This window comes from Schistocerca cancellata, chromosome 7 (genome assembly GCF_023864275.1).
Source record: "Schistocerca cancellata isolate TAMUIC-IGC-003103 chromosome 7, iqSchCanc2.1, whole genome shotgun sequence".
NCBI lineage: Eukaryota > Metazoa > Arthropoda > Insecta > Orthoptera > Acrididae > Schistocerca > Schistocerca cancellata.
Genome location: NC_064632.1, coordinates 87,117,100 through 87,189,188, shown reverse-complemented (window position 1 = coordinate 87,189,188; position 72,089 = coordinate 87,117,100).

Genomic DNA, 72,089 nt, shown 5'->3' with positions numbered 1-72,089 from the left:
ATCTGCACGGTCTGATGTGTAACGACAAGAAAAGCGACCTGCTAACCTTACCTTGCCGTGCACTTGCCAAGAAAAAATATGATAATCATCAGTAAGTAATCACATAGATATAATTGCATAAGTGGTCATAAAAAAATCAGGAAATGGCATTACAGTGTGATAAATCATAAAGTATGTTCATTCAATAAAGGGTTTAATATTGGAGACATGGTGATTGCCTTTACTTTTTCTGGTTCTCAGAGTTTCGACGTGTTCTACATTGGGGAGAGGAATGCTGCGAATTCTATATGGACCTGCGTATAGAAGCTCAAATTTACTACATGTACTCTTTCCTCTGTTAGATAAATAGTGTGTACGTACTAATATCTTCTGTCCAATGTCAAAGTCACGTCGTGTACAAAACTGTTTTTGCTGTCTTCTCCGGCGCTCTGCGGCACGTTTGATGTTGTTCAGCGCAATGTCAATTATTTCATGGTGTCGTAGTCGACGAGATGTAGGAAAGGATACTAATTCTTTAATTTTGTTAGGTGGTTCAACATTTTTCAGTATAACAGTCGGAGATAGCATAGTAGATTCATTTGGTATGGAATTAATTACATCCTGGAATGAGAGTGTCCCAATCAATATGTCTTTTATGGCAGTATATTCTACACAGTTTACCAATTTCTTTCATTAATCGTTCACAAGGCTTCGAAGAAGCATGATACTTGGATATATAGATCGGAGAAATGTTTCTTGTTCGTAACATACGTGTCCATATAGCAGATCGAAATTGTGGTCCATTGTCGGAAATTACTTTCAATACATGCCCTACATGAAATAAAAAATGTTTTACAAATGCTTTCGAAACAGATTTAGCAGTAGCTTTGCGTAACGGAGTGAAGGTAACAAATTTTTGAAGTGAGTTCAACAGCGACAAAGATGTAGCAAAAACCTCTATTAGTTCTGGGAATCGGACCAAAAATGTCTACAGCGGCCATGTGTCTCAATTTAACAGGTACAATGGGATGTAATGGAGGAACATGTGAAGTCGTGTCTGACTTAGCTTTCTGGCAGATTTTGCATGACGCTAAAACTCGTCGAATACGTTTCTCTATGTTGGTAAAATAACAGTTCTGTCTCAGTATTAGAAAACATTTTCTGGTTCCATAATGTGCGTAACTTAAATGAGTATACCAAATTAATTTGTTAACAAGCTCGTCAGGAATGCATAGTAACCAGTTGTTGCTGTCAGGGTGAGAGCGTCGAAACAGAATATTATTGCGTACAGTGTAATGGTTTTTAATGGTAACATTATTCCTATCTTGCCAAAGGTGTTTTATTTCTTTCCATACGTTGTCTTTACTCCACTCTTGCGCTATGTCTCGTAATGACCGAAATGAAATTTTCAAATGCAACTTGTTGAATATACATGACGCTGAAATTTGCTTTGCAGAAGTTGGTTTCGATGTCTTGCTGATTGTTGCTGAGAGAACGGGATAGTGCGTCTGCTACAATATTTTGTGTACCGGGAATGTGAACAATTGTAAAATTAAATTCCTGTAAATAAAGTTTACATCTGCTTAACCTGTCGTGTGTAAATTTTGTGGAAAGTATATCTCTATGATCAGTGTAAACGGTCGTATGTCTTCCATAAAGGAAATGCAGAAATCTCGTAAATGTCCATACAGCACATAATGTTTCAAGTTCTGTGACAGAATAATTGCGTTCAGCAGGTGACAGAATGCGACTCGCAAAGGCGATGTTTTTAATTACTGTACAACCATCGTCTTCAATTTCCTGAAAAATGTGTACGCCTAAAGCGGTGTTAGAACTGTCGGTAGCAATGGAAAAATTTCTAGTAAGACCTGGATGTGATAAAAGTGGTGCGTTCAACAAAGCTTCTTTGAGATTCACAAATTCAAAATGTGCTTGGCTTTTCATGTAAAAGTGTGTCTCAGATGTCGTCAAAAGTAATAACATTTTCGTGAACAAGATTCTGCGTGTTAAAAGTATTGTTTGCGTTGCTGGAAGATGCAACCTGTAGTGTATCTAGTCAAATTCTATCTGACGTGCTATTATTTTTGGGAGGATGCTGTGGCATTTCCACTATTTGTACTGTTCTGTTATTTCTTCCTGACGTATTACGTTCGGGATGATACCTACTGTCTGGTTCATTCATGATAATCTGTTGTTGCGGATGATTCTGCTGCTGGTAAGACCGACTGTTATTAAACGTACGTTGAAAATTGTGCTCATTACTTTTACGTCTATCATGATAGTCATTTTTATACGGTGCATTGCGATATGAGTTGAAATGGTGTGCTTTCTGTACGTACTGGTTTCCTTGTTGCGGTGCGTTACTATTTGGTGGAGCCGACGCTATACGCGTAGGCGGCGAATCATTTAAGCTTGGTTGACCTTGTAGACTGCATTGCTGGTAAGGTATGCTAATCGGTTGGTTTTGTTGCTGTTGTGGAGAAAAGCCTCTATTGTTACCAAAATGTGTTTCCAGTTGCTGATAATTTTGTACATACTGATGATTAAAATTTTGTCTGCTATTAAAGTTCTCGTGATTGTCATTTCTGGAGCGTGTAATGAAAATTGTCGCTTTGGTAAAACTTGTCTTATCGGGTTTTCTTTACTCCTTCTTAATCCTAGATAGATCGATAGTTGAAGAGCTGTTTTGATAGATATAAAGGATACTGGAAGAGAAGGCAGCAGTGCAGAAAACTAAAGATGAAATAGCACTACTACGGCTCGGGGCCCTGTGCACGCTACGGCACATATTCATCGAAGTGTAATGAATCCCCTGAGGTTAATTACGTGCTGCAAATAAATTTTAGTTTATGTGTGACAGGCAATGCCGGTGAAAATTCAAAAACAAATTATCGTATCCAGTCCAAAGCGTGACTCTGTGTTCTGTCATTTTTAAATACCTTAAATTTCCTCACGGGTAGAAAGTGTTTGTAATAAAAATTATCGTCTCTGTATGTCTTAGCAGGTTCAGGATTGCATGAGAATCTGTTTGTCTGTGTCTCTTCGGATTCTAAGTCACGTGGTCTCTGAAAATTACTTAAATTATACTGGCTGTGTGAGTCTGACAAATGTTCGCAAAGTGGCGTATGCTGTGATGTGTTAAAGGCTGAAACATTTTTCATTTCTGTCACTTCTTGCTGTAAAGTTGACAATTTTCTACGTAATGTATTATTGGACGAGCCTATCTCACTGATCGTCTGCTGTAAATTTTGAAATTCGGGTGTTTGATTAAACGAAACAGGTGACGTATCGTCTGATTTGGTGTCATTATTACTTTCGATAACATCAACACGACTGGCCAATTCATCATAGTTTTCAGTCAGTGCTTTTACCTGATCATCGTTTTTATTATCACAAGCATTAATTTGTACCGAGCGGGGTGGCGCAGTGGTTCGACACTGGACTCGCATTCGGAAGGACGACGGTTCAATCCCGCGTCCGGCCATCCTGATTTAGGTTTTCCGTGATTTCCCTAAATCGCTCCAGGCAAATGCCGGGATGGTTCCTCTGAAAGGGCACGGCCGACTTCCTTCCCAATCCTTCCCTAATCCGATGAGACCGATGACCACGCTGTCTGGTCTCCTTCCCCAAACCAACCAACCAACCAACCATTAATTTGTTTTTGTACTTTACGTGTGGTTTCGTTCAATTTTTTAACGTCTGCTTTGATGGCATCGGGATCCTGTATTAGTTCTAATTGTTCAAGTCTGTCGGTCATTGTCTGAAAGTCTACTGTGTGTGTATCTGTTTTTGTTTTAAGATCAGAGATTTCATCATGTAATTCGGTGTTCAACTGTTTGATAGCATTAATTTTGTCTGATACTGTAGCAATATTGTTGTCTACGTAGGTTTTTGCTTTCGTAAACAATTTACGTTTATTTTCCTGTCTCTGTGCAGTAATTGTTTCCATGGCTTGTCGGTTTACTTTATTCTGTTCCTGTATAAATTTACTGTAACGCGTTTCACTGTTTTGTAAGTGGTGATTAAAACGTTCGTCAATTTGGCTATTCTGTTGGTCAAATTTCGCGTCTACTTTCGCATCCAGTGTACGTGAAAGTTCTGCTGACGTTGATTTAAACTCGTCACGTAACTGTGTTGCGTTTTCAGAGCATTGTTTAGCGACTGCACTAATTTCGTCTCTAAGTATTTTAGTTGTGGCTGCATGTGCATTACTTAATTCTTGTGCCACAGATCTAATTTCTTCACTACTGTTCCTAGCACAAGCCTTAATTTCCTCACGTAATTGTTCTTTAGTATCATGACATTGCACGGAAACGGCTGTAATCTGTTCATTAAGCTGTTTGGAATTTCTGTCTAGTTTTTCATTTAGTTGTTTGAGATTTTCATTATTTTCATTAATTTGTTGTTTGAGATTTTCACTAAGTTGTTTGAAATTGTCGTCTTGTTCTTTCTTTGACTGTTTGGAATTTTCATTAAGTTGTAGCAATAATGCCATAACTTGATCCAAGCCAATATTACCTACTGTATTCTCTGTGCTGTGTGATGATGTATCTGCATTTGTCACGTTTTGTGTAACCATTTGGTCATTTTCTGATTCTTGAAAAGGTTTACCAATCGGGTGTGCACTATTGGTCACTAAATCAGAATCAAACAAAACTGACATATTTTGACTTCATTGTTCACCTTCGTTAGAAAAATTTATCTGTTCGTTACGTACATTTTTCAAACCGGGTGTGTCAACTGGGCAGCATTCATTGTAATGGAACGTGCCGCGTCATCAATTGTCGTTAAATTAACAGAGGACACAATTGAATTTGTTTGCTCATCATTAGAATTAAAATCATTACTAGTGGTCGCTACGCACTGATTGTCAGTAAATGGAGGATTATCGCTATTACACTGTGTGTCGCAATTATTATCGGTCAAATTATTTGAGTCGGCTATTTCCTCATCGCACATCGCGATGTACTGTTAACAGTTTTTCGCGGCATTTTTCACAAATCAAAAATAAGCACAAATGAAACAAAGACGAAGCAAAAATGGAACAAACACAATTACAACAAAGAGCAACAAATTGCCGATGATCTGTGAAAGAAAGAGTGAGAAATTAGTAAATGCATTGCGCCAGATGCAAACTACATTTAAGTAAATAAGAGCAGATGTATGACTACTTCTCAGAAATTCACAAAGGAAATCCGATCCTGGCCGGTTGTCGCCAAGTGTAACCTCCCGACAAAATATAATAAAAATGAATATTATTGAGTTAATGATTCTAATTTAAGTGTAACGTCCCCACAAAATTCATTCCTTTCACATTTTTAACCTCCCTACAGAAATTCATTCACATTTAACCTCCACACAAAATTTGTTTCCCATTTAATGTAAGCTCGAAACATAAAAATTCCTAAGCCTCGTAATAAAAAATAAATTCAGTAACCTGGTAGAATTTGGACGACAGCAGCGCTGCGTCATGGCCCTGTAAGATCATTCTGAATAAAAAAGGAAAAATTCTTACCTCAACAAAAACGGCGAATATCTGCTCTTACAATAGCTTTTTCCGGCACAGCTCTGTGCAATGCTGGCCTATACATTTGTTATTTATGAAAGGAAATAAATGATTTTTCTTTTGCAACAATCGGAATGACCATGCATTGAAAAAGAAAATTAAATTCTTTAAATTAAAATGAATGCTTGTTATTATTAGGACATTTTTTAAAAGATATACGTGGGAGTTTACATAATATTACTAGATATGCGCGAGGCTGTTTTTTTTTACCTTATACAATAATACTCAGGCTCCGGCATCGCTGCACCGCGACCGGCCCAGCCAACATGATACACCAGACAGGACTGAGTAGCGCAGACAGGCGACTGCTCGCTAGCAACAACTTACTGCTACTGCTACACAGTTCGTACTGCAGTCAACACTGCTCTTTGGTCTAAGATTCTCTTATAGCTTACATATCGCAGGTAGCGCATACCTAAGACAAAGTGAAACGCATTTTGGAGACGAACCGAGCAGGTGGTTAATGGCAACAGAAAATCCCACTTAACAAGAGGATGGCGAGCTTCATCACAGAAAGGGATCAGACCAGAACAATACATTATTCCTTTTAATGTAAATACAGCCAGGACCGCGGGTAAGTGGCTGTATGGCTTTAACAGGGCTAGGCTGTGACCCATGCAAGGAAAATAAAATTCACCTCTAACGAGATGGCGACTGGTTGAAGCCATACTGGGTGATGCAGACGCGACACAGGGGAGAGACCCCCATTACATAAAAGCATTTAGAGAACTAAAATTTCTAGATATCTCTCTCGTCTCACAGCGGACCGTACAATTGTGGAAAATAGCGAGGGCATTGAGAGCTTTGCTTTCTGCGAAATGTAGATGATACGCTTCATGTATTGTGGTGACAGATAGCAAGGAGGTAGTTAAATATTCGTGTGGGCAAAGAAATTGTGCATTTCACTCCAACCCTTAGCGAGTGTGCAATACCATTATTTAGACCAGGGAAAAATTAACGTTCTACGGAGCACAGGAAAGCTGGGACTGCGTGAATTCAGTCAAGGCCAGACTAGGGAATTAGCATTTCAGATCCAGCACAGAGACAACGCCGTTGCAGATGCTGCTTGGTAAAGTACCATCGTGCATTAGGCCACAGTAAATGTTGAGTCGAGATTTCGCTCACTCCAACTTGAGTACACTTTGACCATTGAATATCAAGAGCTATGATACTAACCTACCCTCACATTGAGTACATGAGAGTTTTTTCATTGGTTCAAAAAGTAAATTTATTCTCCAACAACTCAGTGCATTGACCAGCTACGACATTGTAGATGTAAATGAGCTAATGAAGATTTTAATGATTCTTTCCTGTGACAAGAAAAAAATTTTTTGTATGTAGAGATAACGATTTTAATAATCGTCGATTCAGTATGTCCAGGAGTTAAATATTTTTTTTATTGAGTGTTGAAAGTAGTTGATCATGATGGTTGTGTATCACTTGACCCCTGAAAGCACAGTAGATAAAATATATGTAGAATAAAAAAGGGAATAGCTGTTTTGTCTTTCTAGAATAGATCCAAAACTTTGACTTTTGTTAATTCATGCATTCTAGTTAAGTGACAGCAGCATTTATAATTAGTTTTGTCACGATCTGCATATGATATTAGATGACTTAGAGGGTCAGGTTCATATTTATATAGAATGTCTTTTTTACACCCTGGGCTTGAGAAGACAGTTCAGATGTTTTGTTCATTTGTGCCCTAAGTGGTAAGCTAAGTTTGCACGCATTAGTCCACTCACTGTGCAGATATAAAGTGCAGCCAATTTCGCATCATTGTTAAACAAGCTGTCCACTCCTTTCAATAGGTCTTCTAAATTTTCCTTCCTGCTGGCTGGAAGGAATATGTCATCTGCGAACTTTTGTATTTGAATCTGTGCGCCTTGCAATCTTATTTCTCTGTCAATCGTCTGTCTTCACATTCAACTTTCATTACATCCGCTTGGTTAGTGAAAACGTCGCAGATTACATTATTTTTTTGTCTCTATTCTTGAGCCCCAACCTTCTAAGAAACAGGAGCATCGCTTCCCACCTTGCACTAAAGAACTATTTTGTTAGGTCCACGAATGCTAGGAAGGTATCCTGGTGTTTCTTCAGCCTACCTTCCATCACTCAGAGAACGACAAAATCTTCCCTGCTACTCTTACCTTTCTGAAACCAAAGTGGTCTGTAGTGTCTTGCAGTCATCAGGAAAGAACTAACAGTCTGTCTGAATACATTTTATTACAATTAAAGAAAAAAGTCTTCTTAGCATACACTACGTTTTAAATGCAGAACAAACAAAACAAACTCACAGCTCTGTGGTAGAAAAAACAGATATGAAACAAGGCTGTGGAAGAAAATACTGACCAAAACTACTCTACAAAATACAACGTACTACTACGAGACTACTGCGAGTGAATACAAGGCTGGGGCCAGTGTAAATACTGACCGGAGCTATTCCTAGTGGTTGGTAAACACTGCCGGTCTTACTGTCTAGGCGTGCTTATAAATCCAGGTTGGCGGAGTGCTACAGCAGTCATATGAGTTCCGATTGGTGGGACACTATCACATGTTGTCTGGCGAAGTAGTTCCGTGTTTATTTGGGCAGTCTGTTACTGTTTCCGTCCGCTGCCGATATTTCTCTCCGCGCTTCTGAAAGGGGGTTCTGCGGGCCATCTAACATTAAGGGGCCGCTACGACAGGCCTTTGTCCAGTTCGTGTTCAAGCTTCCTTCCTGCTCATCTGTATATTATTCTAGTGAGCGGTTTACAAGTAAGACTTATAATAGTGTTTGATAATTTTCACGTTAATCCGTACTTACCTTCTTTTGTAGTGATAATTGTTTCTGTAAACCTTATGGTACTTCACTCATTTCAGAGATTTTTGACAACAATTCGAATATCCTTCTACATTTACTTCCCACATTTCTAACATATTTTAGTAATTCCGAAAGTATTTCCTGGAGTGCTGCATACTTCTTTGAGCTCTTACGTACCAGCGCTTGTCAAATTCCGACCGCATTACTGCATCATCGAGTTCTTCCACACAAACGTCCTCCTCCTGTTCCATTACCCTTCACTCCGTCATAAAGGCCTTCCCTGTACTCAAGACATCCGTCTGCACTGTGTTCTTTACTTAATAGAGGTTTCTGTACCTGCTTCTGCATCTGCCTTGTAATTATCGGATAATGTCGCAACATTTTACTTCTCGGAAGTTACGTTTCATCTTCCTTTACGGCTTGTCAGTTTTACCAACAGTAGAGCTGTTTCATGATATTGTTGCATATACTTCATTCACTCATAAGCTCGAGCAGTTCCTGATCCATGGCTTCTTCACTATACCTAACACTTCATGATCTGGTAAACTACTTCCTTCTTCATTATATTCCAGTTTTCTTCTACTGAAGTACTCTCGATACTTCCACTTATAGTTTGCCTCTGACGATTTCCACTTTCCCTAGCGACAATATGACTTAAATTTTGCTATTGTGACGTTGATACACGTCTCGAAAATTCATATGCTCATAAGCTATCTTTAAATGGTAAGAAACAGATGTCACTGCGAAAATGCATTCCAGGTTCCTACAACCACCAAAACATTGATAGATGTGTAGGATTTGCGGTCTTCTGCAGGTAGTTAGACGGTTCCTACTTCCTAGTACATACGTTCAGTGGTTATAGCAGTGCCTGGTTGAGAATTTTTTTGAAAATACGTGTCCCTGAAGCATCTGTTTCCACGTTAAAAATATCACCATACATTTCCACATTTTTGATAATGAATGATGTTTCTTTTGGAGTCAACTAAAGCAGTGTTGGAAATGCTTGTCACACAGATTTCATCTGCACAGTCAGTTCTAATAAACGCTGTGAGACATACCTGTTACTCAGTGAATCTTTTCACGTACACCCAGCGGGGTAGTAGTCTAGTAACGCACTACACTCGCATGAAGGAGCATAGTAATTAGAGTCCTCATATGCCCAGTGAGATAGAGATTTTTTGTGATTTCGCCAAATATGTTAGAGTAAACGCCGGGGTCGTCCTGTAAAACTATAAAGTTAATACAAAAAGGCTGAGTGAATCAAATCCTGGAATCTTCTTTTTTAAGCTTTCGGTTTTCTGCGACCTGTGAGCCTGAGGATTCGAAGATGTTACCAAAATAAAGATTACTCAGAACTGGAATGCATTTACAAACGACCACTTTTGGGAAGGGAGTGTTTCTTTCAGTGTGGGAAAAGAGAGCGTTACACAACTACAACGTAAGTCACTAACAAATAATTAAACTGCTCGCAAGTCGCCGAAGTGGCGTCAAATCGAAAGACTTGCACCAGGCGAGCGGTCTACCCGACGGGAGGCCCTCGTCACACGCCATTATTATTATATTAAACTGCTTGATAGAAAATTCTGAGATAGCCAATGAAACGTAAGGAAACATCTAGGACGAAATTTATAGAATCCAGGGAGAGAGGGGACACAGATCGGGACTTTTCTTTCCAAGCGCTGAAGTGAGACAATTTGACGTACACTGGAAAGTCACTCAAGCCAAGGACCATGGGTGAAAGCAATGAGTCAGTTGGACTGACTGCTACTAACACCAGATTTCCAGTTCGGCCTAGACCACAGCCATAGATAGCTATGGCTGAGACCTGTATGCTCCAGAGTGTAATCACTGAGTGTCAACATACCAGCATCCACCACTTTGTAATGAAATATGCTTACGTACCCAAGAGTTTTTCAGTCAGCATTACATTTGTCTCGAAATAATAACCAACACTTAGGTTAGAGTCCGTTAGAATTTTCATTAGTACAATGGGCATATTATCCTGTTTCTAATTTTTAGTAGGTAATGAATAGATGTTAATAGTTTCAGAATATATTCAATAAACGATAACTACAATGTACTTTAGTGCGGTCCGAAATATAAAACATTACGTAGAAAACAGAAGTTATAACATATATTAATTGCATTCCTGCAGCTCGCAGATCTAGTCTTTTCATTTATTATTGACTGTAGCTGTTGGATAAACTGAATTAATACAAATTAGCTTGTGAAGCAATGTAGTATGATAAATCCATCAGCACTAAATTAATTTCCAGACAGGGCTCAACAAAAAGATTATGACACTGGGTAGTTGCTCAACGTGGGGTAATGACAAAAGTATCACCACTGCAATAGCCTATCAAACCGGAAAGCTATATACAAAACATCAGTATTAGCGCAAGAGAAAAGAAAAATGCTCCACATCGTTATCCCTATAACACGGGCATTTGCGGGCAAATCTTTGTATGTAGTTAACCTTCTCCGGCATACACGGTGTAGCAGGAATCGTGTCCGGAAGTTTCCTCTTTTCCTCTTATAACACTTATAATAAGCGTTACAGTGACTGAATGTTACAATTAATGTGACCTACTGATGCTACTGCAGATTGTTCTTGAGTCAACGAATTCTGCTTTAGTTTCCTAATTTGAGCGATAATGCTCTGAAAGTGATTTAAACGCATGTCAAGATGATTTCCTCGCCTTCTTCCTCTGCTTCGTTAACAAGATTAGGAATTACCTCTTGTGACCTCTTCGGCGTCGTGTTTTACTCAATTTCTCCTAGAATGGTCACTTCGCTATCTGAAACAGGCCACCGAGGCAGCGAAATTGTACCAGAGCAATTACCATATTCATACCGTAATGCGTCGTAATGACGCAGTAATTTGCATTTCGTTCGATGCAGTTGTAGCTGTTTTCTGAGCATCTACGAACCTTGCTAGCGATAAGACTCGTACTAATAGAGCACCGTGCAGCGAATGGGAGCTATCTCGCCGAAAACTGGAAACGTCAGACTGGGGTTGTGTGGAACCGCAAGCAATTTCTCTTGAAAGTTAAGATAAGAATGGCCGTTTGCTCTGTAGCCGAAGCCGCTAACACACGCCTGTGAGGTGTCGCTCGGTTCGGAGGTAACTGGGCTGACTCCTGGTTGTGCAAGAAATTCTCACCTCCTATTTGCGATCCAGGATCACCATAATGTGCCCCAACGTTGTATGTTACATTCCAAACATTTCCGCAGTGTCTCGTGAACTGAGGACGTGTGACACTGTCGGCAGTGGGAGACGTCAAGCTCGGGTACCCTCTTTGTGGCATTCGAGTCGAGTGTGCTGCGTGAGCCAGCAGCTTCCAGCCCCTCCTCCCTCAGTGTCGCTAACGTCACAAACATTGTAAGTAGGCTTTTAGGTTTTCTTATTGGTAACGCCACGTAGCGCTCTGTATGAAAACCACTGGCTGTGCTGTGTGCAGTCTGTGGCTAGTTTGCATTGTTGTCTGCCATTGTAGTGTTGGGCAGCTGGATGTGAACAGCGCGTAGCGTTGTACAGTTGGAGGTGAGCCGCCAGCAGTGGTGGATGTGGGGAGAGAGATGGCGGAGTTTTGAAATTTGTAAGACTGGCTGTCATGAACTGCTATATACATTATGACTTTTGAACACTATTGAGGTAAATACATTGTTTGTTCTCTGTCAAAATCTTTCATTTGCTAACTATGCCTATCAGTAGTTAGTGCCTTCAGTAGTTTGAATCTTTTATTTAGCTGGCAGTAGTGGCGCTCGCTGTATTGCAGTAGTTCGAGTAACCAAGATTTTTGTGAGGAAAGTGATTTGCAAAACGTATAGGTTAATGTTAGTCAGGGCCATTCTTTTGTAGGGATTTTTGAAACTCAGATTGCGTTGCGCTAAAAATATTGTGTGTCAGTTTAAGCACAGTCATGTATAATTTTTCAAAGGGGACGTTTCAACATGATGCTAAACGTTACCCGCACTCATCGGTCATGTACACTCTACATGTAGGCTTGCGCTATGATATTCACATTTCATGAAGGAAAGGTGCCAATTTGTACGAAGGAAAAAATTCCTTCCACTTAGTTGGTGCAACCTACATTTAGGGGTCTCGCTGCCAACAGTGCCATAGTTAACTTACTTGACAGTAATCGTCTATGTTATTTTTACATCTATACTAATAAAAAAAAGCCTATCCCAACTTCAAACCTGGTGGCTGCACACGTTATATCCACTGTCTTCTGTGGTCGGATATTGACTCTGGCAAATGGTGTCAAAATAGCAGATCCATTCCGCTGTTGTCGAAGTGTTGCAGTGCCCTATGGAAGAAAAATTGTCTAAATGTTTAATTGTCAAGGCTAATAACGAGTGCAATACAATTGCGACATAAGGTCGCATAACAGCTGTAATGACTAAACAAAACTTATGAATTCATTACACTGTTTGAAAGGGTACAGTACCGCCCGACATTTAAAATAGATTCAACATTCTTCGTTATTCTTGTCAGAACAACATATTTTTTGTAATAATAACTCAATTTCACTTAATACACCGAAGCCGGATACTAGTGTAGGAAAGAATGACAATTTATTTATTTAATTGATCACATGTGCACTCACACAAAATAAATCCCTACATCCAACTTGGTGAGATCTGTGAAATGAATGAATGTATGGTCGTCTGCTAACCGCAGATAGTGAATGTGCAATATATGATCATGTTTGAGACGGTCCTTTGGTCACCTTTGGTGGAACCAAAGAGATGAAATTTACCTGAGCTTTGAGTGCCTGAAATGTGGCTGACCAATACGGTAGCATGGTGCACCCCGAATTCGGCAGAGGTGCGAGATGACATGAAGGACGGCCATGTTTAGCACTCTTGCGCTGGATCTTGTGTTGGTAAGACCTGTCTTAGGTGTGCTCCGTAAAGACAAAAGAGTGGAGAGATGGTATGCATGTGAGATACTTAAGAGTAGTTTGGAATAATTATTTCTCTGTTTCAGGAACTTTTGTGGGGAGAATTAAATGACAGGCAGGTAATATTAAGGGCACCGTAGTAATCATCGGAAGTGACCAACGGTCACAATGAAACCACGTGTACCAATAAGTTGAAATACTTACGAGTGCTAGTACTAAGTTGAAATACTTCCGAGTGCTAAAGTTAAACTGAATTACTGGCGTGTGTACTATAAGTTGGAAATATTTAAGAAATGGCGTGTGCAGGACTTGAAATTAGAGACGAGTACTTCCACGTGGTGGGTACTGTGTGAGTCTCAATCTGTGTATGAGACAAAGGATAAAGAGAAGTACTCGTCCATGGTATCAGTTGAGGACTCGCATGTGAGACGAATATGTTCTTAATATTACTTTGTGTGTTATGTTTCCGTGTGACGCTGGATTCAAACTCTGATACTCTGAGAGAGAAGCAAGATGAGTCAGCCGTCTATCCAGCAACGCCACTTGGCTTGCATTGCACAGGAGACGTGCATATATCATCCAGAGTTCGTAGTAGGAAAGAAAAGTTACGAAGTGGGGCAGTGTCGTGTGAAACTGGGATGAATACTAATTGAAGTGCGAAAGCTGAAAGTGAAGTGATTCTAACGTTGTAACTATTTTTTGTGATGTATGTTGCCAGTGTGATGTATTGCATGTAATTTAAGTATGTGTGGTTTGCATGGGAGAGTAGCAAGGTAGGTTCAGAGGCAGTGGGTGATGCATGTTGTTTTTTGTACCGCTCTGTCTGGAGTAAATTTTCGTGATGTTGGGTGTGAGAGTCGAAGTGTGAGATATAGCAAAAGATCCACCATCCTATCCAGAAAGTGCACTGTAGCGTCAGACAATTACGAGACCATAAGATAGAGAATCACCAATGTAAAGCCATGCCCACTGGGCGGAGTTTCTCATGTGTAAAATGGTTCAAATGGCTCTGAGCACTATGGGACTTAACATCTGAGGTCATCAGTCCCCTAGAACTTAGAACTACTTAAACCTAACTAACTTAAGGACATCACACACATCCATACCGGAGGCAGGATTCGAACCTGCGACTGTAGCGGTCGCGCGGTTCAGACTGAAGCGCCTAGAACCGCTCGGCCAACCCGGCCGGCATGTGTAATTGTTGTATAAAATGTAATGGTGTGTTTAGGTTATCGTTGAATCATAATAGAATTTATCGGAATAAAAAATATAGTGAAAAGAAAAAGATTGGTGGCCTTGTTCTTTGAATAGTGTGTAGTCATGATATCCAGAATTTATAATGTGTGCGCCATTCATATTCAGTGCGATGGCCACATGTTGATCAAAGCCGTTGGGTAAGAAAGAAAATGTGGTATTGCCAGTGCGTAGTGAACAATCAGAGTTGTGTAAATTACTAATTGTCAGATGTGCGTTATCCGTTTCCGTTGCGTAATATTCAAACAGGAGAATAATTTGCAGCTTAGTTGTGAGTACTAGAGCTCATAATCAGTCATTGATGTTACTCGATAAATAAGAATAAATCCACTCGCTTGGCAGACCACTCATCTTGCAGGCCTGACTGCTTGATGCCACAGTATGAGCAAGGTATGTGGGGGCCTCTCATGTTAAGGACAGATGCCTTCCACTGGGTGCAATGTCCATGCGATGTCCTGTGACCTCCATGAGCATCTGATATATGGCGTTAAAATGCATCGTACTATGTAAGGCCAAAGAATGGAGGGAAAGGTGATTACTTCATTACACTTTTGGAAACGAATTCTGTGTACTGCACGACTCACTGTTTCAACCACACTGTTGTTCTTACATAAATTACTTGTTTGGCAAATGACATGCACACTCAAAGATTTTCTGTCCTCTAGAAGTTGTCGCCATTGGCATTCTCGTTTCATCGTTGTAGAGATGGAGTGCTTGTTGTGTTTATAAAGTTCAGTAGCATGTACAACTTGTTTGCAGTGGCCATAACATGAATACCCAATTATTTAAAGCGCTATGTAGTCCATGGATTGTGTGTGTGTGTGTGTTCCACATGTCCTCCTAAACCTCTGGATTGATTTCAACCAAACGTTACACCACATAATACTCCTTGTCTGAAAAGAAGCAGTGTGGGGAATCAGAACTGGCAATCTCTCACCACAGTGAGAGTTGGGAATGAAAAGATTTGACAATGCCTGACGTATCTGCTGCCCTTCAGGATCAATGTGCTGTGTGGGCAGTATCAGAATACATTTCAGGTGGTACTCATGTGGGAATTGATTGAGCAAAGAGAGTTGAAGGGAGAGAGAGGAGAGAGACAGAGAGAAGGAGTAGGAGGAAATGAACAGAGAGAGGTCACAAGAGGAGATGGAAAAATAAAAGTGTGTGGAAGACATGGACAGAGAGAGGGAGCAGAAGAAGATGGGCATAAATAGGGAGGATTAGGAAATGAACAGAGAGGGAGGGGAGTGGGAAAAGATGATTGGAGAGAGAGAGAGAGGAGTGGGTGGAGATGGACAGAGAGATGGAAGGTGGGGGAATAGGCAGAGTGAGGCATGAGGAGATGGTCAAAGAGAAGCGGGTGGAGGAGATATGGAGATAGAGGGCAGCAGAAGAGATTGTCAGAGGGACGGGCTACGAGGCAATGAACAGGGTGGGTGGGAATTACAAAGTGCACAGAGAGAGGGGGCAGTAGGACATGGTCATATAGATAGGGGTGGAGGAGATGGAGACAGAGGGGGAGGGGCAAGCAGACGTACAGAGAGAGGGGATGGGGGCTGGACAGAGAAAAGGTGGAGGAGGTGATAGACAGTGTACAGAGGGAGGAAGGGAGGAGAAGATGGACAGAGAGGGGTGTGAGGAAGTGATGGACATAGAGAGATGGGAAGAGGAGATGTGTGCAATACATATGACATGAATGTCACATGTAATAGGGTGATACACGTTACAGACACAAGAAACATTTCGTAGCATGGATGGAAGTCAGAAAGGATTGTATCAGTGTTTGTCGATGTTCAGTGCGATAGGAGGATACAGTTCCCACATTCAGTTACTTAGTGACTTAAGTAAGAGGACAACTTGGTGTTTTTATGTAAAACAACTTGGGTGTTACTTTATGTCCAAGTGTTAGCTCAGACGTTTCGTTACATTCGACTTTTTCAAAGAGCGAGTGTGTAAAATGATTTTAAACAGTATGAATCACGCTTTGTGATTACTTGGTTACCAGTTTTTCTTTTGTATCATCATCAGGTAATTTAGTTACACTGAAGGAACAACATCACAGTAGAATGCAAAAAATGTTTTGTATTTACCTGGGCCAAAGTTTAAGCAACACACATAATTAGTAGTAGACAGAAGACAAAAGAAGGTACTAGGTCGAAGCAACGCATTGCAGAAGAAAGAAAAAACTGGTAGAGGGGTAAAGAAAAGTGTAGAAGAGAGCTTCGGAAGTAAACACTGGAAAAAATGAAGCCTTAACAGCGTCAGGGAGAGTACAAGTGCAGACTTTTTTGTGTATCACAGACTGATCGAGATGACTCCCTGTCATACTATAAATGAATTGTTCTCTATGTGACAATGATAGAATAAAACAACTGTGCTTCTGTGCCATTGATATTTCATGTGACATGTGTATTTCGGTGCTGTGATATATTCTTCCACAGACGTTGAATAAGGACCGAGACATCAGTTGCATGCAGACATTTTTGTGAGTATGTATTTGCATTTGTCCTGGAGTATGTGACGGTAAAAGAACAGATTGCAGTGGCCCGAGAGACACAAATGGCTTCGTGTGATCTTGGGCTTTACCGGCGAATCAATTTCTTGTACTGATGTCGGGTGTCCAGCTGGATGCAGTCGTTTTTGTAACACTATATTTCGACAACGTACCTTGCCGTCATCCTGAGATGATACCTGTAGAGTGAGGATCTTTGCTACAGCCCGGCTCCTTGATATCCTTGTCGCCTCCCACCCCTTCCCACACTGCCGGCCCCAGGCCGCGACGGGTGGAGTGGTGGTGGGGGCTTTTTTTGGGTGGGGGTGGGTGGAGGAGACGGTGCCTCTGTAAGCTGGGAGCGAACTGTGGTCCCTCAATACCCATGTGACCTCCGTTGGGAGAGGAAGTTGGTATTGGCTGACACTGTGATTTTAGTTGGTTGAGAGTTGGGTCCCAAGCCGATTTTGTGCGGCACTTTGCCGGCGTACCGCAGAAACTGCATTGTCTCTCTTACTCCTCGTCGTTTTCTGTCTGCTATACTTGTACTTGTACTTCCTGCCTGAAAGTACGTCGGATTGCTCTCCCATTGTATCCGTTCTTCTTGAACACACGTAATTAGGTCGGTTAAGCTTCCTTGGTAGGACTTTTTCGTGCGATATTGTGTGGGCCCTGTGTACCAGTGTACGTAGTACACGCTCGCGCTGTGAAGGATGATAGCAGCTGTCAGTATGGTGGTACAAATCAATGTGGGGGGCTTTCCTGTACACAATGTCTTCTATAGTGTCTTTTGTTCTGTTCTTGACTAAGACGTGCATAAAGGAGAGTGCACCATTCTCTTCCACCTCCGTGGTGAATTTGATACTACGGTGCAGAGAGTTAAGATGTTGGAGGAAACCCTGATGTCTTTCACTCCAATGTGGTCACACCACAAATGTGTCAACATATCTGAAAAATCATGTAGGTTTCAATGCATCTGTTTCCAGATCTTCTTTTTCGAAGTCTTCCATAAACAAGTTTTCCCTAACTGGTGACAGAGGGCACTCCATAGCGACGCTGCCTGTTTGTTGATAATAGTCGTCACTGAATAGAAATATTGTTGATGTGAGGACAAATTCGAAGAGACTAGTCATTGTCGAGTTGAATTTCTGTCTGATTAACTTGACGCAACTAGTAAACGGCGCTCTGATGAAGGGGAATACTACATCAAAGCTCACCATAAGGTTCTGGTCAAGAGGCTTAGTTCTTGCACCTGTTGAAGGAAATGTAGAGAGTTTCTGTTGCGGTGCTGACATTTACCGACGTAGGAGCTTAATATTACCATTAGATGTTTGGCCCGCTCTTGTGTTAGTGTGCCGTGTTGCTTACAACAGGACGCAGAGGAACATCCAGGCTGTGAACCTTTGGTAAGTCATAGAGCACTGGTGGTGCAGCAGCTCATGGTCGAAGCTTCTTCACGATTTCCTTCGGCACGGTCTGACGCCGAAGCTCAATAGTCTTCTTCTTCAGTGTTCTGGTCGAGTCACCCTTCCATTTTCTGTATGTTGGATTCTCGAGAATATCGTACATTTTGCGATTGTACTCTGACAGGGTACCAGTATAACGGCATTTTCTTTGTCCGCAGGTAGAATGACTATTTGAGGATCGTCCTGTAATTCACGATTGGTAGCTCTTTCCGCTTTCGTATTGTTAATGGTCGGTGGGTCGCCCTAGTGTGCGCGCGGCATACCCGATGTATATCTCACGCGTTGTCGCTAGGGAGGGTGGAAATTACTTGTTCTACACTACTGATGAAATCTACGAGGGTAGCCCAGAACAATTCTTCAACAATTCTTAATTGAACGTTATGATAATTACACACACAAAAGAGTGGTGTTTTGTCTCACACTCTCTTTTTCCACGTCATCTCCATTCCGTTCTCTGGCCTTCCTCCAGCGCTAAACAAGGGCGTGTATGCCCTGTCGGTACCAGCCTGTGTCCTGGTGGCGGAGCGAGTGATTCACCGTGTGAATCACCTCCTCCTCGTCTTCAAAATGTCTTTCACGAATGGCGTCCTTTAACGGTCCAAACTAGTTGAAGTCCAAGGGGGCTAGGTTAGGGCTTTCAGATGTGACAGCCGTGGATGGTCTCCCTGACCGCTGCAAATCTTGAAGCTCCGCCGAACCGCCTTCTGATGACCTCACCCTCCTTGCCCAACAACTAACTGTGCTTCTGTCCACAGCAGATGCTTCATAGATTTTGCACAAGCGTTTGTGAATATTCCCCACAATTTCTTTCTCTGCAATTAGAAATTCAATGACTGCGACGTACGTCACCTACCGACGCCCTTTTGAAACTATGCTGCAGCTACGCTGTCTGTCGGAAGTGACGGAAACTTGACGCGCTCACTCAGGACACTTCAAATAATACATACGTAACGTTTCACATTCGTAGCATTGTTTTCGGCTGAGAAAAAAAAATGCGGTGCATTACTTTCTTGGCAACCCTCGTACAACAGGTATGGCAGTCGGTGCTGGTGCGAAGTTGAGTCCCGTTTCCAAAACTGATTCTGCAGCGCCGTTAGTCTCTTACCTCGTGAGGTTGACAACAGTTCAACTTTGTTGCTATTCTTGCGGCTGTTGTTTTATTGCTGCCAAGCGTTCGGACTTGGAGGCTGATTTGGTAGTAGCATTGCGTCGAGATCGGTCCGCATGATAACAAGAAACGGTATCAATCAAACTCTAAGAGTCTGGTGAGAGTAAACAAGCCATCTTGAAGTGGAATGCGAGCAAATCCTTAGATGTGTATCCAGTTGCCCTCGTACCTCCCCCCCTCCCCGACCCTCCACTCTTCACCGCATTTTTTATCTGCTGCAAGATAATTTGCATGGAGCAATATACAGTACTGAAAGTACCAGTTAAACTTGGTCTAAAGCCGAGTGCTCACAAGTATTTTATAGTTCTGTGCTCACGCACAAATTCCACAAAAATGAAAACAAAATTTTGTTTTCGATAATATATCAGACGTAGTTACAAAGAAACGTAAGAAATCATTGTGTGAACTATTTCCTTATTGTTACGTATTGACCACTTTTTCATTTCAACTTTCATCTTAATCTAATGTTTTGTATTTGTGGAGATGTTTTGCTTCCTCTGGTTCATTCTATGAGGATCATACCATGGTGAATATTGCGTATAGCAGTTCACAGTGAATGATATTGTGAAACTTCATATTATAATTTAAGGTCAGCATTCTGACATAATTTTCCAATTTGCTGACAGTAATGAAAATATCTTACTTTACTGTGTCATGAATGCTGTAACGTTCTCTATATAAGAGTAACGTTCTTTAAAAGAAATTAAGTGTTTGTTTGCAAATGAATAGGAAATGCATAATGTTTGTGTTATGCAAATTTCTTACGTGATGTGTTGTTGAGCAAATGGTACGCTTAATCTGTTTTACTGTAATTCAAAAAAATTAAACAACTTCATGTGGAAAACCAATACGCAGTGCCCATAATAAAATCAAACCCTCTGAAATTTACCCGATCTCGTGAGCACCGACTTCTGTGGGCCTGTACGATAAAACTGAAAAAAATTCCCTGTGCACGTAAACAATGAAATAAATTTTTCTTATCTCTAGAGTCGCAACGGATGTAACCTTGGTATTTCGTTCTCTCCACAGTAGGCATAGAAAATATTCAATCCTGGTACAGCGAAGTGCGATGCCAGCAGGAAAATACCTTCATACAGATAATATCATTAGATTGGCTGATAAATGAATAACTTTGCAAATGTTCAGTGAAAATACTAAAGACTAAATCGACTCATGTAAAGGTAATATCGGGAGTACCACAAGGAAGTGTGATAGGACCGTTGCTGTTCACAGTATATATAAGTGATCTAGTAGAAAGCGTCGGATGCTCTTTAAGGCTATTCGCAGATGATGCAGTTGTTTGTACCAAAGTAGCAACGCCAGAAGATACTAAGAATTTGCAGAACGACGTGCAGAGAATTGATGAATGGTGCAGACTCTGGCAGTTGACACTCAACATAAATAAATGCAACATATTGCGCATACATAGGAAAAGAAATCCACTACTGTACAGCTACACTATTGATGACAAACAGCTGGAGACAGCGTCTGCCGTAAAATATCTAGGCGTAACTATCCAGAGCGACCTTAAGTGGAATGACCATATCAAACAGATAGCGGGAAAAGCAGACACCAGACTCAGATTCATCGGAAGAATCTTCAGTAAATGTAACTCATCCACGAAAGAAGTGGCTTATAAGGCGCTTGTTCGCCCGATTCTTGAGTATTGTTCATCTATCTGCGATCCCTCTCAGTTAGGACTGATAGAGGAGATCGTTTAGCTGGCGAGAGAGCGATACGGAGATGCTAAGCAAACTCCACTGGCAGACGTTACAAGAGAATAGTTGTACATCACGCGGAGATTTACTACTGAAATTTCGGGACAGCACTTTTCAGGAGGAGTCAGACGACATATTACTTCGCCCCAAATGCATGTCGCGAATTGACCACGAAGAGAAAATTCGAGAAATTAGAGCCAATACAGAGGCTTACCGACAATCACTCTTCCCACGCACTATTCGCGAGTGGAACAGGGTTGGAGGGATCAGATAGTGGTACCGAAAGTACCCTCCGCCACACACCATTAGATGGCTTGCGGAGTATGATGTAGGTATTAGCTCAGCGCTCTGCAATGATGCCCGCGTTGAAACTGTTACAAACTTTAATATTTTACTGATTCTAGCACAGTAATACTTTTTTAAATTCTGATTGAAAAATGATTTCTTTTAGAAAAATGGATTTAAATACACACGACAAGGAAGAGGATGAGTTACTGATAGGGGGATATGCTAAGACCGAATGCTTCAGTTTCAAAACTGTATTCAAAATAAAGCTTTAGCTTCACATAATCTGTTATGAAACATTTTACATTAACCTGAAAATCAATGAACTTCTCAACTGTTCTACAATTCTCACGTACTGTCGTAATTAAAAGCACTTTAACTGTTACGTGAGAAAAAGTCCGACATCGTTTGACAAAATAAATTTTCCAAAATTTAACTTCTCTGCGTCAGCATTACAGAACACACAAAATATTGCAAATCGGATGTACTTAATTAGCCTTTACACTAAATCTGATGGAAAATACGTCGTCCCTACATTCAAGGATCAACATGTAAACTTCAGCCAAATCCACATACCACATTGCTGCATACTTAAAACTAAATATACAAAATTTTATTACCTTACAAATTTGTTCCAGTTGCTTTCCCTTTGGGCTAAAGTATAAATTCATTACTCTTCTATAATTGCCATGTACAATGGTCAATATTTGTTAACGATCAGTATCACTTCAATTCTTAATAATCTTTTAGCCTCACAAATTAGTAATCACGCTTTACACTTTTTATAGAATACGACCTAACATTTACTGGTTCTGTATGAGCATTTTATAAAAAACTGTATTATGCTGCGTCCATAGACCAACAACTAAATTCTGACATCCAGCCACTAGCTTTCAGTCTTAGACCCTACCTATGACAGAATGCAACGGCAACTGCTGCTGCGGTGCGCACCCTTCTACTTAAAGTCGATTCTGTCACTCAGACAACATCTATGGTTCAGTGGTGTCAAAGATACAATCTCCTGTACGTACGACAACCGTTTCGGTCATGTTTCAAGAATTATCTTACAAAATCGGGCTCCACGTTCAAGTGGGCCCCTCACAATGCGAGTTGGTTTTTATGAACTACCTGTTATAAGTAAGTGATTATGAAAACATTACGTTATCGTTAAAGGTCGACACTATATATCAATGGCTAAACTATGATGTTACTTTGAAGAAACAGGCATGTACGTTTCGAGTTGCTCAATCAGTCTACTTGCTGTTGTTGCTATTGTTATTGTGCTCTTCCGTCCGAAAACTGGTTTGATGCACCTCTCAAGGCTAGTCTACCGGGCGCAAGCCACTTCACCTCCGAAAAACTACTGCAGCCTACATCCATCTGCACCTGCTTACTTTATTCATGTGTAGGCCCTCCTCTACAGTTTTTACGCCACCACAGTTCCCTCCATTACCAAGTCGCCGATCCTTTGAAGCTGTCAGCCGATCCATTCCTTTAGTCAATGTGAGCCTAAATTTCTATTTTTTTCTTTTTATTCAGTTCTTTCTCATCACTTATTAGGCCTACCTATCTCATCTTCAGCATTCTTCTGTAGCTCCACATTTCAAAAGCCTCTGTTCTCTTTATCTCTGAAGTGTTTATCGTCCACGTTTCACTTTCATATGTTTCGTATGAGGCTACACTCCAGACAAATAACTTCAGAACAGACTTCCTAATACTTACATTTGTGACGGCCGGTATGGCCGAGCGGTTCTAGGTGCTTCAGTCTGGAACCGCGTGACCGCTACGGTCGCAGGTTCGAATCCTGCCTCGGGCATGGATGTGTGTGATGTCCTCAGGTTAGTTAGGTTTAAGTAGTTCTAAGTTCTAGGGGACTGCTGACATCAGGTGTTAAGTCCCATAGTGCTCAGAGCCACTTGAGCCACTTCAATCGATGTCAACAAATTTCTTTTCTTCAGAAAAGTTTTAATTGCTATTGCCTATCTGTGTTTTATATCCTCTCTACTTCCGAAATTTGCTTCTCAAATAACAGAGTTCATTTACTGTCTAACCGCATCCTCAACTGATTTAATTCAGCTACACTTCATTACCCATGTTTGACTTTTGTTATTGTTCGTCTTATCATTTACTTTCAGCAAATGTTTACCGTTTCTCACAGAATTACAATCTCGTCAGCAAACCTTAAAGTTTTTATTTATTCACGATGAACATTGACTCCCTTGCCGAAGTTATCCTTTGTTTCCTTTATAGCTTGCCCAATGTACAGTGTGAATAACATTGCAGATGGGCTACAACCCTGTCTGCCTGCTTAATTATGGTTTATTCACATACATTAATGTACATATTTATTCATATTGGCAGCTGATAATGGTTCAGCTAGGAAACGTTAATGTTTTCTCATTAAAACGTTATTTATAATCTATTACTTCACACATTTTGGTAATTGCATCCGCTTGTGTTTAAAAACAAAGAAATACACACAGTAAATTCTCATATGCCTTTTCAGTGCGTACATTATAGCATTTGGTGTTTTACTTGAGATGTTTAGGTTTAGAATTCATGTGTCATTTTGCTGTTGAATGAGCACATACCTACAATGACGGAAAAAGATCACAACACCAAGAAAGACTTTTGTGTCATAAACGGAAGTTGATAGGGGTGTTTCTACATCTAAAATTTTCAAATTTCGATCCAGTCTGATAAGAGTGACGCTATTAGCGCAGTTACAAGGATGCAAATCAGGTTTGACGTAAATGCACATGAGCGTTAGTTACCTTTGAGACTGGATGCGGTGTGTTGATTTTAGTCAAGAATGCCTTTAAGGCAACAAAGACGCCACTATCAGCGCCTCACTGAGTTTGAACGAGGTCGTGTAACAGGGCAACGAGAATCGCGATGTTCCTTCTGCGATACTGCAGAAAGAATGGGCAGGAATTTAGCCACAACAGTCCGCCTGCTTAGCTGGATGGTAAAGTGCTTGCTTCCCACACAGCGGGCACGGGTTCGATTAACGGCCGGCTTGGAGGTTTTCTCCACTCGTGGACTGGGTGTTGTGTTGTCATTTTATCCTCACCACCGGCACGCGAGTCGCCCAATGTGGCGTCGACTAAAATAAGACTTGCACTCGGCGGCCGAACTTCCCTGGATGGGGCCTCACGGCCAAAAATGCAACACGCTCATTTCATTTCCGTAGTCCACTTTGTCAGTCGCCAGACAGAATTCATATTCTTTTAACAGCTGCATGTTATCTGACCTGCTATCGTGTACCGACGACCGATAGCAAGCCAGACACCATACGAAAAAACTAGAAATACAAAAATTTACAGAAAAGTATACAAAACTATTGCATGTAACGATACATAGCCACTAAGACCTTTAGAAGACAAAAAACATTTTAACTAGGAAATTTATTTGGTAACATAAAGCTTCAGTGTAAAACGCATTGATGGTAAAAAATCTCAGCACCAAAGAATAATTAATTAATAAATTAACGTATAGGAGGGAAGTTGTGTGACCCGTGGTTCGGAGGTCTGCTTTCAAATACACTCCTGTAAATTGAAATAAGAACACCGTGAATTCATTGTCCCAGGAAGGGGAAACTTTATTGACACATTCCTGGGGTCAGATACATCACATGATCACACTGACAGAACCACAGGCACATAGACACAGGCAACAGAGCATGCACAATGTCGGCACTAGTACAGTGTATATCCACCTTTCGCAGCAATGCAGGCTGCTATTCTCCCATGGAGACGATCGTAGAGATGCTGGATGTAGTCCTGTGGAACGGCTTGCCATGCCATTTCCACCTGGCGCCTCAGTTGGACCAGCGTTCGTGCTGGACGTGCAGACCGCGTGAGACGACGCTTCATCCAGTCCCAAACATGCTCAATGGGGGACAGATCCGGAGATCTTGCTGGCCAGGGTAGTTGACTTACACCTTCTAGAGCACGTTGGGTGGCACGGGATACATGCGGACGTGCATTGACCTGTTGGAACAGCAAGTTCCCTTGCCGGTCTAGGAATGGTAGAACGATGGGTTCGATGACGGTTTCGATGTACCGTGCACTATTCAGTGTTCCCTCGACGATCACCAGTGGTGTACGGCCAGTGTAGGAGATCGCTCCCCATACCATGATACCGGGTGTTGGCCCTGTGTGCCTCGGTCGTATGCAGTCCTCATTGTGGCGCTCACCTGCACGGCGCCAAACACGCATACGACCATCATTGGCACCAAGGCAGAAGCGACTCTCATCGCTGAAGACGACACGTCTCCATTCGTCCCTCCATTCACGCCTGTCGCGACACCACTGGAGGCGGGCTGCACGATGTTGGGGCGTGAGCGGAAGACGGCCTAACGGTGTGCGGGACCGTAGCCCAGCTTCATGGAGACGGTTGCGAATGGTCCTCGCCGATACCCCAGGAGCAACAGTGTCCCTAATTTGCTGGGAAGTGGCGGTGCGGTCCCCTACGGCACTGCGTAGGATCCTACGGTCTTGGCGTGCATCCGGGCGTCGCTGCGGTCCGGTCCCAGGTCGACGGGCACGTGCACCTTCCGCCGACCACTGGCGACAACATCGATGTACTGTGGAGACCTCACGCCCCACGTGTTGAACAATTCGGCGGTACGTCCACCCGGCTTCCCGCATGCCCACTATACGCCCTCGCTCAAAGTCCGTCAACTGCACATACGGTTCATGTCCACGCTGTCGCGGCATGCTACCAGTGTTAAAGACTGCGATGGAGCTCCGTCTGCCACGGCAAACTGGCTGACACTGACGGCGGCGGTGCACAAATGCTGCGCAGCTAGCGCCATTCGACGGCCAACACCGCGGTTCCTGGTGCGTCTGCTTTGCCGTGCGTGTGATCATTGCTTGTACAGCCCTCTTGCAGTGTCCGGAGCAAGTATGGTGGGTCTGACACACCGGTGTCAATGTGTTCTTTTTTCCATTTCCAGGAGTGTATTAATGCTATTCTGTCAAAAAATAACATGATCAGACCTCAGCTATGTAAAAATACAAGTCAATTCGTATTTAGAAAAGTAAGGACGACAACCAATCACTATTAACAATACTATTTATTAAGAAAAAAACGTAGGATTGTAGGTGGCCCCTTCACACCAAGCAACTTTCGCCTCCGCGAAAAACAGAAAACATCGTATATTTATCATACAAATTGAACTCCGTCCACAAGCCCTGGTGGGCCCATCGGTTGTGGCCGACCACCGTTTCATCCTACGTCAGTAGCTTCACTGAATGCGGTATGGAGGGGAGTAGTCAGCATACTATTGTACCGGCTGTTGTCAGTTTTTGTGACCTGGAGGCGCTGCTGTTCGGGCAAGTAGCTCCGCAGTTGCCATCACGGGACTGAGTGCAGTTCATACGAGTCCCCACACCAGAGAAAATCAGCTGACAGCTCTGAGAATCGAACATGGATCCTCCAACTGGCAGCTATCCCCTCTAGTCACTCAGCTACAGCGGCGGTCATATACAGCATAAGCTAAACTTTAACTTTCAACAGGGACACCTTTCTGAAGATGGATCTGTTGGTTCGAAACTGGTAACGGAGCTGTGTGTTCTTGTTATATCCACTAAATACATTTGGCGCGAGACACAAATACGTTAAAGTAGTTTGTATTACGAGGTGTCTTGCTTGTACGACGCTACACAGAGTTAAACAGACCACAGTGAAAATCGTGGTAACAAACCCCAGTAATTTACAATAATTCATTATGAGAAGTTATGCATAACGTAACTTAAGTCTCAAGATGAAACGTGGCAGTATAGTTCCAACAGCAGTTGCACACTGGGCTAGTCCTGAATCCAGTGAACGATTAGTACTATAATTTGTGGAGTGTCCATTTGGGTTCTTCTGGGCAGCTGATGCTGTCTTTAGGGACGGTGTCGATACTGTCGAATTAACTGTGGATTCATTGTCAGAGTGGACCCATGTATCTGCTCATATCCATGTTTCGCGGATGGATGTTCACTATGTGTGAACTGTTAGCATTGTATATTTTTCAGTTCATCGGTTAGATATAGTAATCTCACTGTATGTGAACTGTTAGCATTGTATACTTTTCGGTTCGGCAGTCAGATATTGCTATATCACTGTATGCGGTTAGACACATGGCATTAATCATTGGTTTGAAACACTGACAAGTTATTTTTAGGGTGCAAGCGAGTCTGGTGTCTCTTATTTGTTGTTGTGGTCTTCAATCAGAAGACTAGTTGATGCAGCTCTCCATGCAACTCTATCCTGTGCAGGCCTCTTCATCTCCACATAACTACTGCAACCCACATCCTTCTGAATCTGCTTACTGTATTTATGTCTTGGTCTCTCTCTACGATTTTTACCCCCTCATTTCTCTGAAATACTAAATTGGCGATCCTTTGACGTCTCAGGAGGTGCCCTATCAACTGATCCCTTCCTCTAGTGACGTTGCGCCACAATTTTCTTTTTCCCCACTTCTATTCAGTACCTGCTCATTAATACCTGCATTAAGTCATGCAGAATTTTTCTGTACCGCTACATTTCATAAGCTTCTCTTCTTGTCTATACTGCTTATTGTTGTCGTTTCACTTCCATACGTGGCTACACTCCATGCAAATACTTTCACAAAAGACTTCCTAACTCTTAAATCTATATTCGATGTTAATAAATTTCTCCTCTCCAGAACCACTTTTCTTGCCATTGTCAGTCTACATTTTGTATCCTCTCTATTACAGCCATTATCTGTTATTTTGCTGTCAAATAGTAAAATTCATCTACTTCTTAATTTGTCCCACTTCCTAATCTGATTCTCTCAGCATTGCCTGGTTTAATTCGGCTACAATCTATTATCCTTGTTTTGATTTCGTTAATGTTCATCTTATGTTCCTTCCAAGACACTGCCCATTCCGTTCAACTGCTCTTCCAAATCCTTTCCTGTCTCTGACAGAATTAGAATGCCCTCAGCAAGTATCAAAGTTGTTATTCCTTCTCCCTGAACTTTAATTCCTAGTCCGTTTATTTGATTTTTTCTTTTCTTTTCTTTTTTTTTGTTTTTGTTTCTTGTTTCCTTCACTGCTTGCTCAATGTACAGATTGAATAACATTGGGGATAGGCTACAACCCTGTCTCACTCCCTTCTCAACCGCTGCTTTCCTTTAACGCCACTCGACTGTCATATCTGCCGTCTAGTTTCAGTACAAATAGTAAACAGCCTTTCGCCCCCTCTATTTTATCACTGCTACTTTCAGAATTTCAAAGAGGGTATTACACACAACACTGTCAAAAACTTTCTCCTACTCTACAAATGCTATAAACGTAAGTTTACCTTTTCTTACCTGTCAACACCTGCTTTGTTTGGAATTAGGATTATTATATTCTTCTTGAAGTCTGACGGACTCATACATCTTGCACACTACATGGAAGAGCTTTATCATGGCTGGCTCCCCCACTATGTATCAGTAGGTCTGACGGGTCATCATATCCTGGGACCTTGTTTCGACTTAGGTCTTTCAGTGCCTGTCAAAGTCTTCTCACAGTATCCATGTCTGCTATGTCGGCTTCATCTACATCCTCTTCCATTTCTACAATACTGGCTTCAAGCTAATCTCCTTTGAATAGACTCTCTATATACTCCCTCCATTTTCCAGCTTTTCCTTCTTTGTCCCTTATTTTTCTGATTGATTTGATGAATAACTGCGCCAATGGCTTACTTCGACTAATTTTACTGTGAAGCAGAGCAGTAAAATGAGCCGGAGACGCTAATAAATTGTAAGTAGGCTGTTTAGGTTTTCTTATTGGTAACGCCACGTAGCACTCTGTATGAAAATCACTGGCTGTGCTGTGTGCAGTCTGTGGCTGCTTTGCATTGTTGTAATACTCGCCATTGTAGCGTTGGGCAGCTGGATGTGAACAGTGCATAGCGTTGGGCAGTTGGAGGTGAGCCGCCAGCAGTGGTGATGGGGGGAGAGAGAAGGCGAAGTTTTGAAACTTGTAAGACTGGATGTCATGAACTACTATATATATTATGACTATTAAGGTAAATACATTGTTTGTTCTCTATTAAAATCTTTCATTTGCTAACTATGCCTATCAGTAGTTAGTGCCTTCTGTAGTTTGAATCTTTTATTTAGCTGGCAGTAGTGGCCCTCGCTGTATTGCAGTAGTTCGAGTAATGAAGATTTTTGTGAGGTAAGTGATTTGTTAAAGGTATAGGTTAATGTTAGTCAGGGCCATTCCTTTGTAGGGATTTTTGAAAGTCAGATTGCGTTGCGCTAAAAATATTGTGTGTCAGTTTAAGCACAGTCTTGTATAATTTTTCAAAGGGGACGTTTCATATGGCAACCCTGCCAGGATACCTCACTGGAATTTTCTGATTTTTTCTTGTAATTTGTGTAATTAGTATAGCTATTGCTTAATGCTAGCACGTAATTGTAGAGAGAATCTCCTTTGTAGTTGCAGTCTTTCATTGTTGTACAGTAAAACAGTTGTGGCATGCATGTAGATTTACACCAAGTATTTCGCAGCTGCGCTTGCAATTAACTAGATATTATTTTCAGTGCTATGTTAATGTGTTCTCCTATTTTTGCTCTTCAAATTGTGTTTTTCTGTGTTGTCGTGTGGAATATTGTGACAATAATGGCGTGTGAAAAACGTAATACTAGGCTCCAAAGTAAACTGAGAAATAATAGTGACGACGAGCATATCTTATCAGCACAACTGTGTAGTGAATTAACAGACATTCGAAGTAGTAATTTGGTAATTGTGCATAGGGAAATGGAGCGGCCGGCAAATAATGGTGTGGACAGTGAAACAGGTAGTGAACAGGGAAGCATTATCGATCGATCGGTCGGCAACAGCTCGCCTCAGGAATCCGAAATGACAGAACACAATATTGCAAATACCATAGACTTAGGTTTTGGGTCCGCACCGTTTTCTCAAATGAGTCAAGACACATTTTCTACTTGTCAAAATGTGAATGTTGCCGGTGATAATGCACTGCCAAAAAGCATAGACAAACAGATTCCAGACACCAATACATTGTTATTGCAATTAATGCAACCAAGGGAACAAAATCAGAGACAAATGGGACGAAGGCTTCAAAAGTTAGACACATTGGAACAACACCAGAGACAAACACAGCAACAGTTAGACACAATGGAACAAAATTTTCAAAAGTTAGACACAGTGGAACAAATTCTTAAAAAGTTAGATACCACACTTGAACAAACACGTGAAGATTTAACTAGTGAGTTACATAAAATCGAATCGAAATGTCAAAAAGTCTGCAATGACGTAAAAACACAAATTTGTGAGCATTTTCAACCTATTTTTTCACGTCATGAAAATGCATTACAGAATCACGAAGCAGCCATAAAAGAACTGCAAACTACTGTTCATGAAAATCATGAGACCTTGCAAGCTAAAATTGACTCAGTTGCATCTACCAATTCGGTTATGCAACTTGCAAAAACTCAGGAAAACTTAAAGGACACAGTAGATACGATTTCAATACAAATGGACACTCTGAAACTTGGTTCAGAAAAACACACAGAGTAAATAATTTTACTAACGGATAAAGTAGCTGAACTTTCAGATCAATTCACTAACTTATCTACAAAGGTAGATGATGATCTGAATGACACAAGACCTGTAGCCATCACTGACACAGAAGAGTATGAACAAATTGAGAAATTCGAACAAAATCAGAATCAAATTAATACGCAACACAAAAGAGAAATCCGGGAAGTACAGCTGACACAGGTAATACAAGAATTACGTATTTCAGAGGACACTCGCGCTCCAGTACGGGAAGAGGGACATAGAAATACGGAGCAACCACAAAATAATAACACAGGACACTTCGGAAATTATGAAAGAAATTGGCAAGGTACACCGAATTTTGAGATGGAACCGCTGAAACGACGTAACAAGGACCGACATGCGACTCGCCGACATGATGATTTTGACTATAAGCTGTTCATTACTATACGTAAATTCAAAACATTTAAGAATTCTGACAACGACATTCATCCAAAAGCATGGCTTCATCAATTCTCTCATTGTTTTCCTCCCAACTGGCCATTAGAACACAGATTAGAATTTATGTGTGGCTACTTAGAGAATGAACCAGCTGTAAGAATGCTATCGGTCATTCATGATTGCCACAGTGAAGGAGAATTTTACCACGCCTTCCTCTCAGCATATTGGTCTCAAGCCACACAAGACCGAGTAAAACATGGCATCATAACGATGAAACATTTCGAACAATCTGAATTTTCCAGTCTTGTGAAATATTTTGAAGACATGTTGCACAAGAATCAGTACCTGTCAAACCCATACAGCCCCTCAGAACTCATCGCATTTGCTTAATCAAATTACCTGAACATTTACGACACATTATTTTGGCAGGACGTTGCAAAGATGACATTCAAGCTTTTCAGGGACTGTTACAAGAAATAGAAATTGACACTGACAATCGCGGAACACGGGAACACGTACACAACAATTGCAGGTCACATCCGTCACAATTCCGCGATGAAAGAAACAATAACTGGACACGACAAGGCTATTCTCACAACGTAAATCGTGACCAAAACAGACACCACCCGTATGACAACCACTGGCAGAGTAATAGTTACAGAGAAAGATGCATTTCCGTAGTAATGAATATGACAGAGGCAATCATAGAAACAGACAATTTGGTAACCAGAACTATTATTATCATGGGAGACAGAATAACTTCAGACGCAACGGTCCACTGTGCAGTGATAATTCAGGGAGAAATTCTCCACCACTTAACCGACAAGAAAGAAACCACAGGAACTACCGACATGACGACAGACGATATAATCATAACGACAGACCTGAATTTCATCAGAACTGGCGGGATTTAAACAGGGCTGGGCCCTCTGGGCAAGGTGAATTTGTAGAAGTTAGACCTCCAAATCCCAATAACGACACGCGCCAACAAAGAAACAGAAAATGACTCGCACTGCAGGCAGCCACGTGCGCTGGCTGGCTCAGAGAAAAATAGCATAGACGCTAACCTTGAGCAAATTTTAGCATTCCTTACCGATGTATACAACATGATAATTGCTTTGAAGTTGAAACTCTGCGTACTAGGAAGAGTAAAGGATTGCACCACACTTCACATTTCTAGTATGCTTTGTCAGACTTAAGAAACTGTTAACATGCAACCATGTTTGAAGTTAAATATCCAGTCAAGAACCAGGAGAACTTATTTAAACAGAAATTACGAATTCATTGTTATAGTGAACAGACGACACAGTGTTGTTATTTGTACATTCTTGCTTGTTAGTTGCACGATTACGTAACGACTATAAGGCTTACATACTTAGGACATATACTGGTACTGCTAATGAGATTTTAATGCAACATTTTGGTTTACTTGAAAACACATTCTGGATTTAAAGTACTTTCAGTCAGATACCAGATGACACAGTGGTTAGATTATGTGACAGCTACACGATTTTATCACGACGCTACTAATGGTTGACAATTTACAATGTTGTTTTTGCAGTTTTTCTGTTTTATATCTGCACAGTTTTTCTGAATTCTTCTGTAAAGTATAACATGAGGTAAGTACATTAACTTCAGCAGAACTTTGATTACAGAGGACGATAACTACGACACACTCATTACTTGGAAAGATACTTACATCTGCACACCTGATTATGACAAGCGTCTTTCTACGAGAGTTGAGAGAATTTCTACTAAATTATGAAATGTCATATGACTATTGAATCATATTTTTATGCTTTGGTTTGCATAATTATTATTTCATTTGATATCTGGTTTCCAGCTATGTTGCAGCATTGGTTTCATAAAATAAAATTAAATGCATTTGCTAATGTGAACGCTTTCTGTCAACAGATCTATTAAATAATTATTTTATGACCCACATTCTTCGAAAAAGGAGCTCTTGGAATGGAAAGAACAATAAGAAGGGACTAATAACAGTAACCAGATCACGCAAACAGTGCACAGGATCATTCCCTGACTACCCCCGGAAAGGCTACGTGATACATTTCATTCCATTGCTGTAATCTGTAACACCTGAGGGTATAATTACATTAATCCTCAGGGGGGTACACGCCTACTTTGTGTACCATGTGTTTGGCAAGCACAAGGAGCCCTAGCTAATATGGTATTTCCTTATACAACTTTACACATCGGTACCATATTCCTCTAACACACAAATTACACAGCTATCTGATCATTTAACTGAGAGATAAACTTTTTTTACTACGTCAGTGACAGATGTTTACGCAATTACACAGTTGGGTAACTTCACACTTATGAAATTGTATTTTGTCTGTACTGTGTGAACTCTTCATATTTTTTCGGAACCATTGTGATACTATAAGAGCTTTGAATGATGTATTTGGCAAGGGAGCATGATTTTAAAGTATGTTTGAGGTAGATGACACTCTTGAAATGAGCAGAGAATTTTTTTTAGGTTTTGACATTATTGCAGAAAGCTACGACGTTTTTGAGATTTGACTGAGGTGTTATGATGTTATTTTTACAACGATGATGTGTATTATGCTGTTGAGGTATGTTTATGATCAATGAGATGATGCTATATGAGGAATTTGATTATGCTACATATTTATTATGATGAAATATTGAAGAATGTCTTCGAATATGTATATGTGTAATAAGGTAAGGAATAATGAGTAGTGGTTAGGGCTCGCTGATTTGTGAAAAAGGTTGTTGGAAACCAAGAATTGTACTTTAAGAGTTATGAAATGTATGTAAATGCGTGAATGTATCACAATGCCGACGAAAATTTTTTGGACACTGTTATATCAATAGGATTTTGTTTCTACAGATTTGTAACGCAAATTCTTGACCTGTGAAATATTTTTATATGAGACTGTCACTGTAGCGGAAACTGCTGTCGTAAATATTTCCGTAAGAAAGTTAAGTGAACACCTGCACGTAATGCGTTGTGGGCACCCAGCTGTGTCAGACGCCTGGAGAAAAAGCCATTAGTGTGTGCCTTTTCAGAGGCATGGGTACAAAAAAAAAAGGGAGGCCATTATCCTCGCTATTGACATTCCTTTGTAGAAAGCATTGCAAATACGACACACTCAAACTTGAGAACATATGATTACACTGTGGAGCTCTTAATTTATGACATTTACTGAAATGCCTAATGAAATGATGAGAAACATTTTACATTTATTGTCTTTCTAGTTGAGAGATTCTTTTGCCTTTGGAGACGACATTTGCCCAGTGAATGACGTTTCATGCATTGCTCTATATAGGCTATATATATTTGCTCATTTGTTTAATATCTAGTTTCAAGCTGCACTGCAGCAATGGTTAAAATAAAATTTTATAGATGTACTAATATAAATATTTTATGCCTACAGACCCAGTAAAGACTAACTTTATGATGTACTTCAAAAAAACGAAGGAGCACAAACAGACATTTCCCTTCACAGGAATTGCATACAGAATTTTCTTTTCAAGTACTTGGTAATTTCTTTTGTAGAATAGATTGTGATGCATCACTCTAGTATTAAGATGTGACATAGGTATTAGACATGGCCATCTTTAGTGTAGTTTTTTTTTTTGCTTGAGCTTTGTCATGTTTAGATATAAGTTATTATATTTGCTGCTGCTGTGTGCCAGGCATACTGCTACTAAATTTCACTTTGTATTACTCTGTTAAGCCAGTTTTACTAAGGATTTATTTTTTCTTGTTAGCTGCGCATTGCCTTATATTAGTTCAAAAAAATGGCTCTGAGCACTATGGGACTTAACTTCTGTGGTCATCAGTCCCCTAGAACTTAGAACTACTTACACCTAACTAACCTAAGGACATCACACACATCCATGCCCGAGGCAGGATTCGAACCTGCGACCGTAGCAGTCCCGCGGTTCCGGACTGCGCGCCTAGAACCACTAGACCACCGCGGCCGGCTTATATTAGTTGTAATATTGCATTTGCTTTGCTAATTTATGCTGCTTGCTTGCCATTTCTATTTTTTATCATTGCTGTTTGTGTTAATTGTTTTGTGCTGCTGCATTGCCTCGTTCCTTAGTTTAGCATCTGAGCTCAGTAGATTTAAGTTAGCTTAAGATGGGGTAGGCTATATAAGTGAACGAGTTGTGATGAATTGGAAGAAATGCATTGAGAAGCTATAAGAAAATATGAACAAAAAAAGTAGGCTCTAGGGACAACAGGTTTAGGTAGGATTTTCTTGGAAATAAATAATGAGGTAAGAAATACGTGAAATAAATACAGAAAGCATGCTTGGACAGGATTTTTTGGTGGAAGCAAAGGTTGAAATAAGACGAAAGATCTATGGAATGAAGTTTTGGGTTGGACTGCAGTACCAAATGTTGCACTGAAAACAAACCCTGTCCTTTCCTTTGTGTTATCCCACTATGTGTTTGTGTACCCTTGTGTATTTATGTTCTTCCTGTCTTTATATGTTTATCTGATAAGACTTATGTTGTAGAATTTTTCTAATACTCAGCTACATGAACTATGATGAGGAATACTGTTATCCTCAAATAAAATTTGCATTAATAATATGTTATTTACTTTGTAAAGATGTTAGACATTATTAATTCTGTTCTGTTTCAATGCTCATGTGTGAAGTTGATGTTTCAATAATTATTCTGATCTTTTATGTATGTACTCATGTCATAATTCCTATAACACTGATGTATATGTTATTTCGATTCTTTTCTAAAGCCTGTACTACAAATGTTATCTGTATTGTTTTGTACCTTTGTAGTTGTGTTTTTATGTTATAAAACTGTAATTGACACCAGTTCATCATATTATTAACTTGTAAGTTCCATTTCACTGCACACGTTTCTGTCGGTCATAGTATATGGACAATATGTGAGAAGTAGGGACTGTTAGTGTTTGCACGTGTGTTAATAATTCAGCAAGGGACTGGATAACAGCATTGATGGTTCTAACGACAATTCCAAATGGTTTGTGAGTGCACAAGTAGTGGTTATGGACTTGCTATATTATCCGCAAGACTCCTCAACGGTGATTGTGCACCTGCACAGTCACAACAGATGGCTGCTGGCCATCTCTACAAGGACTACAGTGGGTCTGCATCCTTGATGACCCACGAATACCATTATTTCTACAAGGACTACAGTGGGTCTACACCTTTGCTGACTCACCAGTACCATTATTTCTACAAGGACTGCAGTGGGTCTGCACCTCTGGTGGCCCACCAGTACCACAATCTCTACCAGGACTACAGTGGGTCTACTCTGTGATGACCTACCTACCAATATTCTTCAAAACTTCGACTGACTCTGTTGTGGGTTTGCTCTGTTGTGGCCCATTACCTGTCTCCATGTCAAGACTCAGCACTGTCTTTCCGTTGGAAGGACAACACTACTTCTTCAAGACTGCATGGAAATCCACTTCTTCAGTGTGCATTTTCTTTTACTGCTCAGACTTTGAGAAAAACACTGCAATTTTACTGTGATTAACGATGAGGACTGTCTTATGGACTGTGAGAAAATTTTAGCTTTTGACCAACATTGTATCAATAAGTGTGTGCATTTGATATCTTTGTTATTCTAATTATGAAAAAATTTTTCAAATCATTATTGTCCACTGCCCAAAACAATTTGTAAAATTTTTTGTGGGGAGCATGGGGGCTATGTAAGTAGGCTGTTTAGGTTTTCTTATTGGTAACGCCACGTAGCGCTCTGTATGAAAATCACTGGCTGTGCTGTGTGCATTCTGTGGCTAGTTTGCATTGTTGTCTGCCATTGTAGTGTTGGGCAGCTGGACGTGAACAGCGCATAGCGTTGCGCAGTTGGAGGTGAGCCGCCAGCAGTGGTGGATGTGGGGAGAGAGATGGCGGAGTTTTGAGATTTATAATACTGGATATTATGAACTGTTATGTATATTATGATTTTTCAACACTATTAAGGTAAATACATTGTTTGTTCTCTATTAAAATCTTTCATTTGCTAACTAGGCCTATAAGTAGTTAGTGCCTTCCGTAGTTTGAATCTTTTATTTAGCTGGCAGTAGTGGCGCTCGCTGTATTGCAGTAGTTCGAGTAATGAAGATTTTTTTGAGGTAAGTGATTTGTGAAAGGCATAGGTTAATGTTAGTCAGGGCCATTCTTTTGTAGGGATTTTTGAAAGTCAGATTACGTTGCGCTAAAAATTTTGTGTGTCAGTTTAAGCACAGTCTTGTATAATTTTTCAAAGGAGACGTTTAAAAACATTTTCCGCTTATCCTTCTGAGCAATTCCCGATGCAATATGCCTCATTCCGGAGAGGGTCTGGTGAGAGTTATTGCGACGCCACGACCTCATCTAGGAAGAGGCAAAGGAATGTTGCACTGAAACTTCCTGGCAGACTAAAACTGTGTGCCGGACCAAGACTCGAACTCGGGACCTTTGCCTTACGCGGGCAAATGCTCTACCGGCTGACCTACCGAAGCACGACTCACGCCCCGTCCTCACAGCTTTAATTCCGCCAGTACCGCGTCTTCTACCTTCCAAACTTCACAGAAGCTCTCCTGCGAACGGACGGGGCGTGAATCGTGCTTGGGTAGCTCAGTTAGTAGAGCACTTGCCCGCGGAAGGCAAAGGTTCCGAGTTCGAGTCTCGGTCCGGCACACAGTTTTAATCTGCCAGGAAGTTTGATATCAGCGCACACTCCGCTGTAGAGCGAAAATTTCATTCTAGAATGTTGCACTGTTTTCCCCTCTGCTCACCCTCGAAAGGTGAACTTGCATTGTTGAATACACTGTTTCTCGTCAGATCAGCGGTCAGCCAAGTTAAGAAGTTAAGTAACGTCGGGCATAGGATGGGTAACTGCCTGGTTTCACCGCGTGCTGTCGGCTGCTTTGCCTTTGCGACAAAGGTGAGGAAGGGTGGTGGCGTGAAGTTCCTGACCACCAGACATTGCGGCAGTGTCCCGGTTTAAATTCCAAACCTCTTCGTAGTGTCTCATGAAGTGAGTTCATGTGACTCTAATGATGACGAACCGTCCGTCGGGAGGTAGGCGGTATGCTCGGTGGCCTCCTTGGTGCTAATCCAGAGGAGGTGGCTACGTGCCGGCACTGCGTTTGGTCCTTCTCCCTTCTCTCATGATCACCATACAACGCAAACGTGACACTACCCTATACGCGTATCCGTTACACTCAGCTATACTCTACAACAACTCATCATTCAAAGCAAACATGACACCGTAACTGCACACATCCATTATAGTCACCGAAATTCATCAAATGCAGTTGAACGCACCACTCTCACACTTCGCGAAGGAAATGTGCCATTGTGTGCGAAGGAGAGGAGAAACGTTTCCATCAGGCACCTGAACCTACCCTTCGTGGTCTCCCAGCCAACAGTACCATACGACATTACTTTTTACTACTCCCTGCTTCGCCATCCCGAGTAATCTTGTTTCCTAGACAAGGAATGTTTCCAGCTCTTCCACTACTGGGTCGTTCCTAATTTTGAAGTTTGTCTCATTTTCACTACCCTTCATCACTTTCTTACTTGCGATGTTAGCCTTTAAGCTACGAGGATCATATATGGTTCATATGGCTCTGAGCACTATGGGACTTAACATCTGAGGTCATCAGTCCCCTAGAACTTAGAACTACTTAAACCTAACCAACCTAAGGACATTACACACATCCATGCCTGAGGCAGGACTCGAACCTGCGACCGTAGCCGTCGCGCGGTTCCGGACTGAAGCGACTAGAACCGCTCGGCCACAACGTCCGTCCTACGAGGGTCACTCCAAAAGAAATGCACACTACTTTTGTAAAAATACAGTTTTCATTCTGCATGTGTGAAAGTCTTACAGTGTGTAGATCCATCCATCCCGCTTGCTTTCAAACTTAGTTTACCTGTTACCCTGAGTGGCGCCATCACAGCATGTCTTCAAGATGGCTGCTACACATGACGTTCGTCAGAAGCAACGTGCTGTCATAGAATTCCTGTGCTGTAAAAACGAGACAGTGGAAAACATCCACAAAAGGTTGAAAAAGGTGTATAGAGATGCTGCTGTCGATTACAGTACAGTTAGTCGGTCGCAAGCAGGTTACGTGATGAAAGCGGGCACGGCAATATTGAGGATTGTCCTCGCCGAGGCAGGCCTCGTACTGCACACACTCCAGACAAGGTGCAGAGAGTTAACGAATTGGTGACTGCTGACAGACGCATCACAGTGAACGAATTGCTACGGTGGAATAGGAGAAGGAAGTGTTTGCAGAATACTGAAAGTGTTGGCGTTAAAAAGGTTTGTGCCAGGTGGGTTTCCAGGATGTTGACAGTGGCTCACATTGAAACAAGAAAAACGGTATGGAGTGATCTTTTGGAACAGTACGATAATGGTGGAGTTGAATTTCTTGGGAGAACTGTGACAGGTGATGAAACATGGCTCCATCATTTTTCACCAGAGACGAAGAGGCAATCAATGGAGTGGTATCCTGCATATTCACCCAAGAAAAAAAAATTCAAAACCACACCTTCTGCTGGAAAAGTTATGACTACGGTGTTTTTCGATTCCGAAGGACTTTTGCTCGTGGACATCATGCCAAGTGGAACCACCATAAATTCTGATGCATATGTGACGACACTGAAGAAACTTCAAGCTCGACCGAGTCGTGTTCGACCACATCGGCAAAAGCAGGATGTTTTGCTGTTGCACGACAATGCACGGCCACATGTCAGTCAAAAAACCATGGAAGTGATCACAGAACTCGGATGGACAACACTGAAACACCCGCCTTACAGTCCTGACCGGGCTGCATGTTACTATCATCTCTTTGGGGAACTGAAAGACTCTCTTCGTAGAACAAGGTTTGAAGATGATGACTCCCTTGTGCACGCTGCCAGACAGTGACTTCAACCGGTTGGTCCAGAATTTTACCGTGCGAGAATACAGGCGCTGCTTCCAAGATGGCGTAGGGCAGTTGAGAGGGACGGAAATTAGGTGGAGAAATGAAAATATTGTTCCTAAAGGATGTATCTACATACTGTAAAACTTTCAAACATGTAGAATAAAAGATGGATTTGTAAAAACAGTGTGCATTTCTTTTGGAGTGACCCTCATATATTTCATGCTAGCCGTTCCATCAGGTATATGTCTACCTTAGATCCTGCCAGGAGTTCTACGTATGTTGTCTGTTTACCTTGAACAACGAAACTCGATCTGTGAAGTTCAGCATCGGTATCTCAATGACGAGAGCGCCTAATAGAACAATTAGGAAGCATCTTTAATGGTAGAGTCCATTATGGTTTTCTGAGTGTGGCCATGGATGCAGGCTAGATACGAGGCTTTATCTGTAAGATAAGACCCGTGTATCTTCGTGGCAATGACGTCAGGCGAGGATACAGGGTCACAGACAGCGACGCTGACCCCCCTCTTCAGTGCCTCGGGCTATAAAAAATACTAGCCTATCTGCCGCGCTTCGACTAATAGCCAGATACGTTGTAAACTAAATGTGCACTATACAACGTAAGCACCCCCATAAAAAAGCCGCAGCCCAGTGCGTCATTAAAGTCTCTGCCATATTCTGCGTGGTCCGCTACCGCACCCCGCCCCACGGACCACACAGAAGACACACATCGTAAAAGAGGTGCGGCTACGTGCTGTCCAGACTGTATCGGCGACCACCAGCCAGAGTGGCGTGATCTCGCTTGTCTGGGACCCGCCTGCACTTTACTGCACAGGAAAGTGTCGCTGCCGTCGCGACAGGCACGAAATTTTGTCAAACACAGCCCTCGATCTGAGCAGGTACTTTCAGTACCAATGCTAAATGCGAGAGGCGTCCAATAAGTAAAGCAACATATTTTCTCCCTGAAAGCAGGTTGTATTTACTCAGGATTCCAATACACCATATTATTTGAGCCATGGTAAAAATTGCTGTTTTGAAGAGCGCACCGCAGCGCGTAGTGTGAAGCAGTCGCCCTCCGTTTCTGGCGGTGGCGCCGCTGTGGCAATCGCAGCTTTGGTGTCTCCCTCTGGTGGGAAAGGGGAAAGGTTGCCTGTTCACGTGCATTTAAGGGGCGCTATGAGCTCGGCAGTTGGTCAGTCAGTCGGGTCAGTCTGGGTCAGTCTGGAGTCAGTCTGGGGTCAGTCTTTCGTCCCCAGTTTGCTAGTCTGTCTCTCGTCCGAATTTGTGGAGAAGTGAGAGAACTCAACGAGTGGTCGCCCGGTCGGGGGCTTAGTTCCCGCATCTCAGTCTGCGCATTAGGCCGCCAGTCTGCTCGAGTTGCTCAAGCAACGGTCATTGACGATTGGATCGATCGGTTGGTCGGTCGCGCACTGGGACACAAGATGACTTGTCCGCCTTGAGCGTCGGCGCATGTGAGGTCGCCACATGAATCCAGTGGGCCGCGCCGTATAGCGAGGGGTTGTGGCTTCGTGGCTGACACGAGAGCAACAGGAGTCAACCCACGACATCGGTCTGGCCGGTGCGAGCTGCGACGCCGTGAGACGGGAGATCGGCGCGTCTTCCTGCCTAATTCCTGAAATATATTTTTATTTTGCCTATCATCTTGAGAGGTGGTATATGTGTACTGTAGAGCATGTTTGGCCAACCTTGTATAATTTTATGTAACATTGCATGTCATGGGCATTTATTTAAACGGTCATTGTAGTATGTAAAGTTGCCACCCTTCCGTAAGACTTTTCTTAGATGTTAAAATCAAGTTGCACCGTCGGTGGCAAGTTAATCTTTTAATTTTAATGTTTTGTAACATTTCCATCCTTCCTACGGGGTGCATAGTTTGTGTGCTTGTGTGAATTGTTAAAACTTTTACTTGAGGTAATCTGGTGTGTTGAAGATTTGCACCTGTGCAGTCTTTCAGAGGTTGTTGTGAGCGGTCGTGACTACGGCCGTGTCAGAAGGGAGGTGCAAGGTTCTCAGCCCGAAAGCTCAAACACTCAAAAATTTGTTTCTTTCTGCCTCTAAATAAAGTGTAACTTGATATTTAGAAGGTGCTTTGTGTGAAACCTCCCCCTCACTTATCGACCTTAATGACAGTGAACATTAAAACGCGTGCACCTAATGGCAATTTGGGAAAAGCAATTGTCACCGAAGTTAATTTGTCGGTAAAGAGGGGGGAAAGGGTTACATCTAAATGAAAGGAAAAATGCAAATGAAATTGGTGGAAATTAGAAAAAAGGATAAAATTAATAAAGAAAGTAAATGTGCAGTCGTTACATTAACAATTAATTGGCGTTAATTGGATATTTGAGATTTGGGGAAAATTACGGTCGCCAGTCCTATGGAAAACTACCATAACAGCTGAAAATGGAAGATTAATGCACATATAATTAGCACTAAAAGCGTGGCAACTGAAGGTTGAGACGTGTTGTGTGAAACCTGAATGTTTGTCAGAAGTAATAAATTTCGTTACAATCTGACTTAATTTAGCAAAAGAATTAATAAAACTGGAAAATTGAAAGTTAATTTAGTGACTGAAATTAATAGTGAACGTTGTTTCTGAAGCGCTACGACATTCAATAAAATAAGGTTAGTCATCGGCTACCTCAACAATCATTTCAAAAGCTACTTGAATCTACGCAATTTAGAAACAAGAGATTTAACTTTGAACTTGAATTAAATTATTCTGAACAATTAACTATAGTAAAATTTAGTACATACCAAGCTGAGCTGCAGTCACAGGTAAGCTAAAATATGGTAACAAAACTCGCGCTCTTAATTTGTGCTTGAGTAATCTAAATATTGTAGCCAGCTATGAATACTTTAACTGAACTTTGAAATTAAGACAGTGAAATGGAATGATATTACTTTAATGCTGGCGTTTGAATTTCAAAGACACTCAGGTTCATTCCAGAAAAGGAAAGGACCTTGCTTAGTAATGCAACTGGGACAATGAGCAACAAATGTTCGTGCTAAGTTGCTGTAATTTTAGTTATGAAAATGGAACAGTTTGGAAAGCTGAGGTCTGCCATACAGTTTACGTGCTTCCAGTCTTCCTTTTTGGTTGATTGATGGTTTGAAGCCGTCGATCGAGGAGGTAGCGACAGTCACTCATTGTCGGCCGTCGCTGTTGCAGAAGCTGGATTTTGGCGCGCCTCCTTCTCGACACTGTCACCAGGCGAAACGGGCTCTTGATGTGCGACAGCTAATGCTTCCCGTCCGCGACACCGTGTCAGAAACTATCATAGCAAGTTGAGCGCAATGACATTCTGCCAAGCCCCGAAAGCGCGGCAACTCGCGGGAGTGCCACATAACACACTTGCTCCACCGCCCTACTCCAGCCAGACTCCCACCAGACTCTGCTCTGCCCGCGCTCCACGCAGCAGAGTTAACACTACCAAAGATCCTAAACACTTTGGTTCTCCACACGACCTATTGATGTAATCGTTCTATAGCATAGTTTTCCCTAGGCAAGACCCAGCGTAAAAATACAAATAGTATTTACAAAACAAACCAATTATACATCGACATAAACGCATAAATATATATACACTCCTGGAAATTGAAATAAGAACACCGTGAATTCATTGTCCCAGGAAGGGGAAACTTTATTGACACATTCCTGGGGTCAGATACATCACATGATCACACTGACAGAACCACAGGCACATAGACACAGGCAACAGAGCATGCACAATGTCGGCACTAGTACAGTGTATATCCACCTTTCGCAGCAATGCAGGCTGCTATTCTCCCATGGAGACGATCGTAGAGATGCTGGATGTAGTCCTGTGGAACGGCTTGCCATGCCATTTCCACCTGGCGCCTCAGTTGGACCAGCGTTCGTGCTGGACGTGCAGACCGCGTGAGACGACGCTTCATCCAGTCCCAAACATGCTCAATAGGGGACAGATCCGGAGATCTTGCTGGCCAGGGTAGTTGACTTACACCTTCTAGAGCACGTTGGGTGGCACGGGATACATGCGGACGTGCATTGTCCTGTTGGAACAGCAAGTTCCCTTGCCGGTCTAGGAATGGTAGAACGATGGGTTCGATGACGGTTTCGATGTACCGTGCACTATTCAGTGTCCCCTCGACGATCACCAATGGTGTACGGCCAGTGTAGGAGATCGCTCCCCACACTATGATGCCGGGTGTTGGCCCTGTGTGCCTCGGTCGTATGCAGTCCTGATTGTGGCACTCACCTGCACGGCGCCAAACACGCATACGACCATCATTGGCACCAAGGCAGAAGCGACTCTCATCGCTGAAGACGTCACGTCTCCATTCGTCCCTCCATTCACGCCTGTCGCGACACCACTGGAGGCGGGCTGCACGATGTTGGGGCGTGAGCGGAAGACGGCCTAACGGTGTGCGGGACCGTAGCCCAGCTTCATGGAGACGGTTGTGAATGGTCCCCGCCGATACTCCAGGAGCAACAGTGTCCCTAATTTGCTGGGAAGTGGCGGTGCGGTCCCCTACGGCACTGCGTAGGATCCTACGGTCTTGGCGTGCATCCGGGCGTTGCTGCGGTCCGGTCCCAGGTCGACGGGCACGTGTACCTTCCGCCGACCACTGGCGATAACATCGATGTACTGTGGAGACCTCACGCCCCACGTGTTGAGCAATTCGGCGGTACGTCCACCCGGCCTCCCGCATGCCCACTATACGCCCTCGCTCAAAGTCCGTCAACTGCACATACGGTTCACGTCCACGCTGTCGCGGCATGCTACCAGTGTTAAAGACTGCGATGGAGCTCCGTATGCCACGGCAAACTGGCTGACACTGACGGCGGCGGTGCACAAATGCTGCGCAGCTAGCGCCATTCGACGGCCAACACCGCGGTTCCTGGTGTGTCCGCTGTGCCGTGCGTGTGATCATTGCTTGTACAGCCCTCCCGCAGTGTCCGAAGCAAGTATGGTGGGTCTGACACACCGGTGTCAATGTGTTCTTTTTTCCATTTCCAGGAGTGTATATATATATATATATACAAATAGTAAAACAATTACAGTATATAAAGACACAGAAATGTCATATCTTCAGGTAACAAAATAAGGAAAAAATATATAGTACAATAGATGGAAATAGAAGGATATGCATTTCTGGCCTTACATGTGCTTATAACTTATAATTTTAAATCTGTTTCTTAAAAAAAAGAAAAGAAAAAAAAGAAAGGCTTTTAGGAGTAAAATTTCCATTTGTTAAAAGCAATTTCATTTTGATTTAATCAGTTACTCCCTTACAACTACTTCCACGCTCACATAGTGTGATTAAATGTGTTAATGTTCTTGATGAATCGCTAGTAAATTCTTAAGAAAAGGTTTTGAAAGTAAATTCACGGTATATTATTGTCCACTAGGTACAAAACCGTATATCTCCGCCCAATGCGACCCTTTTACGACAATTTACTGGGAGGTCCCGCAGGCACGCGTGATACCACTCTATTGGTCGACTTCTGAGCCAGTGTGTGGCTGCATCAGTAACCTCCCATCACCCTCCTACCGCCTCCAGCGGAGTGCATCCTTCATTTGGCGAAACAGATGGAAATCGAAAGGTGTGGGGTCCGGGCTGTAGGGTAGATGCAGAAGAAGAGTCCCATGAAGTTTTTTGAGCTCCCCTCGGATGCACAGAGTTTCGTGGATCCTTGAATTGTCATGGAGAATGAGAAGTTCATTTGCATCTTTGTGGCGACGAACACGCTGAAATCGTTTTCTTAAATTTTGTGACGGTAGCGCAATACACTTTCGAGTTGATCGTTGCGCAGTGAGGGTGAACATTAAACAGGATAATCCTTTCAGAGTCCCAGAAGACCATTGGCATGACTTTACCAGCTGAGGGCGCAGCTTTAAAGTTTTTCTTCGGAGGAGAGGCGACGAAGTGTCAGGCCACGGATTGCTGTTTCCTTTACGGTTCGAAGCGATGAACCCAAGTAAACCGTCACGATCAGCCTCGTAACACGCAAGCGGTTCCGCGAAGATGGTCCTTCTTTGCTCTTTATGGTCTCCCTTTAGGTGGCGAGAAATCCAGTGGGCACACAATCGTGAGTACTCCAGCTGCTGGACGAGTTGTAACACCAGTATCGATTGTAAGTAGTTTATACAGTGTAATTACGTGTATGTAACTATGGAGTAATTGCTCTGTACTATTAAAGATCTATGAATTCTCAGAGGGAAAGTGGAACTTTATGATGTATATATTGTGAAGATTTAGTAATGTTTAAAAATAATAAAACTTTATTAAATATATATGCTCGTAAAAGATAAATCGTAGTTTCAATACTGGTTCATACTTAGGGAAATTGTATAATGTAAACTTTAAAGACGTAGGGAACACCCTCTGCTATAGAAGGAGCTTGGCGCCTGGGAAAAGGTGGATGTGGCGATCAATCTGGGCGGCAAGAGAGAGAGAGAGAGAGAGCACACTAGGCAGTCAGTGGTCAGACGTTGTACTGCTAAGAACGTGGGTGCCAAGTGAGACATTTGGAAGCCAATTTGTGTTGAAATTGCCTCGGATGTTTTTTTGCCTGGCGTATCGTGCTCCGGTTATCATGGAATGGCTCTGAAATGAAGGAAATACGTCGCCAAGAAGAATTTATAAAGAGCACTCAACTCCAAGAGCTTGGGACCACTTAGCCGCCACGTGCTTGCCACCACTATTGCGCCACTGCTCCACCAACTGCAGGAATTCAGATATGTATCACTGCATGGACCAGTATATTGATGCGAGTGTTGATTTCAATAATAATTCCAGTGACATAAAACTGTCTTTGCACCTTAAAATTTGTCCTAATTACATATCAATGCAGGGCGCTGCCCGTAACGTACAGATAACCAAGCATCCTTTTTCTGAAAATACAATGGTTTGTTGTTGCACTAAAGGTGCTAAAGTTCAGTGCTAAAATATTTCAATGATGTTATCAAAGCTAGCTGCTTCATAGGTGGTGAGAAAGGCACGTATATTGAACTATGGTGAAAAGTTACTTCCATTGATTAGTATTATGAACTATTTTCTGAAATTGGTTGAGCTTAATATTTGACTAACTTGTGTTAAAGCATTTAAACATAAACTATTGCAATTGGGGCTAAAAATTTAATGTTATTAAATTACAATTGGTGAGCGAAATAATTACAGAGTTTGCATGTAGAGAAAGTGAAAGTTTATGGGTCCCCTCAGTAATCTATTCGCAGATTGAAAGATAATTGGGTTTTTCGTCGCTATTACAAGAAATCTGTGACATTGCTAATAATGAAGGCATAATAAGTACTGGTAAAGGTGTAGGATTATTTAATTTCATTTGTGTTAGGTATGTGTTAGCTGAATCTAAAACTCTTCCCAAGCCCAATTTCAGTCCAGTGTATCTTTAGTAACATCTTAATGTTGAATTAGTATTGAATCAATTTGTTATTGCAATAGTAACTTTTATTACTATGAGTGAAGTAGTATTTAGTTCTCTATGTTTGCTGGTTTGTGTAAAAGCTATCTACTGCTAACCACTACGTAGTTCGTTCGTTAGTTGTATATATCCATTGCACTATTTAAAAAGAGCATTAACGAAACTCACTTCAGCAATTCCTGTTCATTTTTCTTTAAACTTAATGTTTCAAAGTATTATGCCTAATTAGGCTGGCGACCGTCAATTATTTCATTTGTATGGATTTTATTATCTCATTATCTCCAAAACTCAGTCTGTTAGTCTTTCTATTACCTGCCACAGAGACGAAAATACTGTTCGATACCCTCTGCCCATTGGATTAAAATGCAGTCAAACTTCAAAAATCCTCCCAGAGGGTAACGATAGATTGCAATAGAGCGTTATAGTTGACATGAACTTGCAGTAACAGTGTTGAGGAGTGTGTTAGCAGTATCAACACAGACGTCCAACTCTGCAGCGAGGTGTCTGATTGTGATCCGTCGATCACTTCGACTGAGAGTGTCCGCACATTCCAACACTGCAAGTATCACAGCGGTGTGCGGCCGGTCGGGTCGCGGGAGTTAGGACAGGTTTTGGCGACCTGGTTGCGATGATGACAGGCGCCTCGTCCAACGATTCATCGTGCTTTTGTTCACTGCCCTATCTCCGTAGACAGTCTGCAATTAACTATGAATATCTGCGAAGCACTGGTTTGCTGCCAAAAGAAACTCAGGAACAGCTCTCTGCTACGAACGCACTTCCGTTACAGATGTCATTTGAAAGATAAGCATATCGCTGCCACCTGGCGGAACGACTTGAAACTATAGGGCTGTAGCGAGAATATTCCACGATGTCCCACAACAAATCCGCATTTTTTTTTCAGCCGAAATTGGTCGAGAAAAAAGTGTGTTGTATTACTTATTGAACGCCCCTCGTCATAGTCTGAGTACATACGACATCTTCGAAAACTGAATTGTCATGTTCTGAGTATATCTTGGCGAGAGTAATTTGAAAATTTATCAATAACTGTACACGGAAGTTACTCCGCTGCCGAAACTTCTCATTGCTTCTGTTTTAAAGTTCGTCATATATAACTTTTGCAATTTCCTATGAAGGTAGAAAGAAGAGTAGACAAGTGGCAAACGGAACCACAGTGTTAAAGTGTTGTTTAACAGGAACTATATAGTCACCATCAGCTAAGACGACAGCGGTTATCGGTGATCCCCAAATACATAAATCGATGTGAACGACATCACCACGAACACAGGAATAACCCTCTACAACTTCTAGAGGTAATATTACACTCATATCGTTGATTTAAAATTAAAGAACCAAACAGGGTGTTCTAACCTAAATCTACGAAAGCTGAGAAGCGAATACAAGAAGAGAATGAAAGACCCAGTTTTAAATGTTAATGTTAAATTACTTATTCACTTCTAATCTCAGATACACTTTTCATATAGATAAATTTATCCTGACCCAGATAGTTGGTTTGAACAGCACAGCACAGCACTTTCATACGCAGGGTTCTATGAGTTATAGCCTTACTTTCCCTTGAGCTTTGAACAGGCTTTAAATTTTGAACTTAGTTTACAAGACTGAAAACACTTACGCTTAGGACTGCAGTTAATATGATGAGAGGGGTGGTGTCTCCTTACTGTTCATTTTGACACATCACTCATAGTTCTACAGCTACTGGTTCATTAACAATAAAATTACATATTTAGCACTTACGTGTTCATAACTTTGAATAATATAAGCTTCATTAGAACTTTAAACATATGATTATGTTGTATTTAATGACCAACAGAGCTGTTTCAATGGTGCTCGGAATAATGAGTGAAAGCATTATGACGACATTCTTAACAGCACTTCGGACCACCTTTGTGACGCAATACAACAGGGATTTTGTGCACCATGGATTCCATAGGCCTTGATTAGATTTCCGAAGATACTTGACACCAGATCAGAAACTGTCGCCCGATAGCATCCCAGATGAGTTCTATGAGGTTTCCCATAATACTAACCTGGTGTCACGTTAAAGCGAGTTCACTACCATGCATCTCAAGCTGTTGTAGTACAGATAGCTATCATGCTGAATGAGTCTATCACTGTCGGGGAAGAAATCAAGCAGGTGTTCCGCAGTAATGTTCACATAGTCAGTAGCTCTCACAGTGCCTTCGGTTATCGCCATAGATCACTTGGACTCCAGGTCGATGTCTCTGAAGTGGTCCAGCTGCACACGGCTAAGAAAATTATGACCTAACCTGCTATGTTACCTACTTCAGTCATGAATCAAGCCATATGTAGTGATTGCGACTCAGCCCTGCCACTCAGTTTTCGCCTAACTACTATGAAACACTGAGTCAATCCTGCTCGTCGCAAATCTGATGTGGTGTGTGGGAAAGAACAATCTCTGATTTCTACGAACAAATGTTAGAAAATTTTGCCTAAAATTTATCTCTGCTTACACATTTAAGTGCGGCACAACTTCATGCATATGTGGTTATGATGATGTGGCAATAGACTATTTCTAACTGAACACACAGTGTTAGTCTGACACTTGTTATTATGCTTACAAACATCGGCTTATATTGCACCAATCGGGTGCAGGCAGCTCTGCTGTCATTGGCTGTTGCATTCAGCATGATGAAGGACGCCACAAATCCAACAAATACAATGCCAAAATAAGAGCACATTAAATTCACTCACAAAAATTACGGTGCCCACATGTTTCACGCTCACCAAAAGATGCTTAAAATAGTGGGCAGCAGCAGCAACACTAAAATTATGAACGAAAGAAATAGGCATATGACTGGAAACAACTACACTAATGGAGGTCAACAATGTTTACATTAATAACAAAATTTAACATGACATTTATTTTAAAGAAGAACCAAATTAAAGATTAGTTTCTTCGAACAAGTCCAAATAGAATGTTTACAATATTAATAGTAGTTTTAGTATTTGACGAGAGCTAAAGCAGCTATCCTTATGTGTTATGATGCAAGCAGTGAGGTGCAGAGGGCGTGTTGAAATCAGCTCGGTCGTAGGTAGATGCTGCAAATGAATTATCTCATGTGGAATTTTACTTTCCACTCAGCGACGATTTCATCAGTGGCGTATTATAGGCCACTGGACAGTTATAGTTACAGTTGTTGCCAACATTCAGGTTTGCACGAGCGACTGATTATGTCTCTTACGCACAATGCTGGAGTAACACAGTTCAGCAGACGGTTTTCAAGTTATTTCGATCACGGAATTTTAGCCTGTTGGTTTACCAAGCGAAAAATGTGGCCGCGAACTCGCCATTGTTGGTGGTAACATGCACACTAATAATAAACAGCTTCTATACACCTGTGGCACAATAGACGGTTCATGCACACGGTAGTCAGCGACGGCGCGAGTATGCATTGAAATTATAAAATATTTAAAATTGCCATGGCACGGTCACAGGAAACGCAGTTCATTCCAGAATACCATAACTCCTATGTCGTCTGTCCACAGCTATATTATCGTAGTTCGTTTGGCGGTTTTGCACAGTCTAACCTGTCTGTCCACCTTAAAAGTTTTTACATCCCATTACAGGAAGGAGCAGAAATGTATCTCATCAGAAATCAGTTTCGTTGGCACCGACTGTGTCACGACACGACATGCCAGCACACTTTTAACCTCCTTCTGCCTTCTCAGCACCAACATGAGTGCCACACATGCTCTATTCACAGTGTTCGATTCTTATAACAGATATTCTGATCACTCTCGCTCAGAATACAATTAACTTTACCAAGTCATCCCAATCAAAATTAATGCAATAAAAGATAAACGAAGAATCACAATGTTTTACATATTCAGTAGACAATAAAACCTAATTACTAATGTCCAGAAGGGAAATAAGATGAGCAGCATATTATTATTTGCAACCTACAGTTACTCATATTACAGAACAAAATAAACACTATGCTGTACCTCTAGAAATTCATGTATAACTACGAAACAAGAAGGAAAGCAAGGAAGAAAATTGAAAAAATAACTTGTTATATAGGTCGCAACTAGAGATGTTTTCACATATCCCGCAGAAATACGCACCCCCGAATCGCCACCCCATTGCATGTTTCGAGCAGCCGCTCCCTCGTGTGGTGGTATACCCGGACCCAAATATCGACCTGGTGCCACAATAAACGTGGCTCGTCCAACCATAGCCCCGTCTAGGTATCAGAGTGCGTTAAAGTCCCGTTTCTGGGATTCGGGGGTTAATGATGTGGTCTGATGACGCAGCCAGCCTCGATGAGGTTTTTAGGGGGTTTCGTACATCTAGCTTGGTGAATACCAGGCTGGTACTTCTAGTACAGTACTGCTAATGCCTGTGATTCCGTTATCTTCATGCTGCCGAGTACTGTCCTCTTTGCCTGCTTAGTGTCACTGCGAGTACTGGCGATACATCACCGCCACCAGCTGTGTGCTTCCAAGCGCTCACTCAGAAAGCCTTCTTTTTGTGCATTATTCGGACTGTTGTTACCATGACCCAGCAACTCTCCGTTGTTTCAGTGCCACTGTGCCAGTTGCAGACCATGCAAAATGATAGCGAGGCCATACAGTGCAGCACCAAACTTATTCTGCTGGGGTTCATCTGTCACTCGCTGCCCCACCTCACAAGTGGACGCCACTGCATGACGCCATCCATATGCTGCAGCAGGACATTACCGCCGCAGCACATGGCCAGTTTTCCTCGGTCGACTCGAACTGTCATTCGTGACCTTGACCAGTCATGAGGACTTTGGCAAATATGCTCTTCTCCTAGCTTGGTCTGCCACTTCAGCATATCGCATCCCTCATTCTCTCAATCCTGGTGGAGACGTTTCTTTCTTTCCGCCGGCCGCAGTGGCCGAGCGGTTCTAGGCGCTTCAGTCTGGAACTGCGCGACTGCTACGGTCGAAAGTTCGAATCCTGCTTCGGGCATGGATGTGTGTGACGTCCTTAGGTTAGTTAGGTTTAAGTAGTTCTAAGTTCTAGGGGACTGATGACCTCCGATGTTAAGTCCCATTGTGCTCAAAGCCATTTGAAGCCATTTCTTCCTTTCCTATGATCATTTGTATTGTCAGTTCACTACTCATAACGCTGCCCACAAAGAAACTCGTGCCCCTGTGCACCTTTCATCTTCCGTGGCGTCTTCTCTGTCCTCTGAGATTTCCAAGCAAGATTATTCTGCTTGCCGTCTCATTCCGGAGCCTTCACGTCGTCGTGCGCCCAAGGCACCTTTATTAAATGTCCAAACGACAGCCACAAGATACATTGCCACCAGATGCATTGCCACTAGCTACGGTGCCACCACCGCGCGGAGTGGCCGCACGGTTAGAGACGCCATGTCACGGACTGCACGGCCCCTCCCGCCTCCCGCCAGCTCCAGTGCCACCACCTCCGGCACTATTGGCCCAGCCAATGTCGGCCCACCTGATGCCAGCCATCTTGAACCGACACCACCCTCTCTTCGGTCGACGCTGGCCTCTTCGCGTCCGGCCCTGCGGTCGCTGCCACCACCTTCACCACCACTTCAGCGGTCACCTCGTACACCCCTGGTCCGAGCACCGCCAGTCCTTCCATCACTGCTCCCTTCTTACAGCTTGCATTGCTACTTCATCTTCGCTCTTGCCTTCGGCATAGCGCACCACTCTGCTTTCTGAGCCCTCTGCGCTCGCGCTTGCCAGACACCTCCACGCACCTAAGCGCACCTATGAGCACCTTGGCACACAGTCACGGCCCCACATGGCACTATGTGCTTACACGCCATCTCCTCTACCTTCTCCTCGAACGCTATCGTCGCTGTCACTATCTGTACCAGTCCATGCATTCATAGCACCGCACGGGGAAAGACAGAGATGAAGAGAAACAAGAAGATACTGCCAGATGACACGTTTCTATTAATCTACGGTCGAGTCTCGACTGACTATGTCGCTGGGTCAAAATGGGAACATTGTTGCAGTACTTGTGTTCATGAGCGCTGAGCGAAGAGCTCCGAAACACTTGTCCCTGCGCCAGCATTGTACTCTGTCGTCACATCTGCCACTTGTACTGCTGTACAAAGCGTGCAACCCTACGATACCTCCTTGTAGTCTAATCGTGGTTTCATCTTTCTTCGTCCACTTTTCACAAATGGTCACAACAGCAGCACAGGAAGATTCGACCAGCTTCACTATTTCCGAGATACTCGTTCCCAGGCACCAAGCGGTAACAATTTTGGTCTGTGAGTTCCTTGAGTCATTGGTTTTCCTGATTATCGCACCATTTCGTCGCTAGAATTATTCTCCATTCGTGTCCGCCCTGCTTATATACTTCCCTTATTGTGTCTTTTTTGATTCATCAGTGTTTGTTGCACCATATTCAAACGACATCGACCATTATTCAAATTGTTCAAATGGCTCTAAGCACTATGGGACTTAACATCTGAGATCCTCAGGCCCCTAGACTTAGAAGTACTTAAACCTGCTAAGCTAAGGACATCACACACATCAATGCCCGAGACAGGATTCGAACCTGCGACCGTAGCAGCAGCGCGGTTCTGGACTGAAGCGCCTAGAACCGCTCGGCCACTGCGGCCGCCTCGACCATTATTAATGGCCAAAATGTATAGTTACTTAATTAACCGCTAATACGCATTAATGTACAATACATTAGAAGAAAGGGATAGCTTAGCACTAGACTTAGCACTAGACACTTCTATATATATATATATATATATATATATATATATATATATATATATATATATATATATTGAGGATTAGGAGTTCAGGCTGGTTTGCATAAACACACGTAATTAAATTATGCTGTCATATTTGCTGTGCTTTAAATCGTAATATGTGATGAAAAGTGACATCTTTAACTATGGTTGGTGATGTGGTGTATGACTCTGCATGCTATTAATTCTTGTCTGTATTTGCATAAGTACTGATTTATTAATTTTTGTGGTACAACTGATGGCTGAGCAGCAGTGAATTTGTTTCATTGACGCAAACATTCTGCTACATCGGGAACATCTGTTTTATTATTCGAAAATGTGGAACATGATTCCACTTGAATCTAGAAGGGTTCTTTTCGTAGTTTAACACAAGAGCTGGCATTATGGCTAGGTGTGTTTACAAGAACCAGCAGGCGGGATACTTAGCCTCGCAACGCAGCGGGCGAGAAGTTGCAGGTGCGCTTGCTCCGTGGCTCTCCAGCTAACAGTATACCCAGGACCTGAGCTATGGAGAGTGAGGGAGAGAGGACGGAGGGCAACTCATGTTAGTATAATGGGGAATGACGAAATAGTTTTGAGATTTTACGCAGGTGGTTCTGGGTACACTTGCTACTGGTCCACTTCTTGCTTTTTTTTTCTTTTGTTAAAGTGACACTGTTCTCTAAAGTGACACACTAAGTGGAAAGCAATGGCCACATCCCCATGTTTTCAAACCACGGCATGGAAGTGCAGCTGGAAATACGGGGTATGGCCATAAGGTTTTAAGGTGGACATATATATATGGACTCGGCATTTATTTGCTGATGGTTTCAGAAAGAGTGGAAATTTCATTTTACGAGAGCGAAGCAGTCGCGTTGACATTTACGGAATAGCCGACTTATGCCAGGGACAGTAGTATCTCAGAACTTGTGTATCTTTGGCTCAGTTGTTGAGCGGAGAATAGTCCAGTGTTGGACATGGGGTAAGATGGCTGAACTTTTAGGGTAGTGCATAATGGAGGAGAATTTTGGAGAGGAAACTGTTAGGAATTATTAATCTGATGGACGGATTTACAGAGTCAGCATTTATGGGACTTGAAAGACGTACACATTGCCGCCGATGGGCGAGGCATGACAGAATCTCTGACCAGAGAGTAGTTCAAATGGTTCAAATGGCTCTGAGCACTATGGGACTTAACAGCTGTGGTCATCAGTCCCCTAGAACTTAGAACTACTTAAACCTAACTAACCTAAGGACATGACACACATCCATGCCCGAGGCAGGATTCGAACCTGCGACCGTAGCAGTCGCAAGGTCCCGGACTGCGCGCCTAGAACCGCCAGACCACCGCGGCCGGCAGAGAGTAGTTTATCGTTAGCTGTTGCTAGTCTGCGCTTGACTGCGTGAGTCGACAGTAGTAGTGGTCAGTCGACAGTAGTCGCCAGTCCGTGCTAGTCCGTGCTAGTCGGCGGGAGTCGGCATGCGTCGGCTGTGTGCTCTGCTCGCGACTCTGGTCAGGACTCTGGAGGATGAGTATTGTTGTAGAAGGTAAAGAAGCAGCCTTGCGCATATTTAATAATGTATGTTAATTGTAATTTAATTAGTTCATAGAAATGCCCCAATAATAATTCTTATAATATAAAGCAACTCTTTTAAAGAAAAGCATTGATTTCAATTTAAAGAATATTTCAAATGCATGATCATTCCTTCCAATAATCAAAAAAATATACGCCAGCATTGCACGAAGCTGTGTCGAAAAATGACTAATTTAAGAGCAGATATAATTGCGGTTTTTATTGTGGCAAGAATTTTTGCTTTTTTTATTCAGAATACAGGGCCGAAGGGCAGCGCTGCTGTCCTCATGAAATTTGTCAGGTTACAGAACTTTTTTAATTATTTTTGGTGCTTAGGAATTTTTCTATTCCGAACTTGACATTAAATGAGAAAAGAATTTTGTGGGAATATTAAGTGTGAATGCATTCTTTGCACAGAGACTATAAATGGGAGCCAATTTTGTTCAGAGGTTACACTAAGATTAATTTTGTTCAGAGGTTACAATATTAAAAAATTCATTTAATTATAAATTATATTTTTGTGGGGAGGTTACACTTGGTTCTTGGTTTCTTATAATTTAAATAATTCTGTGGGGAGGTTACACTTGGTTCTTGGCTCACATTTTCATTTAACATTTTTTTGCGGGGAGGTTACAATTGGCGACATCCGGCCAGGATCTTATTTCTTTGTGAATCTTCTGATAAGTAGACATATATTTACTTAAATGTAGTTTGCATCTGGCGCAACGCATTTACTAATTTGTCACTCTTTCTTTCACAGATCATCGGCAATTTGTTGCTCTTTGTTGTACTTGTGTTTGTTGCATTTTTGCATTGTCTTTGTTTCATTTTTGTGCTTAATTGTGATTTGTGAAAAATTCCGCGAAAAACTGTTAACAGTATATCGCGATGTGCAATGAGTGACACAGCCGACTCGAATAATTTGACGGATGATACTAGTGACACTCAGTGTAATAGTGATAATCCCCTAATTGTAGACAATCAGTGTGTACCGACCACTAGTAATGATTTTGATCCTAATGATAAACAAATAAATTCAATTATGTCGTCCGTCAATTTAACGACAATTGATGACGTGGCACGTTCTGTTACAATGAACGCTGCCCTGTTTAACACACCCGATTTGCAAAATTTGAATTGTGGACAGATAAATTTTTCTAACGAAAATGAACAGTGTACTCAAAGTACGGCAGATTTATTTAATTCCGACTTAGTGACCAGCAGTGCACATTCGATTGGCAAACCTTTTCGAGAATTACAGAATGACCAAATGGTTAGACAAAACATGACAATTGCAGGTACGCCATCAAATAGCACAGAGAATAGAGTAGGTAATATTAGCTTGGATCAAATTATGGCATTATTACTACAAATCTGTGAAAAAGAAGACAAATATTTCAAACAACTTAATGAAAATCTCAGACAGTGGAATGAAAAATTAAACGAACAGAACAAACAACTTAGTGAACAGATTACAGCTGTTACCGTGCAACGTCATGATACTAAAGAACAATTACGTGACGAAATTAAGGCTTGTGCTACGAACAGTAGTGAATAAGTTAGATCTGTTACACAAGAATTAAATAATACATATGTAGCCACAACAGAATCACATATAGATGAAATTAGTGCAGTCGCTGAACAATGTTCTGAAAACGCAACACAGTTACGCGAGGAGTTTAATTTAAAGTCACCAGAACTTTCCCACACTCTGGATACGGAAGTCGATAAGAAATGTGAACAACAGAACAACCAAATTGACGAACGTATTAAAGTGACAGAAATGAAAAATGTTTAAGACACTAACACGTCACAGCGTACGGCACATTCCGAACATTTGTCACACTCACACAGCCAGTGTAATTTAGGTAATTTACAGAGAGTACGTGACTTAAAATCCGAAAAGACACAGAGAAACAGATTCTTATGCAATCGTGAACCTGTTCACACATTCAGAGACGGTAACGATTACGAGCAATTTTTATCCGTAAGAAAATCTAAGGTATTTGGAAATGACAGAGCACAGGTACACACTTTGAACGGGATACGTCGATTTATTTTTGTACTTTCACCGCCATTACCTGTAATGCAGAAACTAGCTTTGAACTGGATACGACAATTTGCTCTTGAATTTTTACCAGCATTTCGTGTAATGCAGAAACTAGAATTAGGATGGATGCAGCAACTTGCTTTTGAATTTTCACCGTCATTGCCAGTAACACAAAAGCTAAAGCTTATTTGCAGCGCGTAATTGACCTCAGGGGATTCATTACGCTTCGGTGAATATGTGCCGTAGCGTGAACAGGGCCCCGAGCCGTAGTAGTGCTATTTCATCTTTAGGTTTCTGCACTGCTGCCTTCTCTTCTACTATCCTTTATATCTATCAAAATAGCTCTTCAACTATTGCTCTATCTACGATTAAGAAACGTATAAAGAAAACCGGATATGACAAGTTTTACCGAAAGTGACAATTTTCATTAGGCACTTCAGAACTTCCAGCGTGATTTTAATGAAAGACAGAAGTGTAATCATCAGTATGTGTGAAATTATCAGCAATAGCAACCACATTTTGGTAACAATAGACGTTTTTCACCGCAATAGCAACAAAACCAACCGGTTAGCATACCTAACCAACAATGTAATGTACAAAGTCAACCAAGCTTCAATGTTTCGCCGCGTGCACGTATAGCATCAGCGCCAACAAATAGAAACGCACAGCAACAAGGGCATCAGTACGTACAGAAAACACACTACTTCAATTCCTATCGCATTGCACCGTATAGAAATGACTATCATGACAGACGTAAAAATAATGAACACAATTTTCAGCGTACGTTTAATAACAGTCGGTCTTATGAGCAGCAAAGTCATCCGCAACAACATATTATCATGAATGAACCAGACAGTAGATATCATCCAGAACGTAATACGCCAGGAAGAAATAACAGAACAGTTCAAATATTCGAAATGCCGCAGCATCCTACTGCAATTAATAACACCTCAGATAGAATTTGACTAGATACAGTAGAGGTTGCATATTCCAGTAACGAAAGCAATAATTTTGACACGCAGAATCTTGTTCACGAGAATGTTATTGAAACATGCTTTGTTGAATGCACCACTTTTATCGCACCCAGATCTTACTAGAAATTTTTCCATTGCCACCGACAGTTCTAACACCGCTTTAGGCGTATATATTTTTCAGGAAATTGAAGAATATGTTTGTACAGTAATTAAAAACATCGCTTTTGCAAGTCGCATTCTGTCACCTGCTGAACGAAATTATTCTGTTACAGAACTTGAAACATTATGTTTTGTATGGGCTTTTACCAGATTTAGGCATTTTTTTTTATGGAAGACACACTACCGTTTAAACAGATCATAGAGCGATACAATTTTTACTTTCGGCTAAATTTACACACGACAGGTTAAGTAGATGGAAACTTTATTTGCAGGAATTTAATTTCACAATTGTTCACATTCCCGGCACACAAAATATTGTAGCAGACGCAATATCCCGTTCTCTCAGCAACAATCAGCAAGACATCGCAACCAACTTCCGCAAAGCAAATTTCAGCGTCATGTATGGGCTTTTAGCAGATTTAGGCATTTTCTTTATGGAAGACATACCACCGTTTACACAGACCATAGAGCTATACAGTTTTTACTTTCCGCTAAATTTACACACGACAGATTAAGCAGATGGAAACTTTATTCGCAGGAATTTAATTTTACAATTGTTCACATTCCCGGCACACAAAATATTGTAGCACACGCACTATCCCGTTCTCTCAGCAACAATCAGCAAGACATCGCAACCAACTTCCGCAAAGCAAATTTCAGCGTCATGTACATTCAACAAGTTGCATTTGAAAATTTCATTTCTTCGTCATTACAAGACATAGCGCAAGAGCAGAATAAAGACAACGTGTGGAAAGAAATTAAACACCTTTGGCAAGATAAGAATAATGTTACCATTAGAAACCATTACACTGTACGCATGACATTCTGTTTCGCCGCTCTCATCCTGACAGCAACAATTGGTTATTATGCATTCCTGATGAACTTGTTAACAAATTAATCTGGTATACTCATTTAAGTTACGCACATTACGGAGCCAGAAAATGTTTTCTTATACTGAGACAGAACTGTTATTTTGCCAACATGGAGAAACTTTCGACGAGTTTTAGCGTCATGCAAAATCTCCAGAAAGCTAAGTCAGACACGACTTCACATGTTCCTCCATTACATCCCATTGTACCTGTTAAATTGAGACATATGGCTGCTGTAGACATTTTTCGTCCGATTCCCTGAACTAATAGAGGTTTTTGCTACATCTTTGTCGCTGTTGAACTCACTTCAAAATTTGTTACCTTCACTCGGTTACGCAAAGCTACTGCTAAAACTGTTTCGAAAGCATTTGTAAAACATTTTACATTTCATGTAGGGCATGTGTTGAAAGTAATTTCTGACAATGGATCACAGCTTCGTTCTGCTATATGGACACGTATGTTACGAGCTAGAAACATTTCTCCGGTCTATATATCCAGGTACCATGCTTCTTCGAACCCTTGTGAACGATTAATGAAAGAAATTGGTAAACTGTGTAGAATATACTGCCATAAAAGACATATTGATTGGGACACACACATACTCTCATTCCAGGATGTAATTAATTCCATACCAAATGAATCTACTATGCTATCTTCGTCTGTTATACTGAAAAATGTTGAACCACCTAACAAAATTAAAGAATTAGTAACCTTTCCTACATCTCGTCGACTACGACACCATGAAATAATTGACATTGCGCTGAACAACATCAAACGTGCCGCAGAGCGCCGGAGAAGACAACAAAAACAGATTTGTACACGCCTTGACTTTCACATTGGACAGAAGATATTAGTACGTACACACTATTTATCCAACAGAGGAAAGAATAGATGCAGTAAATTTGAGCTTCTATACGCAGGTCCATATCGAATTCGCAGCATTCCTCACCCCAATGTAGTACACGTCGAAACTTTAAGAACCAGAAAAACCAAAGGGAACCATCACGTGTCCAACAACAAACCTTTTATTGAATGAACATACTTTATGATTTATCATACTGTAATGCCATTTCCTAATTTTTTTATGATCACTTATGCAATTATATTTACATGAACACTTACTAATGATTATCGTATTTTTTGTTGGCAAGTGCCCGGCAAGGTAAGGTTAGCAGGTCGCTCTTCTTGTCGTTACACATCAGACCGTGCACATTTTTCCAGATAAACTTACGTATCTTATGAATAATTATGCAATTTTATCTAGTGACATATTAATTTTATTCAATTCTCTCTCCATTAAAGTCTTCAATTCTCGCCTGTATTAACTACACAACATACAAGCTGAACACAAAGAAGGTCACATTTCTTGTCATCATTTTTTATGTATGTATGATTGTTTTCCTGTTTTGTTTGTATGCACTATGTAATATTTAAGATATAACAAACACCAGTTGACTTTAACATTTTTGCCCTATGATATCTCTGCATCGTGACTACTTTACTTTTTTTTGCTGCTACATTGTGATACACTGTGTACATTTTTGCCTCTGAACACTGTCTATGTTTTTGACATATTACGTTTCCTGTCATGCTATGCTGTATGCTCAATTATGTTACTATAAACCAGTTTTTATTTAGTGGGTATGTGATTTAAATGCAAGACCTTAATCTTTGTTCATCATTTTCTGAAAACAATAACGTGTAAAAAAAATATTTATATAAATTCAACAGACATGGGAATTTCACCTTCAGAATGAACGAAAGAAGATGCAATACCTCGTGAGGAACAGTAAATGGATCAGAATTAACAAGCATTAACAAGAATATACTATACCCATCGTAGAATAGCAGTCTTAACTAATTTTTTCTTTCAGAATACGAGGCGATTGATGCAGGCTGTCAGACAGAACTACACGTCTTAGTTTTAGTGATGAAATATGCTAGAAATAAGGAATAGTTGTATAGTGAATAATGAAGTGACTTTCTTGCAGATGATTATGAATGATGATGCTACTATGGTTAATGAAGTTATCTTTGCAGTTGAGAATAATGTTGAAGTTTAGATGATAGAGTTATGATGAAATGCATAATTAAGTTTTTCTTTACAGGTGATGATAATAATGGAGCTATGATATTATGGATAATGAAGTTTTTTTCTTTACAGATGAGGATAATGTTGAAGTTTATGTATTTATGCTATGTAGTTATTTAAGTATTTGTTGCAGTTCGTTTTGACAGTATGTCTTATATCGCATAGTATGATGACTGAAGGTTTTGGAAAAGACAGCTAGAGAACACATATATTTTTTTATATACATTTCTCTACCGGTTAATTTGAAGTTCACTACTTTTCAGCATATTATGCGTTTCTTCTTTCAGTTTAATAATCCATTTTTGTATATTTTGCAGGAGAAATTATTCATGAAATTAATGTTCTATAAGCAGTTGTTCATTAAACCTATGTCATTTATGAATGTGATCACATATACTCTACTTGTTTCATAACCTTGCTACAGCTGACTCATGACGAATGACGTTACACATCTTCATTTGCAGCAATACCTCAAAAGCAAAAGTTGTTGTTGTTGTTGTGGTCTTCAGTCCCAAGACTGGTTTGATGCAGCTCTCCATGCTACTCTATCCTGTGCAAGCTTCTTCATCTCCCAGTACTTACTGCAACCTACATCCTTCTGAATCTGCTTAGTGTATTCATCTCTTGGTCTCCCTCTACGATTTTTACCCTCCACGCTGCCCTCCAATACTAAATTGGTGATCCCTTGATGCCTCAGAACATGTCCTACCAACCGATCCCTTCTTCTGGTCAAGTTGTGCCACAAACTTCTCTTCTCCCCAATCCTTTTCAATACTTCCTCATTAGTTATGTGATCTACCCATCTAATCTTCAGCATTCTTCTGTAGCACCACATTTCGAAAGCTTCTATTCTCTTCTTGTCCAAACTATTTATCGTCCATGTTTCACTTCCGTACATGGCTACACTCCATACAAATACTTTCAGAAATGACTTCCTGACACTTAAATCTATACTCGATGTTAACAAATTTCTCTTCTTCAGAAACTCTTTCCTTGCCATTGCCAGTCTACATTTTATATTCTCTCTACTTCGACCATCATCAGTTATTTTGCTCCCCAAATAGCAAAACTCCTATACTACTTTAAGTGTCTCATTTCCTAATCTAATACCCTCAACATCACCCGACTTAATTCGACTTCATTCCATTATCCTCGTTTTGCTTTTGTTGATGTTCATCTTATATCCTCCCTTCAAGACTCCATCCATTCCGTTCAACTGCTCTTCCAAGTCCTTTGCTGTCTCTGACAGAATTACAATGTCATCGGCGAACCTCAAAGTTTTTATTTCTTCTCCATGGATTTTAATACCTACTCCGAACTTTTCTTTTGTTTCCTTTACTGCTTGCTCAATATACAGATTGAATAACATACTCCCTTCCCAACCACTGCTTCCCTTTCATGTTCCTCGACTCTTATAACTGCCATCTGGTTTATGTACAAATTGTAAATAGCCTTTCGCTCCCTGTATTTTACCCCTGCCACCTTTAGAATTTGAAAGAGAGTATTCCAGTCAACATTGTCAAAAGCTTTCTCTAAGTCTACAAATGCTAGAAACGTAGGTTTGCCTTTCCTTAATCTTTCTTCTAAGATAAGTCGTAAGGTCAGTATTGCCTCACGTGTTCCAGTATTTCTACAGAATCCAAACTGATCTTCACCGAGGTCGGCTTCTACTAGTTTTTCCATTTGTCTGTAAAGAATTCGTGTTAGTATTTTGCAGCTGTGGCTTATTAAACTGATTGTTCGGTAATTTTCATATCTGTCAACACCTGCTTTCTTTGGGATTGGAACTATTATATTCTTCTTGAAGTCTGAGGGTATTTCGCCTGTTTCATACATCTTGCTCACCAGATGGTAGAGTTTTGTCAGGACTGGCTCTCCCAAGGCCGTCAGTAGTTCCAATGGAATGTTGTCTACTCCGGGGGCCTTGTTCCGACTCAGGTCCTTCAGTGCTCTGTCAAACTCGGCACGCAGTATCGTATCTCCCATTTCATCTTCATCTACATCCTCTTCCATTTCCATAATATTGTCCTCAAGTACATCGCCCCTGTATAGAACCTCTATATACTCCTTCCACCTTTCTGCTTTCCCTTCTTTGCTTAGAACTGGGTTTCCATCTGAGCTCTTGATGTTCATACAAGTGGTTCTCTTATCTCCAAAGGTTTCTCTGATTTTCCTGTAGGCAGTATATATCTTACCCCTAGTGAGATAAGCCTCTACATCCTTACATTTGTCCTCTAGCCATCCCTGCTTAGCCATTTTGCACTTCCCCTGTCGATCTCATTTTTGAGACGTTTGTATTCCTTTTTGCCTGCTTCATTTACTGCATTTTTATACTTTCTCCTTTCATCAATTACATTCAATATTTCTTCTGTTACCCAAGGATTTCTACTAGCCCTAGTCCTTTTACCTACTTGATCCTCTGCTGCCTTCACTACTTCATCCCTCAAAGCTACCCATTCTTCTCCTACTGTATTTCTTTCCCCCATTCCTGTCAATTGTTCTCTTATGCTCTCCCTGAAACTCTGTACAACCTCTGGTTCTTTCAGTTGATCCAGGTCCCATCTCCTTAAATTCCCACCTTTTTGCAGTTTCTTCAGTTTTAATCTACAGGTCATAACCAATAGATTGTGGCCAGAGTCCACATTTGCCCTTGGCAATGTCTTACAATTTAAAACCTGGTTCCTAAATCTCTGTCTTACCATTATATAATCTATCTGATAACTTCTAGTATCTCCAGGGTTCCTCCATGTATACAACCTTCTATGATGATTCTTAAACCAAGTGTTAGCTATGATTAAGTTGTGCTCTGTACAAAATTCTACCAGGCGGCTTCCTCTTTCATTTCTAAGCCCCAATCCATATTCACCTACTACGTTTCCTTCTCTCCCTTTTCCTACACTCGAATTCCAGTCACCCATGACTATTAAATTTTCGTCTCCCTTCACTATCTGAATAATTTCTTTTATTTCATCATACATTTCTTCAATTTCTTCGTCATCTGCAGAGCTAGTTGGCATATAAACTTGTACTACTGTAGTAGGTGTGGGCTTCGTATCTCTCTTGGCCACAATAATGCGTTCACTGTGCTGTTTGTAGTAGCTTACCCGCATTCCTATTTTCCTATTCATTATTAAACCTACTCATCCATTACCCCTATTTGACTTTGTGTTTATAACCCTGTAGTCACCTGACCAGAAGTCTTGTTCCTCCTGCCACCGAACTTCACTAATTCCCACTATATCTAACTTTAACCTATCCATTTTCCTTTTTAAATTTTCTAACCTACCTGCCCGATTAAGGGATCTGACATTCCACACTCAGATTCGTAGAACGCCAGTTTTCTTTCTCCTGATAACGACATCGTCTTGAGTAGTCCCCGCCCAGAGATCCGAATGGGGGACTATTTTACCTCTGGAATATTTTACCCAAGAGGACGCCATCACCATTTAATCATACAGTAAAGCTGCATGCCCTCGGGAAAAATTATGGCCTTAGTTTCCCCTTGCTTTCAGCTGTTCACAGTACCAGCACAGCAAGGCCGTTTTGGTTATTGTTACAAGGCCATATCAGTCAATCATCCAGACTGTTGCCCATGCAACTACTGAAAAGGCTGCTGCCCCTCTTCAGGAACCACACGTTTGTCTGGCCTCTCAGCAGATACCCCTCAGTAGTGGTTGTACCTATGTTACGGCTATCTGTATCGCTGAGGCACGCAAGCCTCCCCACCAACGGCAACGTCCATGGTTCATGGGTGGGGGGGGGGGCAAAAGCAAATATTGTTATTAACTATCGATCCCAACGCAATGCATTGTTAGCACAAAAAAAATCCTTTGTAACTGGCCAATGAATGCCACTGATTAATGTAATAAGATGACCTATGATGCCAATGATTACTATAATTAGATTAATTATGTATAAATGCTATGCCAATAATTAACTCATTTTGAATGATGACCTCTGAATAATGCAAAAAAACAATGCTTCGTAACTGGCCAATGAATGCCACTGATTACTGTAATAAGTTGACCTATGATGCCAATGATTACTATAATTAGATTAATTATGTATAAATCCTATGCCAATAATTAACTCATTTTGAATGATGACTTCTGAATAATGCAAAAAAATGCTTTGTAACTGGCCAATGAATGCCACTGATTATTGTAATAAGATGACCTATGATGCCAATGATTACTATAATTAGATTAATTATGTATAAATGCTATGCCAATAATTAACTCATTTTGAATGATTACTTCTAATGGTTTGTAGCTGGACAATGAGTGCCAATGTTCTCTGTAAACAAACGATTTATGAACGTTATTCTGTAATACTATGCCATTTATTAGCTCCTGTTTTGAATGATAACTTCTAATGGTTTGTAGCTGGACAATGAGTGCCAATGTTCTCTGTAAACAAACGATTTATGAACATTATTCTGTAATACTACATACATGGTACAGAAATGTTCAGTAACTGGGCGATGAGTGCCACCAATTAATCCAATCAGTTGTTAGACTAGTGTAATTCTCAATGAAGACTAGTATGTGACTTAATGTCCTTCATCTTCTGACCTAATTACCTGGAATTACTGCAATATCCGTTTGTCCTGTCTATCCTCATGATCATGGAGCACTATATTTGGTTTTTGCACTAATTCTACGTTGGTGTAACTTACAAGAACGTGGTGTTGACACGACATGCTGTCCACCACCATGAGCGATGGAAATGTTATTATGGTCCCACTAATTGGTGTACCTAATGTACTACCAAAATGATAACATGGAACATTGCTACGACATTTCAGTGTCTTGGCTACACTGATTAATACTTCAAGGAAAAGAACTTCAGATTGTCTCACTTGGTGTTGTGCTTCTGTAGAAAGATATGGACTTTCAGTGCAGCTGCGTGCAACCTAAAGTGCTACAACCATGACGCAATCCTTTCCATTCCTTTCCTAGTTCTTGTAAAATGGTAAACACTTATACAATGCGTTTAGATTCTTGTAAAATGATAAATACTTATACAGTGCGTGTGCACTTTATTTCACTCCATGATGTGTTATGTAAGAATGATAAAGACATATACAGTGCGTGTGCACTTCATTTCATTTGTTAATAACATTAGTTGTCCTAAAAATGCTAAAGACCTCTACAGTGCGTATGCACTTTGTTTCATTCCTTGATATGTTATGTAAAAATGCTAAAGAGTACTACAGTGCGTGTGCACTTTATTTCACTCCTTGATATGTTTATTTCTTGTAAAAATGCTAAAGACTTCTACAGTGCGTGTGCACTTCATTTCATTTGTTAATAAGATTAGTTGTCCTAAATATGCTATAGACTTCTACAGTGCATGTGCACTTTATTTCACTCCTTGATATGTTTATTTGATGTAAAAATGCTAAAGAATTTTACAGTGCGTGTGCACTTTCGTCATTTTGTTAACATGATTTGTATTCATTGCCTATACATTTCTGTGATTTGCTGATATGTTCTGAACTACAGTGTGTGTGCTCTTTATGCCATTTGTTAATATGTTTTGTATTCATTGTGTATACATTTTGTCATTGCCTGATATGTTCTGTACTCAGTGCATGTGCAATAAATTTTATTTCATGTTCTGCACTTATATATATGTATATATTCTGTGATTGTAAACTTAGTTAATTAAGAAAAATTTGTTGCTCATGGCAAGTCCAATTGACTCACCATCGCTGCCAAATTTTTGCTCAGTTGTTGAGCGGAGAGTAGTTGAGTGTTGGACATGGAGTAAGATGGCTGAACTTTTAGCGTAGTGCATAATGGAGGAGGATTTTGGAGAGGAAATTGTTAGGAATTATTAATCTGATGGACGGATTTACAGAGTCAGCATTTATGGGACTTGAAAGACGTACACATTGCCGGCGATGGGTGAGGCATGACAGAATCTCTGACCAGAGAGAAGTTTATCGTTAGTTGTTGCTAGTCTGCGCTTGACTGCGCGAGTCGACAGTAGTAGTGGTCAGTCGACAGTAGTCGCCAGTCCATGCTAGTCTGTGCTAGTCGGCGGGAGTCGGCATGCATCCGCTGTGTGCTCTGCTCGCGACTCTGGTCAGGACTCTGGAGGATGAGTATTGTTGTAGAAGGTAAAGAAGCAGCCTTGCGCATATTTAATAATGTATGTTAATTGTAATTTAATTAGTTCAAAGAAATGCCCCAATAATAATTCTTATAATATAAAGCAACTCTTTTAAAGAAAAGCATTGATTTCAATTTAAAGAATATTTCAAATGCACGATCATTCCTTCCAATAATCAAAAAAATATACGCCAGCATTGCACGAAACTGTGTCGAAAAATGACTAATTTAAGAGCAGATATAATTGCAGTTTTTATCGTGGTAAGAATTTTTGCTTTTTATATTCAGAATACAGGGCCGAAGGGCAGCGCTGCTGTCCTCATAAAATTTATCAGGTTACAGAACCGTTTTATTATTTTTGGTGTTTAGGAATTTTTCTATTCCGAATTTGACATTAAATGAGAAAAGAATTTTGTGGGAATATTAAGTGTGAATGCATTCTTTGCACAGAGACTATAAATGGGAGCCAATTTTGTTCAGAGGTTACACTAAGATTAATTTTGTTCAGAGGTTACAATATTAAAAAATTCATTTAATTATAAATTATATTTTTGTGGGGAGGTTACACTTGGTTCTTGGTTTCTTATAATTTAAATAATTCTGTGGGGAGGTTACACTTGGTTCTTGGCTCACATTTTCATTTAACATTTTTTGCGGGGAGGTTACAGACTGAGAGAATGAATCTGCATTACAGATGTGTTTTTAAGGTAATAATTATTGCTGTCGCGCATGGACAATGTTAGCGACTCTTGTAACAGAACAGTCCACCTCCCCACCTCAGTTTACGTCATTTCAGATTAATTCATTACAATTTGTACAATCGTAAAAGCATCGCCTTTGGAAAAGAAAGTAATTTTTTTGGTTTTTTGTGAGTTTTATGTTCTTGAGAAATAAGAGTTTAAAATACGGATTAGTATTTTCATTTCAAGTAAGAATTTTTTCTAGTGTGAGAAAATCATCCAAATCTTTCTCCCAGTAGTTTAGTTTTACTTTAGCATATTTTAGCTGGCCCTGTTCTTTATGCTGTGATGTTGCTGGTGATTGTACTATAATTTTTCAGGTGGCATTCTTTTCATATTTAGTTGGTTCTTTCGTTTCTCATCTCACGTTTGCACTGCGCAAGCTCTAAGAATTTTCTTTGTGATTCACATTTTTAATGGGTCAGTGAACAGTGTGAGTTTCATAGTGTTGCTATGTAATTTTAGTGTTTCAATTTTTGTCGCCCGTGCACAGTTTGATTTTGGTACTGGTTTTGTTTTGATTTAATTTCCTGCACTGTGTACGCCAGTAAATTTTGTCTTTATGTAAATGTGTGCACTGAGAGACGCTGTTCGTAATGGTAGTCAGGTCCACCTTTTATAACAAAGGACAGTACATTCAGTTTTGAGTAAAAAGAAGGTAATCATTTTAATGTTCATGAACGAACAAACGATCGAGCCAGAGCAAATAACTTTTAGTATTATTTACAAAAAATCTGACTGCAGTCATGAAACTTGGTGATGTTGTTCGTCTTTTCTGCACTTTTCACTGCCAAATATGTTTCCCAGCGATGGATGACATAGCGAAGACCTTGGCTGTAGAGGTCTGCATTTTGATCTTTGCACCTCGAGTATCACCCCGTCATCGTTTCGGAAATACCATGCCACGCAATTGTTTCTTCATTCGAGAAAAGAGGAAAGACTCACTGGCTGCCTTATCAGGAGAGTTAGAGGGATGAAGCAAAATTTTATGCCCAAAAGAATCTACATATGTGGCTGAATCCAGAGCAAAATGAGGTGGGGCATTCTTATAGACCAAATTCTACAAATATCTGAACAACCTAATGTATTTAGTATGAGTTCATTTTGTCTTCATTAGGCATGGCACTAATTTTTTATTTCATGACAATGGATTCTCAAATTCCAGAGTTTCTGATGATGGGTAAACACGAAATGCGTTATAACTAAGTCATCTGTTCACCAACTGAAGATATTTCATTGAGTGAACCATCGAGCATTTGTGCAGAACTATTTAGCTTACGCATTATCGTCATATGCTTACTACACGACTTCCAAAAAATTGGTAACGTTATCGTATTTCAGACGTGCACACATCAACAGTCACCGACGTGAAATTTTGCAGTTAGCTGTTAACTCAATAGAAAATTACGCCCAGAAAACCACATTTGGCTATCGATCACACTTTGGAAACCACTAATACATTTCCTCGTAAATGTTGTAGATTAAGTAAGAGAAATATTCAACACTCAATGAAGATTCTTTTCAGGATCAAATTTAATTGTGTCCTGTTTAGCTGAAGTCAGATAAAGTAATTACTTCAGGCACTTGCCTTAATATTTTCAAATAAGCCAATTTCCCCTCCCCCCCAAAAAAACGCCATTTACAATCATTTAAGACACAGTTTTGAATCCAGGGTGAAAAAGCTTCTTCAGCAACCAATTAGAAAATTTATAAGATGTATTACTGTATAGCCGCACGCACTTTTAATATTTTATAGAAGCCTTTAGGTTTTTCTGACATGTCGAAACAACAGAGTCACCTGGTCTCAGTACCTTTTCCAGATAGCGTTCCGAGTAGAATTGAGTTGCCTTTTCAAATACGGACCTCAGTGGTGTTTCCATTTAGTGAAGCCGTAAATCTCTGAACTCAGTAAATATGTGGCTTGGTTCTAAAAGGGCCAATGTCAAGAATCTTAGTTTTAAGTTGTAAACTTCTCAATATTTTCTGTCATTTGATAAAAACTATTAACAATATATTTGAGGCTGTTTGTTATTGTCATTATAGTAAATCAACTTAACTAAAACTTATTTTTAAATAATAAGTGTCTAGAATTTTCAACTTCAAAATTAAAGGACTCAAGAGGACATTGGCCCTTTTTCACATCATGAACTCACTTAAATTGAGATTGGCTCTTTGGACATCAGGGTCAGGTACACAAAACAACCAGAAACATGTAATTTTAAGATAAATATTTCCTTATACTCATTAATTAAATCACTTCATTCATTCCTCAATAATTTAGTAACGATAGCAACTGTTACATGTTCCGAAAATCACATTTTATCGCTGTAAATCATGAAAACACTGTTTGGTCTCGTAATCAGTGGGGAAACTGTTTATTCAAATTTCTTAATATCAGAGAAATAATTTGCATACACTGTGTTTGATACGGTAAAAGGGGTGAGAAAAATGTATCACTCGTTTCTGTTATCATCACCTTTTTCAACCTCCTCTTCGTAACATATCTGTTTATCTCTTTCAAATGGCTGTGTACTGGCTCCCAGGTGTTTGATGAACTGCATTTAGAATGGATGGCTGCTTACATTAATGTATGGAAGGAGATCCCTTAAGTCCTTTAATTTCTTTTCTGAAATGGGTATGATGGCATCAGAAATAGGTGCAAGGTTTGGTATAGACAAGCGTCGAGTTTTCTTTCTGTTAAGACCTATCACCTTGAATGGCTCTTCTGAGGAGTAACTGTGTTTGTAGGAGACAATTCCCGGCATACCTGAGTGATACTTCATCCATTTTATCTTGTTCCAAACAATAGGATTCCCTTC